Source organism: Arvicola amphibius, chromosome 12, assembly GCF_903992535.2.
Source record: "Arvicola amphibius chromosome 12, mArvAmp1.2, whole genome shotgun sequence".
NCBI classification, from domain to species: domain Eukaryota; kingdom Metazoa; phylum Chordata; class Mammalia; order Rodentia; family Cricetidae; genus Arvicola; species Arvicola amphibius.
Genome location: NC_052058.2, coordinates 33698545 through 33768391, shown reverse-complemented (window position 1 = coordinate 33768391; position 69847 = coordinate 33698545). Strand labels below are relative to the sequence as shown.

The following is a 69847-nucleotide window of genomic DNA, read 5'->3' as shown; positions in this document are numbered from 1 at the left end:
TCATGACTATATGTATCCGTTTTTTCAGGGCAATGTGACCGTGTGCAACTTCAACCCCCTAAGCTGTCACCAGTTGCCCTTGATGTGGCCTCATCCTGGTGACCAGGTGAGTGGGACCCAAGGCTATTACAAAGGGGCAGAATGGCAACTTCTTTTGCCTGTGATGGTGGCATTCTGGGACTGTGGCTTAGAACCATGTCCCAGCATGAGCAGAGGAAGAATTCTCAAGACATGAGACCTGGTACTCAAGAGCCTTCTAGAACTTCCATAAAGTCAATGACTGGTCACTTTGGCCATGGTTGACAGTGCTGTCTGAACAATAGTGACCCCATTTAGCAAGTAGTAAAGGTCTTGTGTGTGTGTGTGTGTGTGTGAGAGAGAGAGAGAGAGAGAGAGAGAGAGAGAGAGAACACATACACATGTATAAACATGTATTCTTGCCAGTGTATGTGAGCGAATGGAGGCCAGAAGTCAACAATGCATGTCTTCCTCTCTTGTTCTTCCCTTAATTTCTGAGACAGGGTCTCCTATGAAACCTGTAACTTGCTGTTTCTACTATACTGCTTTGCCAGTGGTGGCATGGAATCTGCTTATACCTTGCCTGGTATTGGGGTTAAGAACATATATGACTATGCCTAGCTTTTATGTGGGTGCAGGGATGTGACTAAGGTCACCCTTCCAGGGTGGCTTCCAGTTTGGGCTCATCTTAATGGTCCTTCCTGGGCTCTGGCTGCCCAATTAATAATTGTGGTTGGAAGAGTGGCGTGTGAATCCTGTCTTGAGCCTAGAAAAAAGAGGGCCCTTTGCTTTCTCCAGTCCAAGGTCTGTACCTGCTCTGGAGCTAGGACTGTGATGTGTGGCAGAGTACAAGGTCTGAGGAAGTGAATAGAGGGACCTGCGGGTCTATGTATAAGGTCTCTAAGCTGTGTTAGAAAATATATTAAAAGTACCAAAGAAAGTCAGGTGGTGGCGCACACCTTTAAACCTAGCACTCAGGAGGCAGAGGCAGGTGGATCTCTGTGAGTTTGAGCTCAGCTTGGTCTACAGAACTAGTTCCAAGGCAGCCAAGGCTATGCAGAGAAACCCTGTCTTGAAAAGCCAAGCCAAACCAACCCAAAAAAGTACAAAGAGAAAGGAATTGTGAGACAAGCATCGTTTTGGAAGACACTGACTTGAGAAAGCTTAGTGCCACCAAGTTTTATCGAAATGGCCTCATCTTACATCTGCAGCCACACATTCCACACACAGGCCTGACAATTCTTTGGTCAGCCAGACTCATGATTTTTTTCCCACCCTTACAAAGTGTCTGCTCGTGCTCAGATACACGCAACAGTACCCCATGGAGGAGGAGGGAGGAAGTGTGCGAACGGGGCTTCTTGAGAAACGCTCCCCCACAATTTCTATCTGCTTTCCACTTGCCAGAGCTCACTCCCTTAGCCATCTTGGGACACGTCACTTCCTAGATGAACACCCTGCATCCTTTAGCAAAGTCTGCTTGGTGTTGTGAAGAGGGTACATGACATAGGGTTCCTTGACAACCCCCTTAAGAGCTGAGTTACACAGACAACAGAGCAGAGATAGGCTTAGAAGTGGCCCCTCTGCTCTGACTTGGAGTGAGCAACATGGAAGACTTTTGTAAAAGGCCTAATAAAGACCTCCAGGCAGTTATCTGGGCACAAGATGCTGGCAGAGGGACATATAGGTAGATGTGGAGTTAATCCAGTCTGTGTGGCTCAGGGCTTCCAGGTTGATGTGTATGCTGCAGTGGGGGCGGGGAGGGGGAAATCCTAGGACTGTGCACAGTAGGGGTGGAAATAGAACAAAATAGAGACCTCTGGGCTGAGAGGCGGTGTATTGAGGGCCACCTGTTCATCCCCATCTGGCTTCCTTGCACCTACTGTGTGAGAAAACAGGGTCTTTCCCTTTGAATGACATGCTTCAAATTACCTGTTAACATCCCCAAACTCACCATTGCTTGTCTCTGAGCACATGTGACAGACACAGACATTGTACTTGTCCACACTGAAGTATGGAATGACTTCTGTGAGCTAAAACCAAGTTGTGTCCAGGAAGCCATGCTTGCTGAGGTTCTGGGAGAGTCCATTTCCTTGTCCTGACCCCTGGAGCTAAGGCCTCACCTTCCATAGCCTCAGGAGCCCCCTGGCCATCTCACCCCTGGGACTGTCTCCTGCTGGGGTTTGCATAAGATCCTCTCACATCTCTAGCCGGACTCGCCACTCCAAATCCTTAATCACGTTCCCAGAAATCCTTCTGCTAAGGGTAAGACACAAAGGGCGAAGTTTTTCAAGGTCAGAGCCTGCGGATCTCTCTGTCTTCACACCATTCAGACTGCCGCTACCTGTGGCAGATCTGGAAGGAAAGCACAGGTGGGAGGGTAGGACCCAGGGGAGAAAGGGGTCACCCAAGTTTACCCTGTGGTTTTGGTGGTGCTTCCCACTACCCGGTAACCAAGCTACTGCAGCTTTAGGGACTGTTTGCTGTGGTATCTCAGCCTTCTGTCTCTCCTCTCTCCTGCAGGGGCGGTGTACCAACTTTGCCCACCTGAAGGCCCTTTGTGCTCAGGATCCCTGCGGCCCCAGGGTCAACCTGCCACCTAGCCAAGAGTATCTGCCTCTAGCTTCCTGCTCCCACTGTCACCAGTTCCCAGTCAGCTGCTCCAGGTTTCCGTCCAGGTTGCCATTGGTCACCCCTCCTTCCTGGGTTCCTAGAGCCCGGATGTCAATGTACTGTACCTCTCAGGTGCCACAGAGCCAAGATTGAGAAATCTTTGTTGCTGTATCCTAGGTATCAGGCTAGGAGTCTAATAAAAGAAATAATATATTCTAACTTGTTACTCATTAAAAAATCCGTTGCCCAGGGAGATGCTCTATTTCCTGAGATATGTGCACCTGCCAGGACAGGGCTCTCTTGTATCATATGACTAGACAAGGCACTGTTAGTTCTGACAACTTTATCTGTCCCAAAGGGAAAACATTTCTGTAAAACTCCCTTTCTCCCAATGTTTGAGTTACAAAGACTAAGTTTAGTCCCCTTCCTTCAATTTGTATAAAGCAAAGCATTTGAATCTCTCATCTGCTGGATTCTGTGAAGTTACTTGGGTTGAGGGCACAAGTCAAAGAATACCAAGTTGATTCCAATTATATTTCTTTATTGTAAGGGGCAAACTCATGGAATAGGAACGGGAAGTCCTCAGGTGTGTAACGCAGGAACGAGAGAGAGAGAGAGAGAGAGAGAGAGAGAGAGAGGAGAGAGAGGAGAGAGAATCCCTGGTTTTCTCTGCGTACCCAAAAGGTCACACTCTAACCTGGTCCAACCTCTTAAAGGTTATTGGCTGAAGGAGGTTCTCCATCACTGTGACCCTGGTCTCTAGCTTTAGGCTATTCCTGTTTCAGATGCATCCTAGAGGGGGTAAGGCCACTTCAGGACCAAGACTTTTCTTTCCCATGACCTACCATTCCATCACTAAGTCCAGCAGATTTTAAAGGGTTCTCTGGAGGAGACAAATATCTATTGTATCCTTCATCTGTATCATATATGCTCCATGAGAGTGGTGTCTTGTGTGAAGTGCAACCACCCAGCATGCCCAACTGTGCCCACATGACTACCCAGCTGCCAGGCACACAGGAGCTGACGGAAGAGGCCAGCAGTTGCTGCACTGTGGATCTTAAGCTGATACACTGTGGGTTTTGCATCTGTCTGCGTAACCTCTTAGAGGATGAAGAACTTCATGTTGGCCCCATTTTCAGACTCATTTCCAGAGCGCCTGTAAGAACCTGTGCTGATTAGGTGTTTTAGTCAACTCAACACAGACTCGAGTCCCCTGGAAAGATGGAAGCTCAACGGAGGAACAGAACTGCATTAGTCAGATTGACCTGTGGCCCTGTCTAAGCAGTGCACTTCTTGGCTTTAGAATGCCTTTACCTGGCAGCACATCACCTAAGGGGTTCCCAGAGCAGTTGTACGTAGTTCAAAGATATTTCACATCTTCCCTTGGGTCAACAGTTCTCCCATCCATCCCAGGGTGTGGCTTAGCCCCACTGGCCCTCAAAGCAGGCTTCCATGGGAGAAGGTAAGACACAGGTAACAAGGTGGCCACTGAGCGTTTTCTTTGGCCTCATAGGCACTCTCTGGAAGAACTGGCCCATGAGACTGCCATTTCTAAAAGCTCACCCTCCACCTCCCCACCTGTGCTGGCTTAGCCACCAATGATCTGTTCGTTGTTCCTGGGCTAGGCAGACGGTGGAATTCTCTTTCAGAGGGAAGATTGCTGGCCTGGCTTGGGAGCTGAAGCCTAGGACCATGATTTCCAAGAAGAAAGGAGACATGAGAGAGAGGGTGGCAGAAGAAATTCAGACCAGAATAAAACCCCCATCTTGTCACCAACACCTAGGATGCCTTGGACATCCTGCGAGTACCACACTCAGGACACCAACCACCTGGGGTGTGGAGAGGATGCAGACTACAAGGAAGAAAGCACTCAGCCAGCCAGAACACCCTGTGCCTTCTATTGGCTGCACTTCTGCCGTGCTTCAGCTTGCTCAGGAAGGAAGGAATCCAGGCTGCTCTTTCAAATCCAGTCCCCTTGCCCTCCTTTGACAGCCAGGAAGGGCCTGAGGGTCAGTGCAGTCTACCGAGCTCAACTTTTAGATAGATTAGACTCCCGTTAGGACAGGAAACAGTCAAATGCAGAAAGCAAGGTGTTGTAGGAAGGCCGTTAGTTAGTTCCTGGCTGCTCAGCAGCTCAGACCCGAAATAACCACGCAGAAACTGTACTTATTAAATCACTGCTTGGCCCCTTAACTCTAGCTTCTTATTAACTCTTACATCTTAATTTAACCCATTTCTATTAATTTGTGTATGGCCACATGGCTGTGGCTTACCTGCTAAAGTTTTGACCAGCATCTTGTCTCCTGCAGCTCCATGGCGTCTCTCTGACTCTGCCCTTCTTTCTCCCAGCGTACAGCCTAGCTTTCCCCACCTAGTTCTGTTCTGCCCTGCCATAGGCTCAAAGCAGTTCTTTATTAATCAATGGTAATCATAGCATACAGAGGGAAATTCCACATTACAAAGGCAAGGGGCTCTGAGTGTCAGGGAGAAGCCACAGTAGTGGTCACAATCTCCTCATAGGCCCCGGTGGCCTGCCCTGATGGCTGAGAAGGAAATCTCTGGTAGCCAATGGGCTGAATGGTATCAAAGACCCAGATGGGGCCAAGATATTGGTTCAGTGCTCAGAAGCCCTGGAGTGGGCTCCTTGCCTTCAGGAAGTAAGTCGGTCACAGAGGGCTGTGATATGGGCTCTGATCACAATGGCCTTGCCTGTTCTTTGGTAGAAACAGGGGGTCCACAAGCTTCTGTGACAGTATAGGGACAAGGAGACCAGCTGTTACTTCACCCGAGTCACTTGGAGGCTGGACTGGGCAAGCATTTGCTTGTCCAGGACAAAATGGAGGTCTTGATGACCTGACATGACTTCCGCCATGTCTCTTGGTGTCAGTTCTGCCCTGGACCTTTGCAATGATACAAACTCTGGAGCACAGGCTCTAAGATCTACTGTACTTTTGTTATTTATTTAACATATATGTTCCTTTTTACAATCATTTCTTTTCAGTTCCTTGAGATTTATTTTGATATTCATTTTCTAATATATTTGGTTAGATTTCTAGTTCATTTTTTCTCCCCTTTTTGGTTAATATAAACTTTTTGGGTTACAAACCCCATTTCTTCTTTCATAGAATATTTAAAAATTTTATGTGCATTGTTTTGAGTGATTTCTCCTAAGACACATAATTATATGTATGGATTAAAGCTTTCAGTTTTGTGTGTGTGTTTAACATTCTGTTTGCCATCTCATTCCAAACTAGTTTCATTGTGATCAGAGAACCTGACTTCCACTGTTTCTTTTAAGTTTATTTTTTTGGGTTGAGGAATTTATCTTAACACATGATTCGGGGGAGCCCCATTGAATAGAACCTAGTAATTGTCTTACTGTTTAAATCTTCTAAATTTTGGTACGTGTCTTCTTGTTGTATTGACATTCAGTGTAATGGAGAATTTGAGAAAATGCCCCTTTTTTCGATATAATTTGCTTTTTTTTATAGATGCGTGCACATTTAGAAAGTTCGTTGTTTTCTTGGTTAATGAATCACTTTCATTAGGAACTTGTTCTCTTTAAGTTTCCAACATTGAAAACTACTTCTTTTGGTGTGCTCACCATCCCTGCCCTATTAATGACCACATCTTGTTTTTATTTTGCTTCTCCTTAGGTATGTCTCTTCTAAATGTATACAGCTTGACAAAATAGGTTTTACCTGCCCTTCTTGTGTGTCATTTAATGTCACCATTCAGATTTCTACCCCCACTCTGTGCGTGCGTGTGTGTGTGTGTGTGTGTGTGTGTGTGTGTGTAACTGGAAGGGAAGTATTACTAGAATCTACCCCATTCTCTTACTCTACGACACAATCCCATCAAACAGACCACCTCCCAGGCTGCTTCTAGCCAATGGCCGGGCCCAGCAATCTGGAAGTCAGTCCATGTTAATAACTTCAGAAGCCCTATCTGCCCTGGTTACAACTCCCTTGCAGTCAGTACTCTGCCTCTTCTTCCCCAGTCCTGTTTCCTCCACTCCTTCCTCTTCAAAGAACTTTCCAACTGATGCTAATATATCATTCACCTGCTTTGTGCTCACTCCTGAGTAACAGCACAGGTGGACACCTAAGTGTAAATATGTACATTGTTTTCCAAGGCACCCAGAAACCTTACAACCTGATGTCCACGAGCACTAGTGGCTATTTGACAGTCAGCATCTCCTGGGTAACCCATGTCTTGAGTTAATGGCTTTTAAAATGTGTTTCTCTGACCTTGATGATTGCCTGTGTGGGTGCTCTGGTCAGGTGCTTAATTTCTATTCTCTCTGTTAACAAAAAGATTTGCTGTGGGAACATCCCTGTAGTGGTTTAAATAAGAATGGCTCCCATGGGCTCATGTATTTGAATGCTTGGTCACCAGGGAAAGTATTTGAAAGTATTAGAAGGATTAGAAAGGGTGGCCTTATTGGAGGAAGTGTGTCACAGAGGATGGGCTTTGAGGGTTCAAAAGCCCATGCCAATCCTAGAGTCTACCCCTCTGCCTGTGGACCTGGATGCAGCTCTCAGCTACTGCTCCACCACCTGCCTGCATGCTGCTAAGCTCTCTACCATGGTAATAATGTACTCCACCTCAGAAGCTGTAGGCAAGCCGCCAACTAAATGCTTTCCTTTATAAGAGTTACCGTGGTCATGGTCACAGGAATAGAACATTGACTAAGACCTGTGATTCTAAGGGATGTGCAGCTCCAACCTTACCCATCTCCCATTTACTTTGGTATCAGATTCCGGAAGCTCAGGGGAAGGCTCTGGAGAGTTTGCTGTTTATCTCAGTGCATCCTGGATCCCTGGTGACCTCATAATAATTGTGTCAATCAATGAGTGAAAGAAGGAGCTGGGGAACTGGGTGCATTTTCCTTTTAGCTCCCAAAGGAGTCTCCTTTCCCTGCTGACTTCAAGAGGATTAGCGACCCAGGTTCAAACATCAGGGCTCATACACAGGAGTGCTGCAGCTGGGCCAAGTACCACCCTGCCCCTGACTCTACCCCGTCTTCCCAGAAAATCCCTGGTCCCGCAGAACATGGCCTTATGGGCACCCATCTCAGTCATCCCTCTCACAGAGACCCGTTCTGCCTGCCTCTACCCCTTTTTCCGGAATAGTTCTCTAGAGGACACCTGCTGACTGATGGCAGCCAGGGACCTGCCTCTGTCCACAACTTGGTAAAGCAGGGGGGCAGCGGATACTCCAGTGAAGGCCAGGAAAGCGCTGTGAAACCGCAGCCCAGGAGGCTTTTCTGGCAGTTAGGGGAAAGCCGTTTGAGAACAGAGGGGTCCTTGCACATCTCATGCATGGCACGGGCCACCAAGCTGTCACTACAGCCAGGGCCAGGAGGGTTGAAGAGCCTAGGTGCTGAAGTGCACTGTGCAACAGCTCAGAGGTGAGAGAAGACGCGACTTCCAAACGCAGCAGGACTGAGCCTAGAGCTCCTGACTCCTTCAGTCTCCCGAGCCTGAGGGCAAGGCTGGAGAGTCCGGGGAAGTGGAGCTCCTGACCTAGGTCCCTGGGAGCTTAGAAGGGCCAGGGGTGGGGACTCTATGGGCTAGCGACCTAAAGGTCCCGCCCCCGAGGCGGGGCCTGGACTCAAGTGGGCTCCCCAGCCAACTTCTGCAGCTCAGGCTGGCCGCCCTGCAGCTGGTACCCGCCGGCCTCGCTGATGCTGTGCAGAGCCCAGGTGAGACTCGCGCCGGCAGGAGACTCACCAGCGGGAGAGGGCGGCGGCGGAATGCCTCTCCATCCCATGGCCTTTTCCGGGCAAAATTCGCAAGTCGGCCTTAGATCTGGGGCCGGGATTTCCCTGCGGTCTGTGGCCTGCTCCTACGTCTTTCTCTAGTCCACTCCCTGGGGCTCATCTTCTTGTGTCATCCTGTGTCTCTCTCCTCTCACTTTTTTCCTTGTAGGAATTTATCTTTATTGGCGGTTCCTCCTGGCACTCCTGTTTCTTTCCTTTCCTTTTTTTTCAAAAAAATCTTCTCTTGCTCCTCTTTTCTTCCATCTGCCCCCACTTCTTTTCTGTACATAATTCTGTCTGGTTTTTCTCCTAGACTGACTTCTTTGTGTGTGTGCACGCGCTTGTGTGTGTGTGTGTGTGTTTGTATGTGTATTGTGTTCTTGATTTCATGCATACATCCCTGTACTCTGTTATTCTCAACAGGGCTTGTGCTGAGTGCCGTGGTAAGAACCATGACCCGATCACAGATGTGTTCTTCAACAGATATTTACCAAGATCTGGAAAGGTAACTCAGTGTCTGGTGTGGAAAAATACATAAATGTCTGAGTCTTCAGGGTGAGCAGAAAGAAAATACCTTGTTTTGATAAGATGCTGGCTGCATCCTTTCCTTGAAACCGTTTTCTTTCCTAATAGGCACAGACAGCATGCCAGGAAAACCAAGTAGCGTTTGAGGGGACAGCTGCAATCATGCGTGCCTTTTGGGCAAGCTGTGTCTGTCAGGTTCTGAGGCACCGAGGCGGTGGCATTCTGGGCTGGACTGTAGGAAAACAATGGGAGCCCAGGGCTGGGTGTGTTTCGTCTCCATGAGTAAGAAGGACAGATGTGAAGTCATTTCATGTTGCCCTCAAAGATTACATACATTTTAAACGGAAGAAATCTAGGAGAGCCAGCCTGAACCAAATGCAGCATGCATATCAAAGCGATTTTAATCACTTTGTTAAAGGTTTAGTCTTGGCAAAGACACAGTTTCATGTTTAATGATATTTATGGGATGTCTTTCTATTCAAACACACATACAAAACATACACAAACTTGCTTGCTTTCAAATATGTTAATTACCCATTCAAGTTGGCAGCCTTGGCTTCTTAGACACAATTTAAATTGACCTTGTAGTTTATTGTGCCTCTGATGATGATTCTGCCAGCTTAACTTTTCACTGACGCAGAAAAGGAAGGTTGACAACATGTAAGCCACACAAACCTGAGCGGAAGTAGAATCTGGTCAATGAGGATGGAGGTGTGGTTGGTAGAAGAGTATGCAATGTTATACTAAAGCGGTCCAGACAATTAATGAGCATGAGCTGGGAGCTTTGGTTTGGAGAGTGTGTTCCGCGTTGGAGAGTGCAGTTGTCTCGTGAGTCCTCCAATCATTGATGCCAGTGAGACAGAAGGGGCAGTGGCAACGGGGAAAGGGGAGCTTTCCGGCTGATTTAGAATCACATGGCAGTTTTGTTTGACAGATTTCTTTTCCAGAAATCCAGGAGTTAGTGATGTATGTTTAGAACAGATAAGCCATTTAAAAAGTATATGAAGCGAAGTCTTGAGTCTCAGGGTTTTAAGTTTTATTTCCCTTCATTGCACAGTCTGTATCTTTATCAAAATGTCCCTACTCGTTTTTCTTTAGACAATGCTACTGCTTGAGTATAAAAGGGTCTCAGTTGAACAGCCTGGTAGATAAGCCATGTACTGTATCCTGTGAATGCTGCCCTGGAGGTGAAACCCTGGCTAGGGCAGGGCACCGGCTCTTCCTTTCCGATAGTACCAGCAGCAAGAGCCTCCTGTATTGAGGTCTCACGCACTCCCTCATTGAATCCAACTGGAAGCACCCTGAAGTAGACATCACTGCTCCAGTATTATGTATACAGTGATTAACCCCCTGCCTGGTTGTCCTGGGTCACACACCTAGTGAGTGGCTGGGACTGCAGCTCAGGCTACATCTTGGGATCTGAGTCCATAGGGCTAATTCAGCCCCACAGATTCTAGTTGAAATATCACCCCAGAGAACACTACTTGCTGACCAGTTGATGTTTGTTGGAGTACTGCTCCTTGCTGTAGTGTCCTGACCATCCTTGGCCATAGCTAACCCTGAATCCACCCACTAGAGTCCCTGTGAAGCACCATTTTTGCCCTCTGAGTTTATTGGCTCTGTTTCTGAAAATTCCTGGGCTTGGAGGGTGAAGATATGTCATCTACCTCTCTGTGGCTTCACATGGCCAAGCTGGGTTAGTCCTGAGTCTAATGTCACTGTAGTCCTGGGAACTGACTTTGCTTGAGTTTGAGCAGCCTTGCTCTAGAAGACTAAAGCTTTAGCTGGACATAGAAACCCCTAGGAGCTGGCTAGACGGCCCTCAGCTCTGCTTTTCTATGAAAGCCTGGAAAGCTCTTATGTTCCCAATGTTTTTACTATCCCAGAGCTAGGAGATGCCTAGAAACATGAGCATTCCCACAGGAAAACATAGGTGCTCACCATTCTTACACAGATGTGAATACATGATTATATTCTGGAATCTTCCAAAAGTGAAGGTTCCAGAGACTAGGGATGCCCAAAGACTGGAACCCTGGGGTTATTTTATGCCTTCTTTTGTTTCAACTGAGAAGCAAATGCATGAGACAGACTAGCAGGGTGTACGATGTCTTGGAGCAGAACTAGCTTCTGAACTGCAACTCAGATCCACAAGAGTTAATACAGTGTTCAGAGGACTTTCAGAACTCTGAGGCATCCAGTTTAACAAGAATCTTAGTGTCTATAAACAGAGCACAAGGAAAGCAGTGCCCTTGCTATTTGCTTATTCGTTTGATAGCACTGTGTGCTAGTTTCTTTGAGTTTACAAGCAATGGAAAGGTAGCTATGAGGTGACTCTGTCACTTTGTGATAAGCATGACACCCAATTTGTCTTCACACCGAGTGCTGAGCCAGGTTCCTTGGCACTTTAGATATACCGTTGTAATTAATCTTTATGGCAATCCATGGGGGTGGAGTATCCATACGTTCCCTTTACAGAGGGGGAAGCAGAGGTCCTAGTGTGGTTAATGGCAGAGAATGATGAAGTCCAGGTCTTCTGTCCCTAGAGTCTGTGCACTTGACCTTGATGATGTAAATGGGGCTCCACAGTAGTGGGAACAGTGAGGCTGCGTGGGAGAATATAACCAGAGCCTTTTAGACATTGGTCTGATGAGGCTGTAGTTTGTACTCAAACATGAGTAATAAGACTGAAAACAGACAGATCTCTCAAAATGTAGCACTTGGCTGTGTTAGTCAATAGCAGTACCCTTGGCAGCTCACGAGATAGGCGCTACAGGGAGAAGTATCTATGGCAGGAGAGATGGACCATGGTAAGATATCTACCTTGTTGATCTGGGGATCCCAGTGTCAGAAAGCACTCCGGATCATAGGATTATCATATGATCTGAGGATTCCGAGAATAGTTGGAGGGTCTTAGGATGTCATCTTTCTTTTTTTCCAGATAGAAGAACATGGAGTGGGTGGCTCTGAACCATTTTGTTCAATTTGTGCCTTGTGGACACCAGAGTGAAAAGAGCCAAGAATGATAAGAAAAGCCTCTTAGTGGAACAGTTACAATGATGGAGTGATGAGCACCCATAAAGAGTGTCAGGATGGAGAGCCCAGGATGAACTGGGGCCATTGAAGACAGCCCAGGACAACAAAGAGTCTTTTCATATGAGGTGCAGAGTGAGGAACAAGGGCTGCATAGATCCCTCACTGCCTAGGGCAGCTGGGGTCTGTGGGAGGAGAAAGGGGAAGGGGCAGTTCTAGTCTGCCCAGAAAGCAGCTGCGCAGGGGCAAGGCGCGGGTCCACAGTCGCACAGGGCGTTGGGGGTGCAGGTGAGGTGGGAGACAGGGTCAGGCTTCCAACCCACGGAGCTCTGTGGTCAGGATGTGGAATGAGCTCCCCAATCTGTGGTGGCCATCTGGGAAGCACAGGGATGAGGGGAGTAGATGCAGCTGCAGAAGGATGAGACTGACCCCGGCCCTCAGACAGATGCCGGTGTTAAAGGAAGGGCTGGGAGTCCATACAGGAGAGGTGAGCACACGGAGGCAGCAGGGTTCCAGCAGGAATAAGCCACAGCAGCCTCACATTATATTCCAATTTGAGAGGCTTCCATCCGGCAGTTTTCATGGAAGTAGATGTGGGAGCAGGGCCTGAGACGGGCTTTATAGGAAAACCTGAGACTTGCCTGCAATTAACCCCAAACAATGCTGATTCATGAGCCAGAGGTAGTCTCAGGGAGGCAGGCAAAGATACACATGCACACAATCATGTTCAAAGGCATGTACAGCCAAATGCGCATGCTGATAGGTGTGCACTCTCATATAAGCACACACACATAGCTCTCTCTCTCTCTCTCTCTCTCTCTCTCTCTCTCTCTCTCACACACACACACTTTGTTGTTCCTTCCTCTATTTAGTTTTAGTTTGCTTTTTTCTGTTCCAATTCTGTTTTTGCTTTCTCCTTAGTATCATTTATTCTCTCCCCCTTTTCTCCCCCACCCCATTTTTAAAGTTTGGGATGATGGCATCAATGGGACATGTGGTGGGATAGGATATCTAACTCAAAATCTGGCATTCTCCAGATTCACAGTGGTGTCAAAAGCTGCCCTGTGGAGTTGAGCAAAATGACATGGGATAGGGTGGCAAAAGATGTTGGGTTGAGAAACACAATGCACCACAATTTTTGCGTAAAAATTAAATGAAATCCAATGCAAGAAACTGTTGGTCTATACACACTTCAACAGAAGATTATCACCACTTTTATTTATATATAATGGAGCATCCTGGTGACCAACTTCCTGCCCTGCATGCCCCTCAGAAGAGGGCAGTCATATCTGCTTGCATGCCACTGAAAGTTCTGGCTCCTGGGATGAGCTGTCTCTGCTTGGAAAATGCTGCCTGGACCAGGAAGGCGGCACTATAGGGTCTCTGCAGAGGTGAGATCAGGGAATTTTGATGCAGGTTCTTGAACATCCTTGGAAATAACATTATCTGGACCCAGACGACTTTGGAGAAGTATCTGAGATTAGAGAGGAGACAGAGTGTGTGTTTTAGTGTATCGTGGGAGTGTTTGTATTAATGTGTATGAATATGTTTGTGCGAACATGTGTGTGTTCGTGTTTGTTTGTGTATGTATGTATTTGTCTGTGTTAAGTGTGTTTATGTGTGTGCGCACAAGTTTGCCTAGGTAAATATATATGTGTGTTTGTGTGAGCTCATGGAATAAAAACTTACTGGTGGGGATTCAAACAGACCTGCTATTATTTGAGAAAGGGAGAAGCAGTTTATCAATTAATTACACCTGGGAGATCAGGCATGGTCTTGGAGATGTTTTTAGCCCATTTTACAGGTAGAGACCTGGAACACTGAGGGGCTGGCTGCTTTGATCAGGGTTACCCTGTAGCTACTTTCACCTCCGTACACTGATGTCTGATGCTAGAAGCAGCCCACTAGGGCTGTGGTCTAGAAAGAATGCTGAGGTGACCCATTTCATCCCGTTAGCACGCAGTATGCATGATGAGGGACTTGGGGACCCAGACCCACATGGGGGGATGACTGTATTTGCATTTATTTTCGCCATAGCGGCTATGCAAAAGCTTTAGTCAGAGAAGAGTGTGTTGAGGTCCCCTTTCCTGCACTTTTGGTAACTTTTGTATTTTAACTCTCTCAGAAAGTTGATGCTGCTTTAATCTCTTTGGGGACTTCTGAAAGAATGGGGCAGGTGGGAGATGCGTGTGCTGTGTGCTCCCTGCACAGGGACGCCGAGGGCAGCTAGTGGATGCAGCTGCCCAACTAGCCCCCGAGTCCCCAGGAGTAAAAAGCCTAGTCACTTCTGTATACTCTGGCTCAGGGGAAGTCATTCCAGTGATGAAGCCTCTAGAATGCTGGTCCAGTCATCACTGTGGCTCTGCCAGTACCTGTGAAAGGGGAGAGTCTGGTTCTATTTCTTAGTTATAGAACCAGATGGCTGGGCCTATGGAGATAGGGCAGTGCTGAAGGCCTTCCTCAGAGAGCTGATGGCATTGCCTCCTAGGTGTCTCCTTCTCAACCACGGCACCTCTGGGGCACAGTCAGAAGCTAGTTCATCTGTGGATGTCCAGTGGTTTGGGACAAGTAGACAATGGACATGGGTAGAGGAGAAGTGAGTGGGATTAGTTGTGGGATGGCTCAAGAGTGAGTCTGGTGAGTGGCGAGGAGGAGGGCTCTAGACAGAAACAGGGCAGGTATGAGGCAAAGGCCAGACACCACCCACACCCACCCTGCCAAGTGTTCCTCTGACCCTCTGGTCACTTGTGCCTACAGAAGCCCTTGCCTGTTCCTCAGTACCTGAAGTGGCCTAGCACACCTGACAACAGGAATTAAAATCAGCCTGCCAACCAGCAAGAAAACCTGCTAATGTGGGTATAAACACATTAGAGTTGTCAGAAAAGTCAAGCTGACAGCTAGACTTGGCTAATACGGTAGAGGCTGTCCCAGTACTGACAGCTGCAGGGATGGTGCGCTGGGTGGTAGCCTCAGCCTGTGTGCTTGCTCACACGTGTGCACATGTGAGTGTGTGTTGTGTTGACATCCTCCCTGACAGAGTCCTGGAGGCGAGCTCTCAGAGTTGGGTGGGGTTGTCACTTCTAGAACAGTCAGGGTGCTTTGGATAGAAGTGGCAAAAGTCAACTTTGGCCAAATCAGAGAAGGAATTTATTAGGATAAGGGGTGAGAGTAGGTCCCACCATCAGAGGGGTACCTGGAGACCTGGGCTGGAGAAAGACAGGGAGGGACTGAGTAGCAGCGGAGAACCTCAGTAGTAGGAGCAAGACTTGGCTGGGAAGATGCTGGGCAGCACAAACGATCAGGTATCTGCTCTATTGTCCCAAGAAGCAATAATCTCCCTCCTCTTTTTGGCTAGCTTAGGGACCTTTTGGTCCAGACAGTGCCTTCTGATTTTTTGCTGTATGTCTCACCTAGGACTCCTCTGGGGGCTGCAGAGGGTAGACAGCAGCGTAGGCTCTTTCTTCTGGACTGGAGAGGTCAGCAGAGTAGAAGTGGCTCTCATCCTGCCCAGGGAAGGCTGTGCCTAGGGCTGGACCTGGGCAATATGGTGACTAAGGCAGGAGAGGGCAGGGTGCTGATGGAGGCCGTGACTTCGCTTGGTAGGCAGGCTCCCGAGCGACCCTCATGTCTGCACACTAGGGCACATCAGCTCTAAAAGGAAGTGGTGCTGAGTTAGAAGCTTCACTGGGAGCAAAAGCCACTTCTAAGCACGTGTTTGGTGCTTACACAGTGTGGGAAGAATGTCCATAGTACCCTGCACTGGCACCCCTCGGGACTCTGGGGCCTTAGTCCTCTGCTGCTGCACCCGCTGTGGCTGCCCATGTACCTCCCTTCCACTTGTGAGCCCTCTATAGCTTTGCTTTTGTGACTCAGGGTGGCCATATCCAGGTGAGGTGAATGCAAGCTCTATAAAGCAGCTCCAGAGTCTCCCCCCAACAAAACCCCACCCCTTTTCTCCCATCCTTGGCTTGTCTATCAAGTCCCTGACTCCCAAAGGACTCCACTCCCTATCAGGGAGCAGAGCAGGGAAAAGAGCGCTTAAAGTTAGCAGTGGTCACTGCATGGTCTCAGCCAGAACAGAGTCCACAGGGAAAGCAGCCTGATTGTACAAAGCTTGGGTGGGAGTAGGGGGAAAGCAGGAACAAGGACTCTAAGATTGGTCCAGAGGAATCCAAACAACCAGTGGAAGCAGGCTGGAGACGTGACGTAGAGAAAGGGGCTGTTAGTGTAGGAGACAGGGAAGGAAAGGCGTGCCACAGGCGCCAAGGTAATGAAGCCATGAACTGTTCACATTGCCTCCCCGATGCTGTGGCTTCCCTAGGACTGTGGATCAGTTGAGGCCAGGCAGCTCCTGGAGGGGGAGCTGTGGTGCTCTCTTTTTCCCTGCAGGGTCAGCTTATTGGTAGGTGTCAGGATCTCCCGTTTTCTGCCCCAGAGCAGGTACCCTTCCCTACCTCTCCAGCTTCTGTGGTTCTGAACCAGACTTGTTAACACAGTCGGTGTTTCTGAGGCTTCCCTGCCCTTTTCTGAATGGAGCCATGGCATATTCATCTGGCGTTGCTGCTCCAGGGCTTTCTGTGGCAGAGACCTGCCTCTGCACGCTGCTGGAGTCTAAACTATCGGAGCTCATTGTCTCTCTTTCTCCTCAGATGACCCTGCTCCTACTTCGCAGACATCAGAGGAAGGCCAGGAAAGGTGGGTTTGTCTGGTGTCGGCCTACATGGGGCACTGAATGACGAGTGCCTGTCTCACTGCCACTGTGTTTTCTTGCATTGGTCAGGTGCATCCAATCCAGGCGTCCCTGGGGGCTTTCTGATCACGTAACTCCTCCTTCAGCTAGAGACTAGTCCTTTGGAACTCCAAAGCCCAATAGATTAATGGCTGCTGGAACATCCACCTTGCTTAGCCTCTCAGGCCCTGCTGATCACATGGCTGAGGAAAAAGGGGCTTCTTTGAGTCCTTCAGACAAAAGATGGAGGCTCATGGAACCTAAGCAGATTCAGGCAGGGCTGCTCAAGAAAGCGGGCCTCCTGGGCTCTGGAGCTGCTGCAGGGAAGGGTGGCCAAGATCTGGCGCATTCTGATCGGAGCCTATCAACAGCACTGGACAAGGCTGGACTGGACAGGCATCTGGGCTACAAGGCCTGCACAGAGCAGAGGCAGGGTTCCTCCACAGAGCTGTCATGTCTCCAGGAGAGGCCAGGCGACATTCAAGCCCTGAAGAGGAAGCCACAGGACCCAGAAGGCCAGCTTGGCATTCAGCAGCTGCCCCAGGATCTCCCCCGAGCCTTGGCTGACAGCACAGAGTGCTCAGTATGGTCGGGTGCAGCCCGGAGTGGGAAGAGAAGCGCATTCAGGAGGCCAGCCTCGCGCCTGGTGGAGAAGCCCAGGTGCTCCCCTGCGTTTCCAGACAGTGGAAACACAGAGGGCCCATGGGAGCTCTCGGGACTCATCACCACTGTGGATATCCCGTGTTGGGCTCAGCTGTCAGCTTTCAAGCTCACGGGAGATTTCTGGAGATTGCACATGCTGTCCCAGAACATTCTATTCTGCAATGCGTTCCACGGGGCTCCCACACCATGGCTGGATCACTCCCAAGTGCAAGCTTCCACATCGCCGACACCTTCTGCCACAGCCTGCCGGGTTCTCTTGCCACCCACGCTCTCATCCCCAGGCTTGCCCACTCAGAACTGGTGTGCAAAGTGTAACCTTGCCTTCCGTTTGACAGCTGACCTGGTCCTCCACATGCGGTCCCACCACAAAAGGGAGCATGGAGGCCCTGACCCGCATTCTAAGAAACGCAGAGAGGAAGTTCTCACTTGCCCCATTTGCCATGAGTACTTCCGGGAGCGCCACCATCTTTCCAGACATATGACGTCACACAGTTAGTGGTTGGCTAAGGAGGAACCCGATGGCCATAGTATCCAGTGCTCGGTGGTGAGGCATGGGGTGACTCCTGGCCTGCATTGAGAAGGTGGTCACAAGTGTCTTCATGATTGTTCCCTTTGCTTCGCAGAGGTGAATGGCTCAGTTATAATTTGACAGATGTCCCGGCCCTTGTGATGTGTTTTCCTGCAAAGCCATTCATTGAAATGGTGAGCTTTGCTCATGGGATTAGGGGATAAGGGGACCCATGACCCAGGGTGCAGGGCTGTTCCTGGCTCTGCTCCCAGTGCTCTGCCTGGAGCACACGGACACAACACCTTGGCTTTTCTGACCAGCAAGCCTGCATTCAATCTGGGCGCTTTCACCGCTGAGCCACAGACTTGGATATGTTTAACTTGCAGGCCCTCAGTTCTCTCGTTTTAAAATGGCGCATTAGCAGAATGTCATCGGTCTTGAGGAAGGTGTGTGGGAAGCGGCCAGCTCCTTTCCTGGTAGGTTGCAAGTACCGAGCACATGGAGCTCATGGTCACTGCTTGCGCTGGTCTGCTACATTACTTGTGAAATCTCAGGGGTGAATGAGGACTGTGTTTCTCTGCCACAAGCCTGCAGCAAAGCTGACGGTGAGCTTGACTTGGTAGACATGCTCAGGCTGCATTCAAGCCTATTGCCTGTCCCTGCTGGGTTACACAGTGAAGCTGGGAACACCTGATGGCAGCCAAAATGCCCAGCTAGATTCCCAGCTTCTGCCTGGGTCACAAGCCTAACCTTTGGGTCAGTGTAAATCCAGGCCCAAAGTGACCAAGTGGAAAAGTGGCCTGGCTGAATCCAGAGAGAGGAAAACAGAAATACATCACTTATTCAGCCTGATTTCTGGGTGCCATCCTTCCTTGTGATCCTGAGTTGGGCAGGAAAGAGCAACTGGAGGCCACTCAGAATGAGGTCCCCAGGAGGCACTTTATATTTTCATACCGTCCCCAAACACTATAGGACAAACTTGAAAAGGTTGACGACTTCCCTAAGGCCACCACTCTGGTGTATTGGTGGAACAAAATAATCCTGTGACCTACAGATCTGAGTTCTGTCTCTTCCAGCATGCTGCATGTCTGCTTAGCTAGTGTGGTCATGGAGCGTACGGCATGACTCAAGGATTGGAACTTGAGTCTGGCTTAGTCTCTTCATGTCCAGTTTCAACTTAATCTTGCTACTTGTGCACAAACACAGACACATAAACACATACAGAGACACACACAGATATACACAGGCACCCACACAGAGACTTACATAAACACACAGAGACAGACACACACAGACACAAACACATACAGATATACACAGACACACACAGGCACAGACACACACAGAGAGACTTATATAAACACACAGATACAGACACACAGAGACACACACTGACACAAACACACACAGATACACACAGACACAGATATACACAGACACACAGAGAGACTTGCATAAACACACACACAGATACAGACACACACAGAGAGACACACACAGACACAAACACACACAGATATACACAGACACACACAGGCACAGACACACAAAGACACAGACACACACACTCACACCCCACTTGAGTACTTTTCTCCGTCTTTTATACTAAGTAGCATAAAGATCTGCCTTGTTCACTGTAGTGCTCCTCACTAGAAGGAGTGGGAGTTTTGCTGTTTGTTTCCTGCTGTATTCCCATCACCTTGGACAAAGCATACACACAATAGACACTCAACAGGTATCTGCTGAAAGAAATAATAAATGGATGAGTTAATAAATGAATGATCTGCCTGACTCTAGCTTTGTTCCTGACAACTCTGGTGTTGGCATTGGGGGATAAGAGGTGGAATCTGTCAAGAGCGTGTTCATGCTTATTTCTGGCACAGTGGATTGACCCATGGTTTCTATGCCATCTCTTTGGAAGGGCCATGGTTCTGCAAAAGGTGCAGACGATGCTTAGGATTGGTGCCAACACAAGCTGTTTGGCAGTCTTTCAGATTTACAAGTTCAAGGATGTTCAGGAGCTCATGACTTAGGATTTGTTAGTGACACAGCTCCTCAGAGTGAGCACGCTGGGCTCCCCGACTTCCTCAGAGTGAGCACACTGGGCTCCCCGACTTCCTCAGAGTGAGCACGCTGGGCTCCCAGGCTTCTCCGGAATTCAAGGCCCCTCTTGTGTCCTCCTCCTTCACATCACTTTAAACTATGACTTCCTAACTTATCTCTTTCATAAAAAACAGTCTGGATATTTTTCATTCCTCAAAATTCACGCTCAAATCCCAGTTCCCTGTTTTCTCTCTGACGTCATGGCAGAAAAGAATAACCTCTGACCTTGGAGGAAGTCCTCACATGAGACATTTCATCTGCTGACATCCGTCCCTCTTTTACGTTCTAAAACTGTGAGCCAAAGATTCCTGTTGTTAATAACTGCCCAGTCTAGGGATTTTGTTACAGCAGCCTGAACAGAGGGGGCAGCTGCTTCCGTACACTGTTCACTTATTGCTTCTAGGGCGTAGAGATGACTCAGTGGTCCTCAGTTCTTCTTGTTCTTCCACGGGACCCAAGCTGGGTTCCCATCAGCTGCGCTGGGCTGTCACAGGCCTGAAACTCCAGCTTCAGGGGATCTAATACCCTCTTGTGGCCTCAGGGGATCTGACACCCTCTTTTTTAATATTTATTTATTTATTTATTATGTATACAATATTCTGTGTATCTGCCTGCAGGCCAGAAGAGGGCATCAGATCTCAGTTCAGATGGGATGGTTGTGAGCCACCATGTGGTTGCTGGGAATTGAACTCAGGACTTTTGGAAGAGCAGACAATGCTCTTAACAGCTGAGCCATATCTCCAGCTCCATGATTGTGGCCTCAGGGAATCTGACACCCTCTTGTGGCCTCAGGGGATCTGACCCCCTCTTGTGGCCTCAGGCCTGTCAGCACCCACCAAGGACAACCACTCCCACATCCATAAATAACAATTTAAAAAAATCTTGGGAAAATTAAGGCTTCTAAGAAGTCCTTAGGGACAAGGGATTGTGACTCAGTAGTAGGGTGCTTGTCTAGTATGTGTGAGACACAAGGCTCAGTTTCCAGCCACGCAAAAAGATAAAAAAGAATTTGGAAATGAGACTAAAATAAGATGCGGGAGAATTGTCTGTGTTCTGTCAATCATGTTATAAATAAGCGCTGATTGGCCAGACAGAAAATATAGGTGGGAAAACCAGACAGGAAGTAGAAATGATGTAATGAGAAAAGGAGAACTCTGGGAAGGAGGAAGTTGGTTCCTCCCACTCAGACACAGATCACTGAAGCAGCAGGATGTGATCTACACCACTGAAAGAAGGTACTGAGCCACATGGCTAACATAGATGAGAAAAATGGGTTAATCAAGATGTGAGAGTTAGCCAGTTAGAGGCTAGAGCTAATGGGCCAATCAGCTTTGTAACTTATAGAGATATATGTGTGATTTTGTTTGGGGCTAAACAGTTGTGGGAACCGGGCAGAACAGAAACCCAAACAAGCAGGCCTGGCCCCTTCATGTTACAATAAGACATTCTTTATTCAACTTACTAGGCAAGGTCTTTACCCAATTTGTATCCTGAGCACTTAGAGCGCTGAGTTTAGACCACCATTGAGGTTTTCCTTGACTATCATCTTGGAAACAGCTACAACCACTATGATGCCAGGTCCTCATTCTGAGCTTGTTGCAGATTCCTGGATCTTTAGGTCAGGGATCTAAACGCAAATGACTGTATATGGTTAGGAAAACACATACAGGCGAAGGTGCCGGAGCGCAGGCATGGCGGCTGCATGCCTCAGTGACAGGTCTTATCAAGAGCTTGGGTAGGTTTCCTGGGGGGAGCCCCCTCAGGTCCAGCCTGGAATGGGATAGAAGAGAGAGCAGCATAACTGAGTGCCACCTCCAACCCCTCGACACCTCCATGGCAATGAGTTCCCATGGGGCATGACCTGGAATAGACTAAAAGAGAGAACAGCAAGCCAGGAATTAAAGAAAGTAGTTGCCGACTAACTCAGCTGCTGTTTAACGCAGATGGGCAGATGAGTGCCTTCTTGGGGTGACTCAGAGGAGCGTTTCCTGGACTAGGACTGGGATCTTGATACCTTGCTTCCTTTCAGTGCATCCTGGCAATGAAAGTGACGTGGGCAATGTGGGATAGACTTGCTGATCCATGTCTGTGCAGAGGATGAAAGAGCTGTCACCTGGTGCCCCCAAGTCTGATGACGTCTAGCTGTTGAATGGGCTGGGGGCTAGGCCCAACCCTTCTAACCTCACTCCTGGCCCTCCCCTCATGAGCTCTGGAAGAAAACATGCTACTCAGGATGAAAGTGTGAAAAGCCAATTCAGCTCTTGCTTCCTTCATCCCCCGGGAAGAGATGACGCCCCCTAGAGGTATCCACAAGCCATTTCTCCAGATATTTCCCTTATCCCCACCATTTTCACAGTTTTCTTTTTACCAGTCTTGTTACAGGTAATATATTAAATGAAATATAAATCCTCTAAGATAGCCCCCTCCCCCCTTAAGGAACTTATTCTGTAATGGGATATGATTTAAGACACTTCTTAGGAGAGACTGTTTAGAAATCATTTGTATGAGGGATGCGAAGGAAAAGGAGGAGGTTTTAAATTTTGTTTTCCCTCTTTTATCCATGTTGTGTGTCCCAGGGCTGGGGGCAGGGGACCTCTCGGGTCTGGTCCCCTTGCTATCCTAAAATCCTGAGATTAAGAGACTATTTTCAGCACTAGCCAGCAAGGCAGCAGCTAAGTCCCTCTGGAACCAGTTGGTGGTAGCTAAGTGCCCTCCTGTGGAGACTAGAGGGAGAGCTTCCTGGCCCAGAACTGGGATTTAATATGCATACCTTCCTTTCATTTCACGTGGTAATGGTGGTGACCCTGGGCACAGTAAGGTAAAAGATAGATCAGGGGACTCTCCTCTGTTGTGTTGGCCTAGCCTCAAAATAGGGGTTCTGTGGGGATCACTATATGCTCTTCTCCTCCTCCTTGTTGAATGGAGTGTGATCTCTAATGCGTTGACAGAGAACAACAGAAGCCTCTTAGGCATGTCTTGCCCCACAACCGGTTTGGAGTCTGGGACTCTTACAATCCTCTAACCTTGCAGGTGATGGGAACGCCCGGACTATTAGAACCAGCTGGACTCTCAGGGGCACGCCAGCACCCTGGACAAAGGTCATGGGGTTGCCCCATCCCTTTCTGCTTATAGTATTAAGCTCCTTCTCCATCTGGTCTGTAGGAAGGGACAGGTAAGTCTGACCCTTGAGAGGAATGCTCCTAGAGAACAAGGCCTTTCAGTAAGATTAACCCCTTACAGCCCATATATGAGGCAAAAAGCTGGACAGGAACCAAGCTGGGGCCTCAATTCAAGAGAGAGAATGACAGAGAGTGCCAATAATAGAGTAATGTCAGATATTGACTCACCGGACTCTGATGATTGTGTGACCGAGGGGCCTGGACAAGGAAGGGTGGTGTCTGAGTGTCTCAAAGTAATATATGGGAGAGTCCAAGAAGCTAAGTTGGGAATAGGAGTTGCCTTGGCTTGATGGACCTGAGAGTGTGCTGGTAATAAGTGCAGACATGAGTTTCTGGGACCTGTGTGTGCGTTGTTCCTTTCCTCTTTCACTCTATCTGTGTCTCCAGATAGGTACCATGAGCCGCTCACATAAGGAAGACTGACTCGGTTTGCTATGCAGAGAATCTTAGCGTCTTTTAACTTCAAGTTCCCTTTCCAGGTCCGGGTCCAGGGGATACTGGAATGTGATGGAAACATTGGAATCTTCAGGCAGACAGATGCGGGTTGAGGTCCCACCCATTCCCTCACCAGTGGTGCCAGCCAGCTCTATTCTTTTAGAGGAAACAGCCTGGCTGATGGAGGCAGAGGGGGACCTCTGGAAGGAGCCTGGATTGTATTCAGACTCCTAAGAGTAGTCTGAGGGATCCGGCTGGAGAGTGGGTGGAAAAAAATCAGTGACTTAGGACCACAGCTGACATCATCCCCGGAAGATGCCTCCTGAGGATGCCGCTGCTGTTGGTCTGCCCCTGCCCCCTGGGCATCTGGAGGGATGCGGATGCCTTGACTCTCTGGTCACTTGTTCCAGATTGAATCTTCACCCCAGGTTCCTCTAACCAACCAAGGCAGAACCAGCTCACTCCCAGAGAGGTGGGCTCCCAAGGTATCCACTGTTGAATCAGAAAAATGATGGCATCTGACTTTGGCTAGACTTCTGATTAACTGTAATTTCTCACAGATGTAATATTTACGTCCCCTAATGAACACATGAGGGAGCTGAGGCCCGAAGAGTGAAGTAAGTCTCTCGGAATCACACAAGCAGGGAGAGACTGTACTGGTCTTTGCACTGAGGCAGGCTGACTCTAGTCTAGGACCATTGCCTCTTAGGGACTCTTCTCTAGGCAGTGCAGTTGGGACTGAATCGCCCCAGAATGCAAACTGTAGGTGGCCCAAAGGAGAGCAAGCCTACTGTGTGGCCTCAGGCAGGTTTCTGAGCTTCCTGCATCTTAGTGGCCTCCCATTTGAAGGGTGGCGGTAATGGTTGCTCATGTGAAAACTAAGAACTTTGATTATCCTCCCTGTGGAACATCCATGGGCTCCCTAACATCTGCTGCCCCCAAAGCGCTTGGTCTCAGGCCTAAAATCTCCATCCGTAAATGCCTACAGTGCCAGATAAGGAGAGAAAAGAACGCACAGAAAAACCTCTGGTGCTGTGATTCCAGACACAATTTTGTCTTTTGGGATAACTGCTATATCTGGGAATTGTGCTATATGCTTATTATGAGGACCTAGAACAAGAACAAAATATTAAAAAGGATGATAGAAATACCACTGACAGGTCTCTCAGTAAGAATTAAATCAGGTTATAACCTAAACTAGAGGAAGAAGTGAGAGAGGGAAGAGAGGAAGGGAAAGAGGAGGAAGGAGGGCGGGGATTCCTAAAATTTAAATGCCTAAGCACCACAAAGCACTCACACATTTACCTTATAAGGGAAAACAGAGGCCATGTCATGAGATTACTAACAAATCCCCCAGCTATTGTCCCACTCTATGTAGCCAGACAGGACCTGCAGTGTTGCCTTGCCCTGGATTGGAGAGAGTCTAGACAGCGTCAGTTCAAGCATGTCCCTTGAAGTTTGGTTGCTGTACTTGGAAATCTTTGCTCTTTGGTTGGGAGGTTAGAGTTCTGTTATCTTCGGAAAGCTCTGCCACTTTATCAGGGCCTGGCCAGTTACAGCTTAACCTTCCCAGAAGCCAGGGCTAAACAATACAGGTGTGTGGTCCTGTTTTAATTATTTTATCTTTAAATTAGTTTTTTAAAGCATTGGAAGCAAGTTGTATGAATCCCAGGGCACCAGCCAGAGGCTTTGCTCCCTACATCACCTCTGGGCCCTAGAGCTCCTCGCTTTTGGTAGGGTGTCTGGGGGCTGTAGCCGGGGGGCAGTATAGACTTGCATCCTGTTATCCTGCCATTCAAATGTGATGACTGCGCACCCAAGACCACGGGGCAGATGAGAACAAAGGTGACAGGTGTTTGGTGGGTCAAGTCATAACCACAGGGTCGTGGGGGAGCGATGGGATACATAAGGAAGGGCTCTAACCTCAGAAGCCATGAGCTGCAGGTGGCCGCTGAGTACCAGAAACACACAGATAGATGTGCAACAGCCTCAAATTGCACAGCACTGCTGAAAGATCACACAGAAGCCATCTACTCAACACCATTGTTATTCTCTGATAGTCTCAAGAGGGTATTGTGGATACAGGAAGTCAGATAAAGGACAGAAATGGGCTCAGACTTAGGGTGGTTTGATTTGGGATATTACTCTACCATAGGCTTGTTTGGGTATTAAAAGCATCTTGACTCAGTGATATTATCCATAAAGGAGGAACTTACAGAGGATAGTGCCGTCCCAAGTTAAAGAATAGCTGAAACATTGGAAAGTACTACCAGCATTAAGCACGTCTCTCCTTGGCTTCTTGAAAGGACGGCTACTACAGAAAGCTACTCTCACGTGTGCTTTACATCTGTGGCTGGTGATAGGCTCGTACTAGAGCCCCAGCAGTGGCCCAGAGGACCTGCCATTGCTACTCTTGCCGTGGAGACCCTTCTTGGGGACCCTCGGTTTCTGCGTCACACTCCCAGGGCCCGCTGGAGGGTCTCCTTGGCTCTTGTAAGGGCCACTTCTGAAGGAACAATCACATCAGGTGTCACACCCACCCCTTCCCACGAGCTGCCGTCTGCGGCACCCACAGAGCGAGCTGTGGGGATGGTGATGTAGAGGTGGGTGTCATCCACGTGGTAGGTCTGTGGTGGCTGGCAGCCTCCACTGGTCACTTCACCAACGACCAATGCCCGGCCCAGCCTCTTCATGATGTAAGTGAATTCCTCAGCGGCGCCAGCTGTCACACCACTCGTGAGGATGGCCACATTTTTCTTGGAACCGTAGCGCTCACCTGGAAGACAGAGGCCCTTCAGCACAGAAGCAAATCAACACCTCACCATTTCTGCACTATCCAGATGAGATGAAGAGGAACACAGGGTTAGTCTTGCTCTTTTGTGTCGATATGTGGGCCACTGGCCTCAGGCTGCCTCTGTGTTTCAGGCAAGAAAGGCATGCCTTTTCCTGAGTTTTTGGCATGCAGCTGTGTCCTGAGTAATGGTACCCCCAACTCTAACCGGAGAGTCTCTTTGCTTTGGGCCCCCAGAAGAGCAACATTTGTTACTTCATTGTTTGGTGGTTGGTTGAAACTTTTGAGTAGCTACATTAACAAGTATAAAAGTAAACAAGCTTGTATAGTTATAAAGTTAAACAGACAAAATTAACTTTAATCATGATTTGATTAGACAATATGTCAAAGACACATTTATTTAAAATGAAATCATTGCACCGAAGCACAGGGGTTCAGCTCTCTGCTTCTCCCTGCCCACTTCTCCTGTTAGGGCTCCCCCTATCCTTTCTCTCATTTCTGAAACAGGTGTTCTAAATCTGGTGTGGATGTTACACTGAAAATCCATCTCAGTAAGGACCACTCACATTTAGGGTCTTAGTGGCAGAAGGTGTTCTAGAATCTTTAAATCTGAGGTTATCCTAACCTTCTGGTTTTGAACATCTGTTTAAATTTAGAATTCACCTGATTCTGATTGTTTTTCTCCTTGAGAGTTTTCAGTGTTATTGGATAAATCCTGGAAGCTATGGTGACAAAACACTCATGCAATGGGAAAGTGTAGAAAGGAAACAGGCACATCTCCGGTCAGAGGTACCCTATTGGCATCCCTTATGGCCTCGTGGGGGATGGGAATACAGGATCCACACAGGGCCCTTGATTCTGCATGCTGGGCAGAGGGAGGGAGGCCATTCACCAAGAAACATGGCTTTGGGAGTCAGGGGTCTATGAAATCCAGGGATGCTTCTGCTGCTCTGGATGTTCTCGGGCCCAGACAAGTAAAGGAAGGCCTGTTAGAATCTGGACGTTTCTCCAGACAGTTGTGATGAGCTGCTACCGAGAGTTCAAACAAGACAAGCTCTGAAAACACCCATTTGATTAGCAAGGTGTGTGTGTGTGTGTGTGTGTGTGTGTGTGTGTGTGTGTGTGTGTGGTGGGGGTGTCCTGGTTCTGCATTTGTTCTACAGGCTGCTAACACTACCGTCAAGAGTGGGGGACATGCAGGTGTCAAGCAAAGTAACATTCGAATCTTGGCTCTTTCACTTGTCAGCTGAAGGATCCTAGACAAGACATTCAAGCCGTCTAATGCCCACTTTTCTTCTCTAGACGTGTGCTCTCAGATCCTGAAGGGTGTCCTGATATTACGTCCAATGGACCAGAACAGAGACCATATGATCTGTTATTGTTATTTTTATATACTCTCAAGTTGTCTTTCTCTGTTTTTTTTTTCCAAGAAAGTTTTAAAATGAGAACAGGGAGAAAAAGACTTCATTTACCTGTGAGCTGAGTGTGGGTCCAGAGTTCGCTGACAGAGTCATTGGGTCGGCTGTAGATCTTGTCCAGCAGAATAGGGGGTGACTCATCAAAGAAGTAGGAACACAGGGCTGAGATGGAGGAGGTGGGGCCGCCAATGTTGAACCTGAGGGAAGCAGAGACAAAGAGGGTTGGGCTCACAGAGAGATGCTCAGAGTCCCCTAGAGCTTGGGTCTTTGTCCTGTGCAGAAGGGTTCTAATTTCACGACATCTCTGCCCTTTGTCCCTTGTTAATGTAGCTACTCAAGGGGAGCCTTCGCAGTTCCATGGGTGACAGGATCCAGGGGATTCCACAAAGCACGAGCTTCTTGAGACTAAAAGAGTCTGTGATCAATTACTTTCAGAAAATACTGGCCGGGTGTGGCAGCTCGCACTCTTAATCCCAGCACATGAGAGGCAGAGGATGGGGGATTCCGCAAGTTCAAGGCCATCATGGCTTCATAGTGAGTTCCAAGTCATCTGGGACTACACAGTGAGACCCTATCTCAAAAGAACAACAGCAATAATAACAAAAGAAAGAATCAAAAAGAATGAAAAGAAAATCCTGGATTTGGAGCCTGCTCATGTATATTAGTGTATTAGAGGCTCTGATGAGTCCTGTAATTAGGAATTTGTTGAAATTGTTTTCCCACATATAAACCATGGACTGCTCCTCTGCATCCATACTGCGTATGAATAGAACACAGAATCTATTAAGAGTAGCAACCCAAGTTACTAGCGACCCTTGATGTGGTAGAAAACTCAAGATTGTGGGAGTACAGGGGGGTGGGATGCATTCAACCTTGCATGACCCTTGCCTCTCTGGGGATGACAATGCATCAGGAGACTCTTCCAGCGGACAGTCAGGAGCCATCAGGGCTCTTGCCCTCAGCATCTGACCCCCAACCCCAAGTCAGAACAGTCTAGGCCAAGGGTGTCTGCAGCTGGGCTTCTCCTTAAAAAATAAGGAAGATATTTAATTTAAAAAAAAGATGCTTGCCCTGGTGTTGGCTCTGGTATTCGTTAAGGTGTCTAAGGAATAAAGTGACCAGCTGGGTGTGTAGAAAACCTGGCCACAGAAAACGATCTCGCAGGGAGGAGGCCAGGCTCGCTGTGATTCAGCGCCACCTAGTGACTATTTGTAGTCATGCAAGAGCTGCAATTACAACAGGCCTGGGTGCTTAGGTGGGCAGCTGCTTGAGTCTTTCTCCAGCAGCAGGGAAGTGGAAAAGGTTCACATGGGAGACATGCAGCCTGATCTTTCTCGTACTGGCGGGTGGTGCCCGGGACATACCCACCAATAGGCCTGGGTCTGGGGGGAGGCTTGAGTCTGCCCACTGCCCGAGGACTCTTCTGCTTGGAGGAGTGGGGTTGGTGATGATGGGGGTCAGTGGGAGGAACTCACCCCATAAGAACTGTTTTTCTTTCTTTTTTTCAGAAGCAAAGGGAGGTGAGTGAGTGAAGATGTCCAACAACCATTTTGTCATTTAAAGATTTCTTGTTACAACAGCATCTGTTCATTTTCAAGTTGTCCTAGGGACCCTGGCTTTGTGGTGCCCAGGAGAATGGCTGTCTTGGGAGTGATGTTGCAGAAGTACAACCACAGTGGAGGGCTGACAATCAGGATTATGGATTATACAACCCCCACCCCCAGAGCTACTGACATAGGGTTGGCATGGGGCCATGGATCAGCAGTTTTTATCTTTCTTATCCCTGCTCCCCATCATTTGATTTCTTTTGCCTGGCAACAGATGTGGGGTAACTCTTCATCCGAAATACACATTGAGATCACGGGGGAGCTTAAAAAATTACCAGTGCTGAAGTCCTTTCAGCTAATAAGATTTGAACTTATGGGCTAGCTGGCCAGATCCCTGACAGACTGGTGGCCTGGTTCCTTTCAGCTCCTTGATTGTGTCGTGGGGTCCCCCACGCCCTCTGCTTTGGCCTGGAGCTCTGCCTGCCTTCAGCCAGTACCATGGCTCAGCCTGGAATCTCTGCCTCATGCACTGACCTCATGTCGATGATCAGGGCGTCCGTGTGCACAATCTTTTTCCAGACATGTTCCACCAGCAGCTCAGAGACCTGGGTAAGCAGCTCACAGTCCCCAAACATGTCGAACCTCAGGTAGCCAATGTTGTCCTCCAGCACGTTTGTGTGGAAAGAAAACTTGATCAGATCTTCGAAGGCTTCCGGGGAAGGGATCTGAAAGAGTGGAAGCCTCGCTTAGATCAGGAGAGCAGTAAAAGGCAGAGCCCGGGAGAGCGGTGCCACGGGCTACTGAGGAAATGGGAAAGAGTTAGTGGTAGCTGGGAGGGTAGCATGCGGGCGATGGGCCTGGGATGGGAGCCATGTGTGACATCCTTGCAGAGAATGCTCAGTCTACCAGTCCCTCAGCTGGTGTCTGGAGAGTTATGGCTCTTCCAGCTTCACCAGACACTCCTTACGTCCCTGGGCCCATCTCCTCTGCTGAGACATGAAGGCAAGAAATTAGCAATCTTTTTCAGCGGCCTGGCCCTGGGACAGGTCCTTCGTAGCCCTCATCACATTTGACAGTCATCCTGTATAGCGACACAATTAATTTTATCTTTCCAGGACACTTCTGCAGCACAGACAAGGTGACTAACTTGTCTGAGACCATTACAGACAGGAACAGGTGAAAAAAGAATCCACTTCAAATTCAATCCGCTCTTTCACTCTCTGACCCTGGCTGTGCTGGAAAAACAAATCAAAACAAATACACAGGCAAAAAAAAAACTTGACAGTTTTGGAAATCGGGGTCCTGGAAACCTAGTACAGACCCCCCCTGCCAGTATGGCTCTACTTGTTCTCCCCCACATACTGTTGTAGGTGGTGGGACTCAATGACCTAGACAGAGGTGGTCTTGACAGTGGCCCAGAGCCCTTCCTTTCCCGTAGCTCTTGTCTGATTTCAGGCGCTTGCCCTGCTGCCGGCTCCCTGTGGAAACTTGAGTCTTATATCTTTGTGCTCTCTGCCTCTAGATGTTTCCATGTGGCAGAAGTCTATGTAGCCCTAGCATGCGAGAGTCCTGATCTCCCACGGTTGGAGGACAGACGCTGAGAGACGCCTTTCGCCAGCAGAGGGCTGGTTCTCGGAGGCACTCCCCACACTTGCCAGGTGCCAGCAGTATCTGCCATGCCCTTACTTCCTCCTTGTCCTCTTAGCACCTCCCAGCCAAGCCACTGGTGAGAGAGTGGGTGGAGAGGTGGTGGGAGAGCTCTGTGATGGAAGGTTTAGGTAGAATGGCACGGGGCCGGGAGGGGGGGGGGCTCTGTGAATCCCATGCAGTTTGGCCTTACCCTGGTCATTTCCCTTTCCACACCCTCCCAGCTGCCACAATCAGCACCCATTGGTGCTCCGAGGTTCTTTGGTGCTGACTTTCAAGTTTTCTGACTGCAGCCACTTTGCTTCAAACTCCCCATCAAGCTGTTCCTTGGAACAGACAAATATTCACACACCTCACGTCAGGATGTGTACTGGTCATTGTTTGGAGGGAGGATGACAAGTGGACTCTGCACACAGGCTTTTGGGATGCGCCTTAGTGCCCAGCCACTCCAGAACCCGTGTCGCATCTAAACGCTTTACCTCTAAGGACACAGTGCACCCACATAAACTTCATCCTTTCCAGAAGGGGAAAATCCCCTGTTGGAGCCTCAGACAACTTGGCGACTCCCTTCCCCATCACTGATAAACTCATGAGAACTCTTGTCTTCTACCTGGAGATACAGTCTTGCATTGCGCATGTAGGCACACACATGCTGACAACGGGAACAACTCACTCCCAGGACTGGACCAGGCCAAGTCTTTCTTGTATCTTACCTGCATGGGCACAATTCCAGGAATGCGATCTTTGGCATCTTCTGGGATGTGTGCTGTCTTCAGGTGTGGGTCGCCAGAGAGCATTTGCAGGTCTGCTCCCAGCATCTCAGCTAAGGCCCCTTCTGAAGTCACCCTTGCATACCGGCTCTGCAGACGACTCAGCTTGGCAGCCATCTTGGCTCCCAACTCAGGGGAGGCATAGTTATCTGCCACTAGCTTCCCAGCTGTCTGCAGTACTGTGGGCACCTTGGCGCGCAGGGCTACTATGTCCTGGGCTGTGGAAAGGGCCTCACTCATGGGCACAGTGATGTCGGGTTCCACACCAGCCAAGTCCCAGGCCTCGCCAGTGGTAGCACTCAGAGCCATCTGGGTAGGCATGGAGGCATATAAGGTGCTGTTGCCCACCTGGTAGATGCCCACAGAGAGTGCCCCTCCGGCTGTGGGCTCTCCAATGACTGTGGCCCGCTGTAGGTCCTGCATGGTATGAGCAAAGGCCTCGGCTGCAGAGCCACTGGTGTGGCTCATGAGGATGTAGAGGTCCTTGTGGGGACCATAGCGTTTCCCAGCAACCAGTGGCAAGGTCCATATCTCTGTGACCCTAGATGTGGCCCTATCAAAAACAGAATAGAGGTGCTGGCGGGGTTCCGCCTCGAAAAAATAGGAGCAGAGCAGGGGCACTGCCGAAGAGTAGCTGCCAGGATTGTAGCGCAGGTCAACAACCAGAGCCGCTGTGTCCACGAGCCTCTGCCACACCAGTCGTACTAGCTGAGGCCCGATGGCCTTCACTGTCTCAAGCTCAGCCATGGCATCGAAACGCAAGTAGCCCAGCTGACCTGGTAGCACATCGGTTTTGAACAGAGCCTCGATGAGATAGGAGAGTTCCTCTGGGGAGGGAACAGCAGGGGGTGGCAGAGGCACCTCCTCTGCTACCAGCTCACCAGGGCTGTGGAACACCAGCAGGCGATGGTCCTCAGATACCTCCTGCAGGTCAGCTGTGAGCTGCGAAGCCAGTGACTCCAAGTCCACAGCCGTGCGGTAGGCTCCTTGCGCCAGCTTGGAGCGTAGGAGAGCTCTGGCCTGCCCCGCGACCTCTGGCCTGGCGTAGTGAGCCTCCAGCAGGCGACCGGTGCCTTCTACCAAGGTACCCAGGCTGCGATGGAAGTCCAGAACCTCCTGAGCTCTCTCTAAGGCCTCTTCAGCCAACACAATGGCATCCGGCACCACACCACCACCCAGCCAGGCCTCGCCGTGGTTGTCAATAAAGGTGAGCACAGGTACAGTGAGTGCCAAGCCGCCCTCCGGCGAGTCCAGCAGCGGCACCGTGCAGGTGTGCAGCAGGCTCCCTGCTGTGATTTCACCTACCAGGGTGGCCCAACCCAGGGACTGCATTAGGAAGGCGAACTCCTCAGCAGCGGTAGCCGTTCTGTGACTCGTAAGCAGATACACCCCACGCTGGTGGCCGTATCGTTGGCCTAGCAGCTCCCTGTGACTGAAGTGTTCCTGGGTGACATTGTTGCGGCGGTCATAGGTGGTGAAGAGGCGCATAGGGCCAGCCTCGGGGCCCTGGAAATAGGATAGCAACAGAGGCACAGTAGAGGATGGCCCCCCAGGATTGTGGCGCAGGTCCATGATGAGGTGCTCTGTGTCCTGCAGGGGCTCCCACACCTGGCGCAGCACATAAGGGCCCAGTACCCTCAGCGCAGAAGTGTCAGCAAATCTGTCAAAGCGCAGGTAGCCCACGTTGCCCGGCAGCACGGATACCTGAAACACAGAGTCCACTAGGGCCCTCAGAGCAGCTTCTTCCTTGGGCACCTCAGGAGCGGCTTCTGGAGGGTCGTTAGGCCCAGTCTCAAGCCTAGAGGAGCTTTCTCTGGGTCCAGTGACTCTCACCAGGAGCCTGGGATCCTCGGATACAGCCTGCAAGCCAGCATTGAGCTTTGTCACTAGGTCTTCCTCCGAGACCACAGCTGAGAAGTCCATGCTAGCCAGGCGGTGTAGCAGGCCTGGCACTCGGTCCACCAGTGTGTAATAGTCCTGCAGGGCTTCCTGAAGCCGGAGCACCACCCCTGGAAGGGCACGGCGCAGGGTGAGGATGGCCAAGGCCTTTTCTAGAGCTTTCTCTGCTGGTATCCCCACGCAGGGCAGCACTCCACTGCCTTCCCACGTCTGGCCACCTCCTCCCAAGGGCCCCAGGGACCTGGACACAGGCAGTGTGAGGAAGAAGTTGGACTGGCCTATTCTCAGCTTCTGCAGGTCCAGGGCACCACCCTCCGTCCGCTCGCCCACCACGATGCCCCTCCGCATCTGCTTGAGGATGTAGGCGATGTCCTCAGCCACACCCCCAGTGCGTCCACTGGTGAGGACTACCACGTCTTTGTCAGCGCTGTATCTCTCCCCTAGGACCTTGGGCAGGGTCCAGATCTCGGTGGTGGTATTGGAGGGGCGATCATAGATGGTATCCACGTGCATGACGGTGTTCCCAGGGTACAAGTAGGAGATGAAATAAGGGATCCCAGAGATGTGCCCACCAGCACAGTCCCGGAGATCGAGGACCAAGGACGAGGTGTCCATGAGCTGCCTCCACATATGGGTCACCAAGAACCCCCCCAGCTCACTCAGTACCTCCTGGCCGGGGAGGTCATCCACTCTTAGGTAACCCACGTTGCCCTCAAGGACTTCATGGTGGATGCTCTTCTGTAGCTGGGCCAGCAGTTCTTCTTGGGTGAGGTTGGTGAGTGTCGCTGCTGGCTGGGGAGCCTCGAGGGTGGTGGGCTCATAGGAGATAAAGAGGCGTGGGTCATTCAAGGAACTCTGCACTCCGGCTGTCAGCACATGGGCCAGCGTCTGAGGGTCTGAGATGCCCAGAATCTCACGACTCTTCATAGCCTGCTCAATGGCTGCTTGCATTCCCATCAGGTTCTCGGGGAAGCAGTAGTTATCCAAGAGGACCTTGGCCAGGTCCAGCACCAGGCTCGACTGGAACAGGTGCTGCATGGGGTCTGCCAGAACACAGAGCAGTGTGGGCAAGACCAGGACCCATTCTCTCATCATTGGGATCCCAGGAGCCCTGTCTCCTGAGTTAGAGCTCCCTTAACTGTCTACAAGACCGGGATCCTGCTCTCACAGCTGCCTTTCTCCCTTGTCCTTCTTAGCAGGCAGACAGAAGGTCTGGGGCTCAGCGTGGGAGTTAGATGTGAGGCTTCCAGCTCTGGTAAGCCTTTAATCCTGTCTAATTCAAGTGCGTGCACCAGGGCACTAGGAAGAAGAGGCCAGGGTGGTTTGACCCGGAAGAAACACGGCATCTCATCTTGCTGAGCCATGTCTGCACAGAGTGACACAAACAGTTGTGTTTATTTTGAGCTCCTGCCACGCAGTAGGTCCTGTGCTGTGCTTTCCACACTCACAGTGTTTACTAAAGCCTTGCAAATGGGAGTTGTTAATCTACAAATAAATATCATTTTCCCACTACTGTGGGTGACCCACGGCTCTGGAATCAGGTAGATGTAGTTGGAGGTTCTGCGGCTGTCTCTTCCATAGATTAGGAAAACATCTCATTTATTCAGGAGGCTATGTGAGTTATTGGGTAGATTAAACATGAAAGTTTTCACAAAGCAGTGCAGTGTCTGAAAGTTACCAATGAGGGCGCCATCACAAGTCTATAACAGGTCACATATATATTTTGTTGCCAGGGAGTTCAGTAGCTAATTGATCTCACCATTTCAGATGGGGACCCGTGAGAAGCAGTGAGAAGAGGCTAGGAAGTCCACCATTATCTCAGTGCCAAGGCCGAGTCTGGGACCGTTGCTGGGCTCAAGAACTGAAGTGTGTTCCTATACCCTGCTTATGCTTCTCGGTACAACAAGGTCCCCTCACAAATTTGCAACAAGATAAATGAAGTGTCGGGATTTCCATATCCAGTGTGACAGGTTAGAGGAACACGGCCTCAGTAGCTCCAGATCAGATCAGGTTAACTGTGAGATCAAGTGAGCATTGTTCTCTGTGTGCGTGAAGACTCCTGTTGGCTAAGGGTTCAGCTTCAGCCCAGTGCTTGCAATGAGAAGTGAGTGGCTCTTGGTGGCCCCAAGTCACACAGAGACTACAGGTCACTCTCATTCCTGTGGGAATACACCTGGGAGCCAGTCCCAGATGCGTTGCTATGCATGGCCTTTTCCTCATGAAAGGGCTATGGATTTTGCTTGTGACTTGCCCTGGATATCTAAGAACACCTGCCATGGAGCCCACACCTAGAACCCCTGCTTTGCCCAGCCAGCCTCTTAGTGGGCACATTCTCTCATTTAGCAGATAACCCTAGGTCAGATTGTAGGGGAGGGTGGGGGTGTACAGACAGGGAATAGCAGTTGGTGCGGCCATTTCCTATGCCCTCCTTCTGGCTTCTTGAATTGTGTCTAGAACACACTAGCCGGGCTCAGTGAATGGCAGATAGCCCCGTGGTGTCAGAGCCAGAGAAGGGGGTCTTTGGGATGAGGATGAGAGAGCTTACCCTACAAACTGGAAACCCACAAGACAGTTTCTGGAAATCATTATCTGAAGATGTTTACCAAGTAGTTTACAAAGGCCAAAGAGGTCAGTTCGCTAAAACGAACATATTTTTAGCTCATTAGGATTTGTTTAATACCCAAGGGACATATGGTCTCATCACTCCCCTGCTTGCAGCCAATGGAAACAAGGAAGATTTACTGTCAGAATCAGACCAGGGTGGGAAGACACAGACCTCTCAGCAGGGACTGAGCCTTTTCAATCTCCGCCTGGGAAGCCCCAACTCCAAGCATGCTGTCAGAGTTCCTCTGAGGATGCGTATCTGTCACTGCTGGAGCCTAAGCTAAACTCTTGACAGGGAGAAGCAGAGACTATCAGAAATAATGCTGTTCTGGGGGAAGCATGTATCTCTTAGAGATGCCCTCTAAGGGTAGGAGGCAGAGGGTCCTTGTGTATGTAAATGAACAGCTGTCCAGCGTGGGCTGGACAACTACTACAACCCTTTCCACTGCCCGGGGGACATGATACCTTGGCTCAGTGTCACGAAATCTGGATTAGGTTATAGACAGAGGTATGTCTGTAGGAGAGCTATCTGTTAATACATTTATCTGTTCACTATCCGACTGTCCATTATTTTAATGCCGGGGCCTTCTTGTCAGTCTTGCACCATGGCGTCAAAATACCAGACACGGACAAGTTAAAAGAGGAAAATCTTAAATTGGTTCATGGTTGCAGAGCTTTCTACTGGCTCCATTGACTTTAGGCTGGTGGCAGAACATGCTAGAAAAGGCTGATCACCCCATGGTAGACAGATATGAGGGAGAGAAGGGGGTCAGGAAGAGGTAGAGAGAGGGAGGGAGAGAGGAAGGAGAAGGAGGGAGAGGAAAGGATAGGAGAGAGGGAGGGAGGGAGAGAGGAAGGAGGAGGGAGAGGAAAGGACAGGAGAGAGGGAGGGAGGGAGAGAGGGAGGGAGGAAGAGAGAGAGAGAGAGACAGACACACACACACACACACACAGAGAGAGAGAGAGAGAGAGAGAGAGAGAGAGAGATTACTTGTAAAAATTCATCAAAAATACTTACCCCAAACTTTCCTTTGGCAATCAGGAGCCACTTGGAAGTCCCCAAGTTGTCTTTGGTCAGTATTCGGTCACAGCAACAGAGAAATAAGGCAGAGCCACTTCCCAGGTACTTTCGTCAGGGCTGCCTTGGCATTCTCAAATCTTGCTTCTTCCCCAGAAGCACATGAGCTCGCAGTTTCTTGGTTTGACCTGACTTTAGCTTTTTTTTTATGACATTATAATGAAACCAATTACTTACCATCTCGATTATTTCATTTAAAATGGGCAAGTGGTCTGGGGAGATGGCTCAGTGGATACAATTCTTGCCACGGAAGCATAAGGACTAGAGTTCTGACCCTCAGCACCCACCACGAATGTCAGCTGGGCATGGTGGCTCACATGTAATCCCAGCTCATAGGAGGCAGAGGCAGGGTCCCCAGAGCAGGCTAGCTAGCTAGGTTGGTCTAGTCCCTGAGCCTGGGTATAAGTGAGAGACCATGCCTCAAGATAGGAGTGATGGACACCTGACACCAACCTTTGGCCTCCACATGCATGAACAACTCTCCCCACATGCATGCACACACATGAGAACATGAATACATTCACGTGCATACCACAAATACATAAAAGATGGGACACTTATGAATGCTCCAAATCCCACATGGCATTTCTGATTATTATTTATTGTCTTTGCTTTATAAACACTTTGACCCAAAACGTGACATAGACTAGAGGAGCCCCTGACCCCCTTCAAACCTGTGTACCATTCAACCTATCATCTATAGCAAATGGGCTTCTACAGCCCCCATGAAGACGTTCCTATGTTAGGAGTTATCAGGACTACAGGAAAATCAAGTCCAAAGGGATGCAGGTGAGAGGATGTTGCAGAGACTGACAGTGGGAACATTTTTCTGAGAGCAGGGATATGTAGTAGTGGAACAAGTTCATTGTCTGGCGAACAGTAATCTTCTGAGCAGGATGTGTCCAAGGAAAGCTAAGGCAAGCACATGGCTGTCTAGAGTGATCACTTACAAAGCACAGACTTCTATAAAAGAGAAAGGGGTTCTAAACTTGGTGCTGTCTGACCCAGTGCAGATCACCTGAGGTGTCTCCTTGCTATCCTTGTTAAAGGCAAAGCTGGGGCCGTGCAAGGCAGAGAATGGCATGTCTTGAGCTGTTTCCCATGGGGATGCCATGTGGATATAACTGGCTGGCCTTTGAGAGATGGTTGGTTTTGCTGCCTATAACTCACAGATTGGTGAAACCCTGTGGGCTTCCTTGGTACATATTAGGACAGAGATGGCAGGGTCATCAGACCCCAGGGCAGGTATTCTGCAGCAAAGCACAGATTCTGTCTGCCTAGATTCATGAGGCCTGACACCACTCCCAGAGATTTGTCCCTCTGTCCATGTGTCTGGCACATTTTCTCAGCATTTTTCAGCTCTCTCCCCTTGTTCCTGGCAGATGCAGAGGGTGGCTTCTCTGCAAACAGTGGAAGGACAGGAATCTCCTTCCATGGCTTCAGCATCTCCCTGAACATCACAGTGACCCCTGTACCATATATAAAAGGTGCTTTAGGAGCTGTGCCCAATTTAGCACTGCAGGTGGGTTTACCGACCATGTCAGTGACCAGAGAATGGCCATATTATGTTTCAACCCGTGGCGGCGGGTGAGCAAGTTTTGTTAAATCCATGCGAAAATAACCCAGTGGCATGAAAGCCAGAGACCCATCATGAGTCTCTCCTTGTGTGTCCTGTCCTTGTGTACTGGGACACATCGGTTTGTCCTGTGACACAGAGCATGTTGGCCCCCCAGAACTGACCAAAGCAAAAGGCTTATGGTCTTACCTCCAGAGGACTCATGACCATGAGGGACTCAAGCCAGGAGTTATGTCAGCTCCCCATTCTGGGTCTTGGAACTGTGTAACCAATTGTCATGTGCCTGACGATGGAGATGGTGAAGACCAGGATGTGTTTCTGGAAAGGGAAGTCCTCCATGGTGGCTGTGGAGACAGGATCTGAGATGCAAACACATGCAGAGGAGCACCTTCCTAGTGTCCATTTTTTATAACAGCAAAGTCAGACTTCATGGTTTTCTGTAAGGGACACCAGACCCAGATTTGTCTTCTGTGGAGTCCTTTGGGGTGGGGGAGATGCTCCCCTGAGCCAGGACTGACGCTCTCCAGAGCTGGAACACCCAGTAGTCCAGAGTGGGTGGTAGTAGAGCTTGGGGTCTCCCTCACAGGTGATGGCATGTGGGTTGTGCAGCTAGAAATTGGGGGTGGGAATGGGCAGGACATTGGCCTGGGGAAGGAGAACAGGGGTGAGCTTGAGAGAAGAGTTAGTCTGGAGAGATGGGCTTCTGAGCATGGTGGACAGACACTAGCAGAGACACGCTTGGGCACTGGGTGGCAATAACCTAAGGTCTTCTGTCTCCTGGAGAGAGATGTTCTGCTCTGATGTGTGTATCTGTGTGTGTTGTGGAGAGATAAAGTGGGGAAGCTAACTTCTAGCAAACTTCTGTCCACACAGTTGCTCATACCAGCACACAAGATACTCACACAGAGAGACACATACAGACACACACAAATGCATTCGCTGACCCCATTGTGCAGATACCACACACCTTTACCCTGTGGAAGCTCTATGCCCCTCCTGCCTGACTCCCAAACCCCAGATAAAGTGATGGCACATATCCTAGGGGCTAATTAGGCAGGTAGGCAGGGCTGTGGAACTGGAGAGCCCTCAACTCTGACCTCACATTAAGTAAAGACACATACCAGACATTAGACTTGATTTCTAAGTATTTTTTTCTCATGCATAGAGAACCATCAATAGGACCCAGAGAAGATATCACCACCCACCACCATCTAGAAATAACACTGCCATGCCACACTGCCTGGCATGTCTCAGGAATTTATCTTTTCTTCAACTCTACCAATAATACTTAATTGTGGTTTGTTAAAGCCGTCCATTGATTCCATGTAATTTAATGTAGTTCATTGTTTTAAATTATGTGGGAGCATCAATCAATGAGAGTGGTCCAGATCTTCCCAAGTCCCTCTGAGCCCTGCCTGGCCAAGGGCATCAGGCTCTTCCTTACCCCATCTAGTCCTATGAGCCACCAGGAGAGTGGAGTGAGAGGCTGAGGCACAGGAATGAAAACACTGTCCTCCTTGGGGGACACAGTACTCAAGGAAGCTGGCAGCTGCTGGCAGAGTCAATGGCATTAGGTGAACAACAGGACTGTCTTCAGATGCTGGGACACCACACTCAGTAAGGCTGGACCTCTCATCATTTGAATGCAGGTCACCAAGGAAAGCAAATAGGCAAGCTTCAAATAATTAACCAATAGCACATTTGGTCCCAACAGATCCGAACCCTGACTTGTTCTCTGTGGAGCCCTCAGGCAGGAGATGTTCCTGCCTGGGCTGCTGTCCATTTCAGAGGCCCAAGTCATAGGTAGCCCCTCCCGATGATCACAGAATTGGAATAAAGGATTGCAAATGGTCTGTCATGACCCCGAAACACATGAGAACTGCCCTAGAAGTGACAGCAGCTCAGATGACAGCGAGCATCAGAAGGGAGGTCCTGAACTGCCTGTCCATTCTGTGCTTGCTTGGGGATATTTACTCAGGGGTGGGGTTTGGTCAGACATCACAGGGTGAGTATGGGCATGGAGCAAGCGGATCATACATGGGCACAGCAAGCGGTGGGTATGGACCTGGCTCAGCCCTGCCTGGCCTTATGCTGGGCTTTCCACATCTAATGACTCCTTCAGTACCCAGTGATCTGTTAAAGTGGGGTGCTTCAGAAGGTCCCAGGCTTTAGGGCCCCCACACTCAGGGCAGACTCCTACCACCGAGTTATCATAACTTGCTTGCTGAGTTTTGATCTCTATAACTGACAATCAGAGGTCACAGTGCACATCTCAGTGGGGTGTGGAAACTAACGTGAAATGAAGGATGGAGCTCACCTCTTCCTTTCCTTCCTGCATGTCTCGGCTTCCTGGACCCTAGAACTCCCATGACTCCATACACATCACTTGCATCTTCTGCTGGTTTCTGCTTACTTTTCTGCTATTCCCCCATCTCCCTTTCTCCCATTTCTTTTTCATCATTTTCTTTCTACCCACTAACCCTTCCAGGGTCTCCTATTCTACCCATATAACCATATACTCCAGTTAATGTCAATTCAGCAGAGGAGACAAGAGATAAGCCACTGGAGACATGAAGGGCCAGTGATTCTTTTCCTTCTCCAGGATGGTTTCAGATCATCTTAACCCCTGTTGTGCCTGGAGCATTGCAGGACCCTATCAGGACCTCTTCCCTGTCCTTCATCCCCACCCCAAGTGGCTGCAGGGACTACCTGCACCCACACTCTGCCACACTCATTCCCTCATAGTGGTACTTGAGGGTTGGCACCCCCATATCATCCTTGTAGAGGATGGAGATGGGACTCAGTTTGGTGGGAACACAGCAGGCTTTGCCCACCTTCGTGGGGAACTTGAGATGCACCAGGGTCTGCACAATGGCATGCTTTGTGGGTGTCACATCATCCGCCAGTGGGAAGAAGCAGCCTCCTTTACACTCATAGGCATCGTATTCCTTGGGTGCAATGATCCAACTGTCCCAGCCTATGTCCTCAAAGTTCACCCTGAGGGATGTCCTCTGGCAGTGGCTGCTGGCCCCAGTGCTCCTCTTCCTTCTAGCTAAGAAAGGTCCCACAGCTGTGTGCCCATCTGCTTCCTCCTCCTCATGGCTCTCGCCTGCTTCCTGGTAACCGCTCCTGGATGTCTTCACAAGCACGGTCTCCTGCTCATGGCCGATCATCTCCTTCAGCTCCAGCCTGGTCTCTTTGGTCCCGTTGCTACGGTCATTGGAGAAGACGACAAAGAAGGGCAGGTTTTTGGAACCTGGTGGGACACTGATGTCCAGTGTGTCACAGCCCTTCCTATGGCTCTCCACTGTGACTTCTAACTTATTCTTGTTTGTGGAGGAATCTGCCCTGACCCATCTCTTCACAGCACTAGATACTTCCAAGGTCTCCCAGCCTTCGTCCTGAATGTCCTGAGATACTAAGAAGGTCCTGGTCCCTGAGGCACCATCCCAAGTGTCACCTCCATCCAGAACATCGTAGACAACCATGTTTCCTTCCAGCCCACCAGTGGAGTCCACGCGATTTTGGCAAGAGACATAGAGGCGGAGCTCAGCCCTGGTGATCTGCTCGTGCCGAGGGATGGAGATGTTGAAGAGTAGGATGTGTTTCTGGAAGGGGAAGTCCTCTGTGGCAGCTGTTGATACAGCATCTGAAACGCAAACACACGCGGGGAGTGTCTGTCTGGTGCCCATTTTTAATGATACCAATGCCTAATCTTTGGTTTGCTGTGAGGGACATCTAGGACAATAGATTTTGTCACTGTTGTCTCCACTCCATGTCAAGAGCATTCGGGAAGGTGCTCTTGGGATTATTTTTCCTCAGGAAAAAAAAAAAAAACAAACAGAGGCAGGTACCTCCATTTAGGGTTAATAGTATCTACTATTTATTGAACACCTACTGTGTGCTTGGCATTGCACTGAGTTTGGGAGGATCTAGTTATCATCCCAACTTCACACATGTGGAGATCAGTATCCAGAAGTGTTTATTGTTAGAGTACACACGGATAATTAGCAGTCTCATCTAAGGCAGGCCAGGAAATAGACTGTCAGCTTTAGAATGAAGATTCTACAGTCCTGGCTGGGGCCAAAGAAAGTCCATAGTTAAATAAAGTAAAAAAAAAAAACCCCACAGCCTAAGAGTGTTTAAATAATTTGGAATGTGTTAATAGCTTCCATCAAAAGTGAAAGTGGACACTTTTTATTTTTTAAAAGAGGAAAAGCATTTCCGTCCTAACGATTTTGTCATCACGGGAAAGGGTGGGGATTTTTCTCTTAGCCTTCTAATTGTCTAGCTTCCCATTTCAGGCTGCGGCTTGACCACTGACACTGCCATTTGTGGGTCTCTGCCCACACACCGCCTATCCTGGGGAGACACATTCTGATACACCCAGAGGATGCCCGGAAGTACCGATGTTTCTAAGCCTGGCACACAGTGTTCCTTCCGTACGCACACATGCCTGTGGTAATGTGCAATGTGTAAACCAGGCACAAGAGCTTCACCAGGAGTAAGGAAAAACGAGAATTAAAAATAAAAACCACATCCATGATGCAAGTCATTTAGAAGCTGTGAGTCACTGTTTTGTGATTTGCATTTTATAGTTATGGACCACAATAGGACCTTTGAAACAGGCCTGGTTTCTCTCAGATTAGGGAGACTCCTGTGAGCAGAGACCCATGCTGTGCTGAAACCTAGCTAGTGGTCTACAGATTGGAAGTGTCAGTCCTGACTCTGCTCCTAATTGAGCTGGTATTCTTGGGAAGTTTTGGGTTTCTGAGTGCCTCAGTTTCCTCTCTTGTAGAATGGGACCCATCTTACCTGCTTGTATTAAGGTAGCACACGGTACTTCCAGACCAGTCATGAGCTAATAGTTGATGTTCTGTTAACACTTCTGTCCCCCTCCCAACCCCTGCAAGCCCAATGCCTGCAACAAAGCCTGTGGCCTTTACTCAGGCTCTCTGTGGCCTTCACTCAGGCTCTCTGTGGCCTTCACTCAGGCTCTCTGTGGCCTTTACTCAGGCTCTCCGTGGTCTCCTCGCTCAGCATGGATGCCCCATTCTGGCTCCTGAATCACATGGCGAATGCCATGGCATATCAGAACAGTGGGAACTGCACATTGTATTCGTGGCTGGCCTGAGGTGATCTTACCGTGGCATACCTCCACAGAGGCCATCAGACAACTGTCAGACACGAGAAATCACATGCTTACTGGGAAGAGATGGATGTTTCCTAGGTCATGTATGTATGTTTGTATGTGTGCATGCATGCATATTGTTGCTGCTGCTAGTGCGTGTAATAAATGTGTCAAGGATATATGTGTAGGTGAACTGGTGTCTCTGGCTGGGCTTCACATTCAAGCCCATGGAATAGGATGATTTAGGCCGCAATAAAAACAAAACAACAACAAAACAACACCTCCCCCCAAAGAAAACCTTTCTCTAAAACCTTTCTCTAAAGCAGAGATCATAGCCAATCCCAGGGGCCTGGAAACCTGCAAACTGTATGTTTTTAAAAAATGAATCCATATTTTTTTAAAGAAGTAAGGCAAGTTCCCTAGAATCTTTTGTTGGGCAGTCAGAAAACGAAGGAGTGCTCAGCATGCTTGTCCTTTAACAGGATAAGGGGAGCTGGTTCTGTGCAGCAAATAGGGCCAGTGTACCCCGCAAGTGTGCCTGGTCTGGCTTCCTCAGTCCTGGCAACCCAGCTTTCTGTCCAGGAACTCGTTCTACGCAGATTCTGGAATTCTAGGACTTAGCAGCTACGGACCTCACCTCCATGTTTATTTTCTAGTCTTTTAAAATCAAGGACACTTGATTTTAAAACATATCGGACAGGCAGACACAGGCCTACTGTGCTGAGAAAGATTCCATCTAAAAAACAATGAGGATCTCTTCTAGCATTTTCAAGTCTAGGTTTAGAAAGGATTTTATAACAGAAACTGGCTTTCCTTTAAAACTTCAAAACAGACAGGCTTGTTTCTATTTTCAAGTCTGAAGGGGACAAGAAGGGAGAGAGGAAGAGAATCGGGAGGAAGGGAATGGGAGGAGAGGGAAGGGGAGGAGAGAAGTGAGGGAGGGGGGATAGGAGAAGCAGGAAGGGATGCAAAGGAGATGGAAGGCAGAAGAAATGAGGGAGAAAAGAGGAAGAAAGGAAGGGAGGGGATAGAGGGAAGCAGAAGCCTGGCATCCTTGATACCTGCTGGCTTAAATGAGGCTATGCCCCAGGGGAGGAGCCAGGCTGTCAATCAGAGTCTTCAGTGTTGATGGACAAGCCCCATGATTTGCACAGCCCTTTAGGGAAACCACTAGGCACACAGAAAAGCTCAACGGGATATTTGCATTTTCGCCCTGTTTTAACACTGTGATTCACTTCAGTATAAGCTTGAAGAGCTGCTTGTGGTCAGTGGCCAAACCACCTCGCAGAGCCACTTTGCTGTGGGGGCGGGGTGCTATAGTCCCACCCCACGGAACCCTGCGGGAATTCCACACTCTACCTTCCACACTGAAGCTCCGAACGATGTTGGAGGCCGGAGTGGACGACTTGTCGGTCGTGTACCTGTTGTAGAGGTCGATCATGTACTGGGGTGGCTCCACTCTGGTTTTGTCCTGGGAGGGGATGCCGCTCAAGTTAAGGCTGCGCAGGAAGTCCATCTTCATGTTCTCCAGGAACATCTTCAAGTCAAAGACACCCTCCTCTCCACCTCCAGACAACCCCAGTGAGCTGCGGGCGTTTCCCCCTGGGGATGGCTGGACCCAGTCCTGCAGCGGCTTCTGGTGTGTGGGACAGACCAGCAGGAACAGCAAGAGCAGGGCCACCCAGAAGGCCCCAGGGGACATCTTGGGCCCTAAAGAGGGGCTGCCGGGCTGTTGTAGTATGTCACCAGGTGCAGCGAGGAGGAGCCCCAGAGGAGCGGGCCCACATTGTCCTGCTGACTGCTCAGCAGGGAGCGGTGCTGGCTCAGGTTCTCCCAAGCAGTCTGAAGGCCTCCACGCTTCTTATCTGGGTGTGGATGCTATGCTCGGACCTCTTATCTAAGGCAGCTCTCTTTAATGAACACTGTATAAACATCTGACAAGCACTCGGGCTGGTGGGAAGGACGCAGGCTACTGTAAAGGATCGGCATTTCTCCGGGGGGTCATCCACCCTAATTAGAATCTTCGTTCATTTCCTTGCTGGCTTGGTCAGAAGACTCTCCAGGCAGAGGGACACTGGCCCCATCCCCTGGACCACAGGAACAAAATATCCAGGAAATGAGGTCAGGAAGTTCCCCAATTGTAGAAAGCTCACCAAGTACCCAGAAGATAACACAAATTGTGGGGGCCTGGAAGGTGGGGTGAGGTGAGGACTCCAGCAGGGTTGGAGAAGACCGGCATTTGTGTTAGCAGGACCTACGGTGTAACTAGGCACTGTCCTCTGAGGAAAGGGCTCCTGAGTATTAAGAATGAAGTGTGCATGGGCCTAGCACACTCAGCGTGCCCGTGATGTCCCAGCCAACACAGATGAGGACTCCAGTCCCAACTCCCTTGCTTGTTCCCCCAAGATGTGGCCTCAGCTCTTTCAGCCTCCCTTTCAGGAGCAGAGAGGTAAGGATTTAGGAGGTGTGTTAGCATACATGAAGGCAGCCACGGCAGCTCCTAGCAGTGGGCAGTTGTGCTCAAGCAAGCCTCCAGTGCCGGTCTGACGGAGTTAGATCTGGGGAGGAAGTTCTGTGTCTAGGTCAGCTGCTCCTTAGTACCATAAACATATGTATCCAGACCCTGAACTCCAGCCCTGTGCCTGGTCTGTGTGGTGCTGGCATGTGCAAGTGTACCTGTGTAGGTGTGTGTATGTCTATGTGTGTGTGTACATATGTGCTCAGGGGGTGGCTTGATTCATGTTAGTGGGGAGGCCATCGGGATCGTACCTGTCAGTCAGGAGACCCACACAGCAGTTGGGGTACACAGGAGCAGTTAGGCGGTTCTGAGACGGATCCCATGCCCAGAGATGGTTTCTAGCCTGTGAAGGCTGCTTGTGACAGCTCAAGGACCGTGTGTATTAAGAGCGGTGTCCCCATGCTTAGCTTCCATCTATTTCCAACACAAGTGGCATTAATTAAAAGCAAAGAAAGAGCACAGCTAAAAATATTTGGAATGAGTGGTGGCCTACTCCAGAGAAGATGGAGTATGATGTTCTGTGCTGTTGGGGCTTCTGGGGAGAGGGCACAGAAGGCCAAGGAAGTTCAGAGCTTGCAGGATGAACCATGGCAGGCTGTGGTCAGAGGACTCAGAGTGGGAGGGTGAACGGGCAGACAGAACTTGTATCTACCCTTTAGGGACACATTCAGGGGAGAAGGAAAGGACACAATTGAGGAGACACTGTCTGGAGGATGGATAAGGAAGTGTGCTGGGTACCGATTCAGTGTAAGAAGTATCAGGGCTGGAAGAGGAGGAATGGAACAAATGCCAGCTGGAACGGCGATGCCAGCGGGCCGGGAGGAGCTAGAGGACCATCTGGACAGTCTCACGACGCGTCATAGCCGCTGGGGTCAAGAGATCCCGTCTACACTCAGAGGCTGAGCTCTGGGCAGTGCAAAGGGCTGCTACCCAATTTTTAAAAAAACTTGACAAAATTTCACCCCACTGATGATAGCAGCATATGGTAAAGAAAACCTGGGGCAGGCCAAACATAAAAGATAAAAATCCTTTACGGTTTCACAACCCAGCAACACCCAGAGTTACAGACTCAGACATGTACTATGAGTCCCTGCCAAACTCTGGTGGCCTGGAATGCTTCGGGATTAAGAAAGCTTCAGACTGTCACCACGTCGTCTCAAGGCAGCTGCTGTGCTGTGGGAGAGGCGTAGCTGAGGGAACACAAGAGGCATATTTGATTCATCCATTTCTTTCAGGTGTCACTGAAGCCTGTTCTCCCAAGGTGGGAACTTGGGTCTTGTCTGTCGTTTATGGCCATGAGAATGGGTTCACCTGGGTTTCCATACCATGGTCGTCCTAGGCTATCAGACACCCCTTCTGTCCCAGATCACACGCTCCCTTCCCTGCAATTCCTTGTTTTTGTTTTTTCAAGACAGGGTTTCTCTGTACAGCCCCAGTTGTGTAGACCAGGCTGGTCTCGAACTGGCAGAAATCCACTTACCTCTGCCTCCCAAGTGCTGGGATTAAAGGCATGCACCACCGTGCCTGGTTTCCTGCAGCTTTTGGGAGACACGCTACGGACAGTTGTCCAGAGGAAACGGAAATACATCCCCGTGGAAGCTGCAGGGAGTGGCTGGAGGCAGGCAGAGCCAGGATGGATTGCTTACCAGATCTGGGCAGAGCTTTCCTGAGAACCCGTTTCCAGCTGGCTCATGATAAGCACAGATTCACTGAATGCTCCTGGCCTGGGGCTGTGACAGTGGCCAGTCGGAAAGTTTGATCCAATGACCAGCCACCCTAACACCTGGGAGGTTGTTAGAAACACAAAGGCTCAGAACAGAGCAGAAAGCTGTGTGATCCTAACAGGTGGCTCTGATGCATGTTCAAACTGAACACTAGATTTGGCTTTATTTGATGGGGCTCATGTGCTATACACCCTCCCCAGTGTGTGTGTGTGTGTGTGTGTGTGTGTATGTGTGTGTGCGTGCACATGTGTGCGTGTGTGCGCATGTGTGCTCACATGAACATATGCACATGCGGGTATATGTGTTGCCAAGCATTTGCTCTAAGCATAAAAGTTTTGATAAAATAGGAGAATTGTGTGAGTCTTCTGCAAAATGAAACAAGAAGAAACAGCTGTCCCACAGACTTAGTGGGCGGTGAGTCCCAGGGTTTCCCCTACACGTACCAAAGTCTGAGGATGCTTCAATTCCATTTACAAAATGACCTGGAGAGATGGCTCAGCAGATAAAAACACTGCTGCTCCTTCAGAGGAACTGAATTCAGTTCCTATCACCCATGTCAGACAGCTCACAATTGCCTATAATTCCAGTTCCAGGGTATCTGATGCTCTCTTCTGGTCTCTATGGGCACCTGCACTTACATGCTACACACATGGATGTGCGTGCATGCACACACACATGCACACACACGCACACACACACCCATGCATGCATGCATGCATGCGTAAATGAAAACAAATCTTTTAAAAAGCTAAAAATAACTACAAGGAAATGCAGAAATGAAATAGTGCATGCTCCTGTTGATAAGGTAATTTCTCTGATCTAATCACTATATTGTATATATAAATTAAAATGCTATGTAGCACCTTATGGATACGAGCAACTTCTATGTGTCCATTGAAAGTCAACACGTATTTTAAAGTAAAGTAAGATTACACCGTGTTGTTACAGCGTACTCTTTAGAGGAAAAGTCTTACATGCACAGTACAGATGCAGGTTTGTTTTTAATGTTTTCAATCCCAGGGTGATTGAATCTAAGGATTTGGAGTCCACAAAGATGGTGTGTGTGTGTGTGTGTGTGTAAGTCCTTCTGTATATGTGTTGCTTTTATTGGTTAATGAATAAAGCTGTTTTGGCCTATGGCAGGGCAGAATACAGTAAGGTGGGAATTCCAAGTAGATTGAGGAAGAAAGAAGGTGGAGTCAGAGAGATGCCATGTAGCTGCCAAAGAAGACCTTACCGATAAACCATGAGCCCCGTGGTGATATACAGATGAATAGAAATGGGTTCATTCAAGGTGTAAGAGTTAGTTAATAACAAGCCTAAGCTACTGGCCAAGAAGTGTTGTAATTAATATAATTTTTGTGTAATTATTTTGGATCCGGGTAGCCAGGAAACAAATAAGCAGTCTCCGCCTACAGGGGGGCAGCTGTATAGTTTATCATGATATTTGACACATAGCAAATGCTAAATATTTGAATGAATAAACAGAGATACTCACACCTTTTCACTCCCAACTCATACAATCAAGAGCACTGGAAGAGATGAGAGGAGGGAGCCTAGGATTGGATGGGACTTAAGTGACAATTACCAGAGGCATGGAAGGAGACCCAAACTCCAGTGAGCATCACCAGCTTTGGGGAGTAGAATGGAGGAGAACAGAACCTGGAGAAGCATCATCATCTGAGGAAGCTTTTGTTTGATGTGGGATTCCCCTCTGCATGCTGTGAGTATATTTTATTGCCATTGATTAATAGGGAAGCTGCTTTGACCTATGGCAGGACAACTGTTTAGGCAGGAAAACTAAACTGAAGGAGAGGAGAAAAGAAGGTGGAGTCAGGTGGATGCCATGTAGGCTCCCAAGAAGTAAGAGGTAGCAAACTACAAGCCTCATGGTAAAATATAAGATATTAGAAATGGGTTAATGTAAGAGGTAAGAGCTAGTTAGGAATATGCCTAAGGCATTGGTCGAACAGTGTTGTATTTAATATAGTTTCTGTGTGATTATTTGGGTCTGGGTGGCCGGGAAACCCAAGTGCAGTCTCCATTTATATTTATTTTTGGGTGTTGGTAAAGTAGCATAGACTAAGTTGAGTTCACATGTCAGTGCTGTGGTGCACAGCCCACAGTCGGACCTTATCAGCTGCTTTCCTTCTGGTCTCTCAGACAGGTTGCCTCTTAACCTCCTTGACATACCATGGTCACATGCTCCAATGCAGGTGATAGCTGCAATGTTCTCCTCCAGCCAAGACCAGCTTTTCCTTCTTCTCTGACCCCACAGCTGCTCCTCCTCTTCTGAAGACCTTCTCTCATGCCTTCTCACCTTTTCCCCTGACGTCTGTAAATTTCTCCATCATATCAGCTCTGTTTCCATTCTGGCTACGGAAGCAGTCTTAGGTATAGGTATCTGGTGGCTCTCATGGTATGTTCATGAATGATGTATGCACACGGAGTTTCTTATTGGAATACCTCAAACCAGCCACCTGGTTTCACCAAGACTCTGCTCTCACACTCCTATAAAAACAGAACCAAACCTGAAGCTTCTCAAAGTCTGGCTTTTGGTCTGATGAGCTATTCTCTAATGCCGCGCACCGCGCTCCTGTGTCTGCGTTCTATGTGCTTTTACCCAGTTACCGAGCTTCGGGCAAGGGGGCTGGAGGTTAAAATACACAGACACACACAGACAGAGAGACAGCGACACAGGTCATCCTTGAATTTCCCAAGAATGCCCCCTTTATTGTGTTTAAGGGCAGATTATATAGAGATAGCCATGCCCCAGCCAAACCCACCAGAAACCACTCTCCTGCCATCAGGAACTCCTGATGGTCTCGTGCTCAGAGCAGCTGTAGGCACTCAGATCAGGGGATTACAAGAAATTCAGGATCTGGGATCTCACTGCTCCCAACACTCTAAGATGCTCTAGCCTTCCTTTTAGATGGTGTTTAAGTTCAAGAACATAGCCCACTGGCAAGGTACCAAATTTCTCTCTCCAGACCAACCCAGGCTCAACTGAGTGACCTCAGAGACCCATGAATATCTAGGCAGTGTTCTGGAACTTTTTGGTTCTTGAGACAATGTAATGTTATGTTTTGGTTTTAAGGAGAAAGACGAAATTTGGACATAAACTTAGACCTTGCTTAGCAGTGATTGTGTTCACTGTCTTTGAGACAGCCCCACTACACCCTCAGAAGGGGCTACTGGATGGGAAATTTATAAGTAGTCCTGGCCATGTTGCCCTTGACTCAAGCAGCTCTCAGCACCAAAACCTGAAGTTGCCTGTGCCTTCATCAGACTCTAGTGAACACATTATGTTATGCATGGCTTTTTTTTTTCCTGAGACATTCATTGGTTGTTAAGTTGCTAGGTGGTTGTGTGGCAGAAAAGATGCTACTTCTGAAATAAAGGCTGCTGTTGAAGTCAGAGGGGTCAGCAATGACACCAGCTCTTTCCATTGTAGTGGGGATGTCATCATTCACACGTCCAGTTTACTGCACCTCAAAAAGTCATTCTGATACACCCAGAAGACAGAGCCCCCCACCCCCGCATACTATGCACTGTGCATGGAGGCTATCCCCCTGCGCATGGCTGGACCCCAGTCACAGTCTCTCAGGTTGCTCTGACTTGTCTCAGAAACTTAGAGATAAAGACTCAGAGGTGTTGCAAGCCTTTGAGAAACTCAGTGATCTTCCAGAAATTGCAGATGCCAGAAAGAACTAAATAAAGCTATCACAGGTATTTGGAAAGAGAGCAAACATTTCAATGGGAAAAACAATGGCAAGGAAGAATGGAGTAATTTCAAGGACCAGTATTTTATTTTGCTATTCATATAATTATATTTCACCATGTTTCAGAGGCATTTGACATGGCAGCAAAGAACTGGTCTGCAGGTCAGTTGGAGACACTGACACCATCTGCAACAGCTTTGAAGGACTTATTTAGTTTTATGTGTGCCTCTTCATGGGCAAAACACTAAGCCAGTGTTGGTGGGCAGGGCCCTCAACTGACTAATCAGCATGGGGAGCTGTGTATGCATATATCCCCGGGTACATGGAGCACCTCCAAGGATAGGGAGTGAGGATGCTGACGGAGTCCCTCAAGTCCCCGTATCTCTCTTACTCACCCATTCTGGATGTTCTTGCAGCTCACCCAGCCAACAAATGCTGGCACTGCAGCCTTCTTCAGAGATTGCCTGGGCTTCCCAGGTTACTCGGGCCACCTGAGTAGAGGGCCATGGAATTGGGAGTTAGTGGTTCACTCTGGGGCAGCCTGGAATCGAAGCTGTTGCACAGCCAACTCCCCTTCCCCAGGGCTCAGCTCACTGAAGGGTTATGCAGACAACAGAGCACCTCACAGCCCCAGGTAGATGTGGTGGTTGGGTGGGGGTAGCGTGCACAGTCCCCCATCTTACCTGTGTTTCCTAGAACACTACCTTAAAGCGTACTAAACAGCACACACACCCCTGCTGCTTCTCCCCTCTTAGCTTTGGCAGATTTACAGTCCTTTTGTTGAGGCTCTGACCAACATTATTGCTCCAGGACTTGGCTGATGGGATTGTAGTGCATCTGCTTCAGATTGGACTGGTATTCTCCTTTAAAAAATGTTCAGCTGGGGGCTTCAGGAATTACCATTGCAAGGAAGGCAAAGACCATGCCAATGCTCGAGTCATTTGGGGTGGCTGTTTGTGACAGGGCTGTTGGGAGATAACCTTGTATTCTGCAAACCCGTAAAGGAGATTATTTAGCCCTTCCAGCCCCTCTTGAACTGGAGCTCCTGAGATATTCCCTAACTGCTTATGTCAATTCTCCTGTTTTTATTGCTTCCCCTAAAAGACCTGTTCTTTTCATTCAAGACAAAGGCTGCCATAGACACCCACAAAACACAGGACTAGGGATGTGAGGGAACTCTAGGGAGGTGACTCTACCATCTTGGAACTCTGACCCATTTTGATGTTAATGCATGGTAGGGATTTACAAAACGGATAAGGGAACAATTGATATTTTGGAATGGGAGACATTCAGTTTTTCCAGCTATCACTGTACCTTTAATTTATTAGCTTTCCATAAAAACACAGAACACTCACAATCTACAGTATACAAAGTATAATTTACAAAAATATAAAATCTTGGTTATTTTTTAGTATTCCAACATATTACTGTATGTGTTATTTCCATATGCATGTTCAAACAGCACATATCTAACCTGTACTATTACCTCTGTGGGGGGTGGGGGTCAACTCTCTCCTTTTTGTTTTAAAATAAAGAATACATATATTAAAGGAAGAGACCGGTTTTGATTGCATGTGCATATTGCATGTATAAAAGCGAAAATGTAAGAGAAAACACACGTTCATGCCAAGATTTAGGCCCTGTTTCTAGTATGTAGCCTGAGGGTTGTAGAATGAGTACTTGAACTGCTATAGGGGTGAGTGCCCCATGATTTGCATAGTCTTTCCGGGTTATGAGATGATGAATGCATAGAGTCGACATTGTGGGCACATAGCATGCTATGTCCAGGTCTTGGAAAATGTAGGTAGGGCTGATAGGCAAGCTACAGACCATAGTTGATTCCAGGCTCCTTCCAGGAACTCAAAGTCTTTACAGAGCTAAGGAAAAACTGAAGAACAATGGCACTGTGTACAGATCTTTCTAGGTCCCAGCAGGGTTGCCTACAAGCTCTTTCTAACACTGGGAACTGCCCCCAGTCAAGTCCTGCCTCGAAAATGCCACTCTGCAGGGCCGAGATGATGCCGGACTGTCTTCCACCTTGAAGCCGTCTTACCGACAGGCACAGGTCTCTACAGACATATTGGGGTACACCTTCAGAACCACATTCCGGTTCTCATCCAGGAAAAGGACTCCAAGGGAGTTCATCTTGTCTGGAACACAGCATGGCTCTGGGATGCCAGGGACAATCCCCACAGCTCTGACAATGCTCTGGATGGTGGCATGATTGGATGGGCGGACAATCTGCAAGATGAGAAAAGACAGCTCAGAGAAAAGGGCTTACCCCAGTTTCTCGAAGAAGGCCATGCAATGGGTGGCCTGGAAGAAAAGGCTTCTGCCCGGAGCCAGATTCATGTTTCCTCTGAAATCAGCCACAGGCTCAGTCCTGGTACCCCTAGGTGCCCACTTTTTCTCCTCTAAAAGGGGTGTCACATCTGCTGCTTGAAACTGACCACTTGGTCACCTTCCTAGGAGCACCTGGAGCTGAGCTGAAGGAAGTTTGCAGGCCTAGAACCACACTTCAGCCAGCAGCCACAGGTCCAGAGCAACCCTGGCCGAAACTAAAAAGATGCACATAATGCAGCAAGGGCTGCAGACAGGCATTTCAATACGTGCTAGACTTGCGGTGACATCAGCACTAGGGTATTGTCGCATCTTGACACCTTATTGATTTATCTGGACAGTGTGACCTTCATTTTACTGAAACAGATACCAAATGACTACCAGATAGTCAAATGGCTGAGATGCACAGTAGAGATGCCTCAGTTAGGAAGTGGCCTGACTTGGAAACTGGGGCCATTTCTGAAAAAGATGAACACAGCCGACCAGGTAAAAGGCTTCAGTTCTTGACTGGCTGATAAGGGTTGTGGCTAACAAGAAGCCTTATGGTTTGTGTGTCGGGGGGTGAAGGGGGTGGGTGCATTAGAGGGGAGGCAGCAAGAGAAGGGCAAGAACATCTACACGTGTGGGGTTCAGTCAGTTCTGAAAGTGGGGAGGCAGCAAGTCAGCCTGATAACTCAGTAGCTGCGAGGCCACATCTGTCCTGGGCCCATGTGAAGCCCGTTAGCAGATCACCTCTCTTCGCCAGCTGTCTACCATCCTCTCTTATATGTGCATGGATCTGAGGAAAAGGCCCTTAATTCCAGATTATATGGCCCACATCTGGGCCTGGGATTTCCCACTTGGTCTGTTTATCCAGGTTCAGAATTTACACATGGACTTTCTTTCTTGGAAGATAGACCACAGAGAAGTCTGCAGAGTTAACGAAGCAGGGGAAACTGCTGTGGGTACTGAGGAGTGACGTGGGCAGCCTACCGCCATGCAGGCCACAGGATGATGGATGGAGTTAACCCAGCCTAGGGGAAGGTGAAAAATCAGTGCCAGGAAGGTGAACCAGTCCAGGGCTGTGTATCTTTCAGACTTCTGTGCACTGGGAAGGCTGGCTTGGCTGTTGGATGGGACAAACTGGGAGAGCCACTGACACCCAAAGCAGTAGGGGAGCCCACTGGGAGAGCCACTGACACCCAAAGCAGCCCGATCACCAGGATCAGTGCTCCTGGTTCAGACTAGAACAAGTAGGAGAGCCTTGATCAGGAGGAAACGATGGATACCTGACTTGTCCACAGGGAGGCAGCACTGACTCAATCTCTGAGGATGTCTGCTCTCTGGGAATGCCCTTTTCCTTGCATCTAGGAAGCTATGCCTTGCTTTAAAGATTCCAATTCAAAGCAAGGTATTAATGAGTGCCACATGTCTCTAGTCCCAAAAGATGGGAGGCTAACCAGGAGAACTGAAGCCAGCCTGAGAGACGTTCAGAGAGACTGTCACAGGAAAAACAAAAACATAAAAAATCAAAAACAGAACGAACGTTTAAAAAAAGCACCTCCAAACCAAATCAACCCTAACAGGTAGTGGGGCACCTCTGTCCATTCCTGCCTCTGCAGACAGGAGATATATCATCTCCATTTTGCAGATGATGAAACAGGTCGGGCAAACAGAGGGATGGCCAACAGGGCAGAGCCAAGGTAGCATGAGACAAGATCAGAACACAGAGTGGTACCTTGGGCATGGGGAACTCACAGGCCCCAGCGCAGTAGTAGGCGTCGAAGGATTTCGGCGAGATGATCCATTCATTCCACCCGATGTCTGCAAAGTCCACCTTCAGGTACCTTCTGGAACAGACCCGCGGCTCATCCCACTGCCTCCTCCTGGCTTTCTGCATCGTCTTCTCATCAAAGTCCAGCATCTGTGAGGAGGTGGCGAACGTATCCTGGTCCTTCTTCTTGCGGTCTTTGCGTCCGGTGCGGGGTTTCAGTGCCCGGAAGGGGCTGGGCCAGAAGTCATGCTTGTGGTAGTGCTGGGCGTGCAGGGCAGGTGCTGGTCTCTCGTCCAATCCTGGCAGTTCATTGTCCTGCAGGGGTCCAGAGACCTGAGCTGCTCGGCGCACGCGGGGGTCCGCTGAGCTGTTGGGGGCAGTGCGAGGTTCCAGGTCTCCAGCTGGAAAGGGATCGTATCTCTGCAGCGTCACTGCCACACTGTTGGGCTCTGAGATGGCCAGGTCATTGGCATAGACAAGGATATAGGGCATATGGGGGCTGGGCCTGGGTATCCCGGGGTCCTTCTCCCCAGAATCCAACTGGGCAGAGAGGAGAAGTTCTCCATCTCTTCGCGCAGCCTTGACCATCGATGAGATATCCTTGGCCTGCCACAGGCCACGTGGCGGAGGTGCCAGAACCATGGCCCCGCGGAGCAGCCCCTGCGTGGCCGTGTTCTGTGAGAGGCTGCGGAAGATTAGGTGCAAGCGTGCTGGTGGACCTGGGGTCAGGAGGCGGCAAGATGCATTCTTGGCTCGTGGCTTGCATAATGCCTCACGTGCCCTGGGCCACCGTGGGGGTTCTGAGTAGAAGTGGAAGGTGGCTGTGAGGATCATTTCCGAGTCTTGCATGGAAGTCAAGTTAAAGAAATACACAGGCTTCTGGTTGACCACTTCTGCAAGAGAAAGACAGACCACAGCCTGTTAGATTTTCTCTTGAAGAGCATCCTGTTCTTGGGGTAGTGGTACAATTCCCACCTACCCAGTACTTCCAAGACGGACTCACTTCCCTTTCCTCAGCTCCTGCAGGCCTGAGAGCTTCCTTTATTATCCTCAATAAACTTACACAGTTGAGACCTGAAGGTAGGGAATTGCCAGCCTTTCACTGAGAGAAATGAAGATAAAACCAGGAGGGAAGGGGGGTCGGGAGTGGGAGGCAGAGAGAGAAAAAGAGAGGAGGGAGGGATAGAGAGGGCAACGATCAAGTCTCTAAGACACTAAAGCTCCTGATGTTCCCTCCTTGCCTCCCACCGGCTTTCAAAGAACAAAGGTGTGTCGCTGACACCTTAATTAAGAGTTTGTGATGGTTTGGGTTAGATCCAAGACCTGCCTCAAGGCAGCTGGTCCAGTATTTGCCCAGCACTCTGTATTACGCAGTTTTTAAAGGTAACTTCTGTTAAATGTGATAGTTCTCCCAGATGAGGTGAACTAAGATCTTCATTATTTTTGGCTGCAGCCTTAGGACCTTTTAAGATAATAAAGAGTTAAGGCCACAGTTGTTGGGTGTTTGTTCTGTCCTAGGACTTGTACACACACACACACACACACACACACACACACACACACACAGCTGGGCATAGTGGTGCATGCCTTGAATCCCAGCACTTGGGAGGCAGAGGTAGGTGGATCTCTATGAGTTTGAGGCTACAGAGTGAGTTCCAGGCTACAAAGTGCTGTACAGAGTGAGTTCCAGGAAACCAGAGCTACATAGTGAGATCTTGTCTTGAACAAAACAAACAAAAGCTGTTTTTTCGACAAGATAGCAATATGGAGATTGCGTAGGTCCCTCCACTGCAAGGGTTCACACTGATGTCTGGAGACCCACGTGCCAACTGAGGAGGGTGACGCACATTTAGCAGTCGTGTGTGTGTGTGTGTGTGTGTGTGTGTGTGTGTGTAGTAAACTTCTGCTTTCCAGGAACAGCCAGAAACCCTGTCTGCTCCTGGTTCTACCAGGTGTTCCCCAGGGCCACCTGCAGCCCCAGTCCTGGCAGCAATGCAAACTCTCTAGAAGAAGAAGGTCTAGGATTCACAAGGAGAAAAAGTCTTGGGATATGCAGACTAGGAGGAGACCAAAGTGGTTGGGCGGACTTGCTCCTCCTCCTCCTCCTCCTCCTCCTCCTCCTCCTCCTCCTCCTCCTCCTTCTCCTGCTCCTCCTCCTCCTCCTCCTCTTTCTCTTCCTCCTCCTCCTTCCCCCTCCTCCTTTTCCTCCTCCTCCTCCTCCTTTTCTCCTCCTCCTCTTCCTCTTCCTCTTCTTCTTCCTCCTCCTCCTCCCCCTTCCTCCTCCTCCTCCTCCTCCTTTTCCTCCTCCTCTTCCTCTTCTTCTTCCTCCTCCTCCTCCTCCTTTTCTCCTCCTCCTCTTCCTCTTCTTCTTCTTCCTCCTCCTCCTCCTCCTCCTCCTCCTCCTCCTTCTCCTCCTCCTCCTTCTCCTCCAGTCCAAGGCCTGTCTGCTTAATACAGCTGGGAAAGAATCAGAGCTCTTAGGCCCAGGGGGTGTGTACTGAGGCAGGGGAGATTACACTCTCCAAGAGACAGGTCAGTATGTATGACACCTGTATCCAGAGGATGAGCTGGGATCATTTTTCAAGAACCATTGGCTTAGGACTGGAAAGGTGCTCAGTAGTTAAGTGCACATGCCACTCTTTAAATTTTTTTTATTTTTTGGTTTTTTGAGACAGGGTTTCTCTGCAGCTTTAGAGCCTGTCCTGTAGCTAGCTCTTGTAGACCAGGCTGGTCTCGAATTCACAGAGATCTGCCTGCCTCTGCCTCCCGAGTGCTGGGATTAAAGGTGTGCGCCACCACCGCCTGGCTTTTTGTATTTTTATTTAATTATTTTTATTTTTTGCACATGCCACTCTTGTAGAGAACCCAGGTTTGATTCCCAGTACCTACTCAGTAGCTTACATCTCTCTCTAACTTTACTTTCAGAGGATTTGATTCCCCTCTCTGGTTTTCTTGAGTACCAGGCATGCATATTGTACATATACAGTCACACATAAACCAAAAGTAATAATAATTTTTTAAAAAAATTCTCAAAAAACCCTTCCACTGGCTCAGTATTTTGTCTCTATTGGGAAGAAAGCATAATTCTATCGAGAATATTCAAGTTCCCTTAATGGACCCCACAAAGTATAAAGAAGGGGAGAAACACCTACAGCAGACTGAGGAGAGACTGGAGATGTTCCTTACCTGGTCCCTATGCACTTGGCACGTGCCCCATATGTGAAGTGATGCTGGGTCCTGAGGACTTTAAACCTGGCCTTCCAGAACTCTGTGGCTTTGAGTGTCATGACTCGGAGGCCCATATCCTAACCGGCACGTCTCGGAGTTAGGACTATGGGGGAAGTTGGAGACTCACTCACCTCAGGGGAGGTGTGTGAACGTGCAGAACTTCCTAGCTGGAAGCTGCAGGGAGGTGTCCCTGCTCTTGGCCGCAGCCTGGGGATCCTGTACAGCACGCATGTAGACATTGAGGGGATAGCCTGTGCCACTTTCAGCCTCCCACCCACTGATCCGTGTAGAGGGAAGCTCGCTATGCAGCGTACACCTCTAAGCTAGCAAACACCCTAGAAGACAAGCTCTCGGTCTTAGAGGTGAGCATCATACTCTAAGCCTTATTCTTTCAGTAGTCTCCTAGGAAGACTAGAACCCTCAGCCTGTGTGATCCTTGCAGGACTAAAGAAATGGCACATGCCATATGCTTGGCACAGGGGGTGATCCGCAAAGGTACTTCCCTGCCATTTTCATGTAAAGGTTCAAGGATGGCAGAGCAAGGGTTTCCTATACAAACTCATAGGTGTTCACACACTACTTGGTCTCTATAACATCTGACTTGGCAGCTTTTGTTTATCTTTTATCTAGTTCAGGTATTTCTTAATCAATTATCCTGCTCATTGGTCCAGAGAGGGAGGAGCCTCCAGAGGCCACGTGAAAAGGAAAGATTCGACTACACTTGACTTGAATGAATCTGGGTAGAGGGAGTTCACCGCTCACTGGACAACTTTCTCAAAAAGACGCTTCCTGGCTGGAGATGCTGAGGTCTAGATGGATCACCCTCAAGCCCAGAGTGTATATGCATGCAATACAGAAGCTCCAGGCTGTGACTGAGAGTGGAGGCACCTCTGATGTTTCCAGTTAAGTGGGGCACAGGGCACCAAGGAGAAAACAAGCAAAGTCCCTCTGTCCTGTATACCACACTAGAGCACTGTGGCTCCTCTCTCGCGGCCAAGACGGCTTCTCTCCTCTTGTCCTTCAGTTATCCATCCAGTTTCCCAATAAACATTTGCAAAAGGTCTGTGCTCGTTAAGTGACGGGCTGCTTGGAGTCCCGGCAAAGGCAGGTGAAGGTGCTTGAAAGCCTCTCGGGAACACAGAACGGTAACCATCACAGTTATTACAGCTTTGCAGAGCACTCTAAACAAGGTACCATATTATGGGGGCATTTAAATTGCATACGGCTCCCATTCAGGTCCTTGCCACCTAAATACTCCGTTCTTTACTCGGGTCCCACTTGAACTTCCTGCCAACCTCCTCAACTACAGCTGTCCTCCCCACCCCAGGTCCCACTCTCCTGGCCCTCTGATGAGAGGTACATGTTAGGCATGGTCCTTCGTCTGCCTCCACGGCTTCCTGGCCACCTAGGCCTCTTCCAGATCTCTACCTCATACGGCGTCCCCTATTGGCTTTGTGGCTGAAGAGCGACTCAGCACTCTTCACCCCGACTTTGTATTCTGGGCACTCATAATATCCTGACATATACTTGTTTAATATATATCCCTCCAGAACACACACCCCAAGGGGACCAGGCTTTGTTGGCTGTACTTCATGCTCTATCTCTAGATACCAGCAGAAGGCCTGGTGACTACTGATGCTCAGAAACAGGTATGAACGATGGGTTCCTGTTGCAGGGCCAGAGCGGGCCCCAGTTGCTTCTGTTAACCAAAGGGGAGGTCTTGGTATGCCAGAAAGAGCAGGTAACTAGCCTGATGTCTTACAGCAGGCAAGAGGCAGATATAAGGTGTGACCCCAGGTGGATCTCACCTGAAACACACGCCCTTTGCTCTCCCGTGTGTTCTATTGTCATGGTGTGTCCAAGAATGTATAAACAAATATCACCCGCTGTAAGAAAAAAATAGGTAATTTTGATTTCTGTATTTCCCAGGAAAAAGGACTGCTTTTATGTAAACAATCTAATATCTGTGGATCTTTGGGATTCTTGGAGCTGCAACCTCTTAGCAGACCACTCAGCTTCACCCTGGTGACGGTGGGAATAGGACGGTACTCTGATGGCCTCAGCCTACGAGTAGCAACTCACACAGATGGATCTGTCCGATACAAACAGGATTCCAGCCACCCTTTCCTCATTGTCCCTGGAACAGTCGCCAGGGACAGCAAAGCAGGCATACCATGGTGACCATGCAAACTTCTAAGCGAGCTGGAGGTAGGAAGCAGAGGGCCAGCCCCTTAGTGGCAGAAGAGAAGGGGGCCAGGCTTGCGCTGAGCATCTGTTTGGAGGGTCTTTCTGAGCAGGAGGCTGAACTAGTCATCCAACCCTTCCAACACTGGCAGAAAATTCTCTTTCCTGCCCCCTTCTGGCCTCACACCGACCTCAGTCACTGTTGACTTTTCGGATGCTGCAACTGCCTCACCGTGGCCTCCTTCTCACCTGGTCTCGACTGTAGCAGTTATCCTATAATTGTCAGTCCTTGATGCCCCATACAAGCTCCAAAAGCAATACCTATGGGATATAAAGATTAATGTCCCCACTATGTAAAGAACCTTAGCAAAACCCATAGGACGAGGTCATTTCCAGGGGAGGAACTGCAGAGACCTCAAGGAGAGCTGCAGATGAAAATACCTGCATGCAGAAAATGCAGCCCCATTAGGTTAGTGTGTGTGCACGTGTCTGTAGACATATGTGCATTGTTAGTGCAGGGCTGAACTGAGTCCACAAAATATTATTTTAACGCTGGTTATATCGGGATGTGTGGTAAGAATAACTTACCTCTTGTTACCGTCTTTAAAAAAAAACAGCCTGACGTCTCTTTTTTTCCTACCCCTTCCCTTCCTCTCTATCTCCCCCCACTCCGGTGTACACACGGTGTACATTGTCAACAGCCAAAATCAAGTTCCTCAGGGATTGGCTGCATTTTACTTATTTGCCTCCACAGTTTTCTCCTAACCAAATCCCCAGCAGCCCCAACACACAGTGGACTGTCTGCCCTCTGCATTCAACCCGCCCATCAACACACTAGGGTCTTTTCTTCTGTGAAGACCTCACTGGCCCCTCCCTGTCAGTACTACCCTTAGAGATCCTGCAGAGCACCCCAGCTGCTGTTACACTAGCACCCCCATTCCACTGCACTAGCCTTTGGGTCCTCCCCAGGTCCTGAGCTATTTTGGGTGAGACCAACACTCTATGCATTTTTATGTCCTCCAAATGAAATGCTTAGGAAAAGTTGGATGCTATGTTTTGGATTCTATATATACAGGGCATTCAGTCTCCAGGGTAGCAATATTTAAAGGTACTGAAACCTTTAAGGGGTGGCACCTAATGGGTAAACGTTAGTCACTTGAGATACGTCTCCCTTGAGATTTCAGTTAGTTCCCAAGAGAGGGGCTGTTGCACCTGGCTAAAGGCTACCTGTACTTCCTGCTTTCTGCTTCTCTGTCTTGCCTCATGACCAGTCCTTCACACAAGTTTTCCAGCCACAATCTACCTGTGACACTATGGTGTTACCCCAGGGTTTTCCTCCAGAGCCACTACCATGATGGTTAGCCTTCCAGTCTCAGAACACGAGCTAGGTAAATATCTTTTCCTCCATGAGCCACTCGACTTCTGGTAATTCTCTACAGTCACAGAATTGGGATAGTTCACTCGAGAATGAAATCAGCTTGACTTGGCAGTTTTGACAGCTGGGCATGTCTGGGAGATGAAGAAAACTAGCTCGGTATCACATTGGTAGGGTCTAGCTTGGAATTAAACACAAATCACTCGTTCGGAGTATGGAGGTAAACGGCGGTCTAACCTGAATTTAGAACCAACCTAAAGGCTTTTCCTCTACAGATGCAGACCATGGGGGAACAAACTGCACATCAGGAGAGGGGAGTGGAAGGGTACAGGAAAGCTGGTGGAATCACAGTTAAGAGCTAATAAATTGCAAACGAGCACATACCAAGAACTATTCAAAGTCTTTGCCATATCTGAGCTCCTTGAAAAAATGTTATTAATTAGGAGCGGAGTCACAGTTTAAAAGTGGAAAGAAATTCTTAGTCATGAGAAGTGCAGTCCTGTGGCTGGATCACAGAACCGGGGTCAGTATGGTAGCGCATGCTCGGAGCCTGGCCGTTGTAACAACTTCTGGGAGTGGGTGCGTTTGCTTTCTGGCAGGATGTCCTTACCTGGGAGGCTGTGGCAAGGAGTCTGTGCCCTGCTCACAACGCCCCACAGATGGACCTTCCAACAAGAGACAAGGGGTGGAACAATTTAGATGAGTCAAGGCAAGGCGTAAGAAACCAAGCTCCGACTCTGTGCCAGGCACAAATCTACCTTCTATTCAGTGGACACCCCCTCTGTGTGCACACAAGAAATGATGCCCAGAACAGGCAAGTGATATGTGCCGTGGCGCACAGCCAGTAGCCTGGAAAGTTGGAACTTCTTTAGCTCTTTAGTTAACTCTTTAGGTTGTATAAGGAATCCAAATAAAAGGTATTTTCAGACCTTTCAGGACTGGACCAGAGCTCTGATTTCTTAAACATGTCTGTCTGTTCCACCCTGATGCTCTAGAGGCTCCCAGACTCTGGGCTTCATTCTGATGGAGAGATGGCGGTGGTACGTGGCAGTGAGAATAGTTATCACTGCCTGACAGGTACAATAACTTCCTCCCTTGTCCTGTCCTTTTGTCCTTCTCTGTAAAATGTGGGTGCTGGATTTAAGGTGTAGTTTCCCGGCCATCTGTCTGGGTTAAAATGTCCACCGATTTTTTACTAGGAAGTATTTCCTCTGATTGATGAAAACAGACAGAACTGCACCCCTTATTGAATGGGCTCCCACAGGTGCTTGTAACCAGTGGGCATGTTCGCTTCTTATTGCAGTGATGACCTTGGTGACCTTTATCCCTTCACTTCAAGACTTCAAAAACAAAAGGGCAACAAAGGTCAAGTTCAAGCCAAGATGTGCACAAAGCGCTCATCACAGTGCTTTTTGTTCCTGGAGTTACAACGTGCAACACTACCCAGTCTGGCCAAGGGCTCTGAACTAATGTTCTTACTTCATGTCATCTAGCTTCAACCCGAAGGGGAGATACTACCACACACTACCCATTTTACAGAGTACAAACAAGTCCACCTTGTTTCAGGGAATTAACTCAATCAGGCCAAAGGCTTCTTAAGTGACTTGATAATGTTTCTCCAGAAATGAACTCAGGGTATTGAATAAAAGGTACGGGGGAAGCCAGAGCTGGCCTAGAACCTAGGGACACTGACCTGGTTAGCATGACAGAGGATGTGTCTCTTTGTGAGAGTGGCCCCTTACCTGTTTTATATCTGAATCTGAAGTCACAATGTCACCAGGGCCCTGAATCCAGTGAGCAGCAGGTAGGATGCACGCTCTGAACCTACGTTGTTCCACCTCAAACTTGGCTGTGGTTCGTTCCTATCGCTCTTGGGAGAGAAGATTGCCAACTGCAGGATTTCTCTCCTGGGGAACAGTCTCCTCTCAGACAACTGCAGGAGACCCCTGCTCACATTTTCTGGAACAGCATTCTGAAACTCTGAGCAGTAACCATGACAACCAGGGTCTTCTCACCACCTGCTTCCTAGGCTGCACTTCCTCTGCACTTAGGCCCAGGCTGGCAAGGGCTGCTCAACCTGAAGTCAGTGGGCTGGAGCTCAGAGTGACCTTCTCTAAGAAGAGGGTAAGGAGGGAGCAACTGCCAAGCCCAACTCTTGGTGTGGAGAGTAGAGACATGGAGCATGGCCCAGGAGAGGGACAAGGTGCTTCTGGACCTTTCTTAAAACCTGTCTTCTGAACTCTTGGGAACACAGGCCCTTCAGAGAGCACATTGTTTCCTTGTCATCCAAATAATTCTTCCTACCTGGGTTCAGTGTTTGGTACCTGCACCAGCGCTGCCTTGGAACACGCTGACCATGCTCCTCTCTCATACAGCAAGTGTCAACACAACTTAACGCACGGATTGTCCTTCAGCCCATGTCTATCTCCACTCTGTGCGGAAAGCCTTCCGTATATGCTGACCTGTGTCCAGCAATTGTGGAAGTTTCCAGGGGCAGGAGGTCTGCCCCCCGAATGCCACTTTGGTCCCCACTGCAAGCTCTTGCCAGGCACAGAGAACGGAATGGATTGTCAGTGAAAGGATGAAATAAAAGTCAGTACAAGATAGGAGGGGGGACGTGGAGCCGTAAAGAAATAGCGAGGATAGGTAAGAGAACTCTGTGAATAAGAAGGACTGGGACTGGTGTATCCTCTACTTACCCAGCCTGGCACGGAAACTTCGGACCGTGTTGCCTCCTCCTGGTCGAGCGCCCCGTCGGTTGTACTTTTCATAGAGCCTGAGCATGTGGACAGCGACCATATCCTGGGCGCCTGGGCCCAGCGCGGTTGCTGCATCCCCAGGTGACTGATGGGGGTCCTTCTCCCTCTGCAGACCGTGGGCCGCCAAGGGCAGTAAGGACAATGATGGGCCCCTGTGGCTGCAGCCTGCGACCTGCAGCAGCAGGAGCAGAGGCACCATAGGCAGCAGTTGGGACCCCAAACTGATCCGAGCAGGACGAGAAGCCATGGCTGAGTGACGGCGGTGAAGGGTCTGAGCCCAGGAGGACAGACAGGGAGAGCTCAGGGTTGGTTGCGCACCTCTAAGGTTGTAGGGTCTGTGTGGGACGTGGACAGCCCCTGTGACCCGACGCGAGGTAGCGGGATTGGCTCTCGGCGGCAGAGCTGTGCGCCCTGCATCCACGCCGCGGGACCAGCGGTCACAGCTGTCCGGAGCCTCGTGGAGCCCAGCCGAACCCGCGCCGGCGCGCTCCCTTGATTGCCTCACGCTGCAAACTTTGCAACCCACGGAGCGGCGCCCGGACTGGCGAGTTCGAGGGGCGGGGCGGGGCGGGGTGGCCGACGGCGCCTTCGGAGGGGAATCCGGCTCTGTCCCCACTCGCAGCCGCTGAGAACCCGTCTGTGGCCCCGGTGTGTTGTGCCTGAGCTCCGGTGTGCGGGCGCGCGCGCGCCGTGGTGTACGATCGCGAGTATGGGGGCCGTGGGCGTGGGCGAGCGCGCTCCCTGCTCCCCCGCCGAGAGCCGGAGACCCAGCCCCGTGGCCGGCTCCGGAGTGTCGCTGCCTGCAGCTGAGCCCGGGCGTCGCGGGGGCTGGGCAACCTTTGGAGGGGGGCCCGCCTGCGGGGTTGCCCCTGCAAAGGCATGCTATGGTTATGTGGTTGGAAGATGACAGCTCCCCCATGAGGACCCCAGAGGGGATGTGTGCCTAGCTGTCTCTGAGCCAGTGTGTGCTCAAAATGCAAAGGTGCAGCCTTGGGAACAGGAGCTCTGGGATTTAACAACAACAAAAGGGGTGTGTGAGGCTTCAAGGCTCAACCGTCCTAACTCAGGCAGTGGAAAGCAAGATCTTGATCAAAATACAGAATTAGAATTATCCGATTAACCGACCCTTTATTTGGCAACAGTGATTCCAGTTGTTGAAGAAATACATCAAAGGTCTTATAAATCTTCGAACAGGGTTGCTAAAAAAGAAAAAAGCATGCTTTCAATTTACTTTATAAAAAGTTTCAAAGCATCAGAGAGGGAAGAGAAAAAGTTCACGGTTTTCTCAAAAAGAATTCTTCGTAAAGTGCTGGCGTAGGGCGTCCCTGACCCCTGCTAGTCAGCTTAGCCCTGGGGCAGAAGGGCCCCAAAGGTGTTTCACTCCAGCAAAGTTACTTCCCCACAGATAGAATTAGCGGTCCAAGTGGGGGAAAATCTGGCCGACTTTGTCACTAACTTTAACTAAAACTTAGCAGAATCTTAACAGAAACTTAGTTTCTAATGGTATGCAAACAAGCAACCAATCACAGTGGCTAGAAGTATGGCTTTTTCACAGAGCTACACTACTCAGTCATTTCCCTTTGACAGGAAAAGTGTTCCAGATTTCCCAAAGCGAACTTTTTGCTTAAACTACATTGAAATTACTGTAATTAGAGAGTTAATGAAATGGAATATTTATTATGTTCAACATGTAACATGAATAAACAATATGTAATAGCATGTTCATATGTCATTAAGCTGCTGAGTTGCTTTTAAAAATTTTTTATGATTACAGTGCTGTTGATTTCCTTTTATGAGCCTGGGTATTTCATTTTGTGCATTTGAAAACGTTCTTTAGGGATGAGGTCCACGGAATTCAGCAGACTGAGAAAGGAGTCCAGAGCCCTAAATATTAAGGAATCTTTAGAGTCTAAAGTGGTTCTCAACCTTCCTAATGCTGTGACCCTTTAATACAGTTCCTCATGTTGTGATGACCCCCACCTAAGATTGTCATTTTGTTACTGTTATGACTTGCAATGTAAATATCTATATTTTCCAACAGTCTTACGTAACTCCTGTGAAAAGATCATTTGCCCAAAGGGGATGTGACCAACAAGTTGAGAACCACTGCTTTAGAGGGACAGACAGGACCCTCTTCAAACCCATGTTCTTCTATAAATCCAGCTCATGGACACCCTCTGTGTTGCATGGCAATATTCTGCACAATTGTGAACCCAATGTTTCTCTTATCTGGTGGCTTTGGGCTCCGGGAACCAAAATAATTACTTTTCTTGGAGGGATCACAATGCAATCCTTGAAAGTTTCCTGGAAGAAAAAGTTTCTCCCAGTGTGTAACGCAACCCACTTACAGTTTGAGAAAAATCTCTGACTGTCACATTAAGAGTTCATCCAACCCAGAGCTCTGAGATTTAGGCTTGTGCTTTTTAGAAGTGCATAGGTTAGAATTTATCATGTATATAAATAAATATTATTTTAAAAATTAATACACAGTGCGTGCAACTTCCCATTCATATATAGGTCCCATTTGTGCTGTGAACTGTTTTTCCCAAAGTGGTTTGCCTGAAGATGAGAGGCTATCAAGACCCAGCACCGTAGCTGAATCTCTCCAGATAAATGGCCTGGGCCATCTTTCCTTACAAATGTCCTTCCCCCACCTCACTTCCCTCCTTTTCCCTGTGCCCCTCACTTCCCCTTGCCCCCCTTTTCTCTTCTCCCCCAGAATGCCTCTGACCTGTGCCAGCTGGGGGTAGCCTCTGCTCAGGGGTAGTTTTGTCTCTGCTGGGGCCAAACACAATCAAGGCCTGTGAAAAGGAGGGTGGCTCTGCAGGAGGCCGCACAAGCTGGGCTATTGGGATCCTTCTCCATTAAAGCCTCCTCGCCCTCCTTAACTCATTCTGGCTCCATTCAAGCCAGCTCGAGGGTCAGGCTTTAGCAGGCACTAAAACCTGTAGGGTACAGATTCTCTGACATTGTTCCGAAAGAATTAAGGCATCAGCCAGGGACGGCTAATATTTCTTGCCTCATTTTATTGCCGAACAGCGGGATTGTAAAGTTTTGAGCACTGGAGCACTGTGGCCCCCTTTCATGTGGCCGAGATGATGGGATAAAAATGTGTTTGGTGAAGCAATTCAGATTACCACTGGGTCACATCCTCGCTAGCTCCCAGAACAGCCCTCCAAACAGCACAGCGCAGACAAGAAGCAATCTGTGCAAAGACAGCTCGTGCTGAACAGGGCTGGAGCGTGGAAATGAGGCTAATTGTGGAGCTTGCCAATGAACATGTTTTGTTTTTAATAGCTCGGGCTGCAGCTCAGAATAATAAGAATGGAGATGGCTGACTATGGATCTAAATCTTCCAGACCCCTACTTCCACAGCTTCCCACACAGTCGTTCTGCTCTCGGGGACCATTCTGTTAAGAGCAGGCTCTCGGCCTGATGGGCTGGGATGAAGAGTGTTCTCTCTAGAGATAGGGTGGTAGTTGAGGGAACCTCAGCCTCCCTTCCTCTAAGCCACGCATTCTGGGGAAGGAGGGTTGCCTTCAACTCCCAAAACAGGAAGTAAGAAGTAAGGAACCCTGTAATTGAAAGTCCCATACCTCAGTGTTGCAGGGGGGCAAACTGATAGCTCTAAGAATCAGGAACCATTGGGTTTCTAAAAAAAAAAAATACTCCCCAGGTAGATGCCAAATGAAAAGTTCTCCCTGTCCTTGTTTGATAGTACTGTCCAGTTCTTGTGTGAGTCAGCTTGTGATTCTAACCAGCTCTGTTGCTCTGGGGCAGCCCCATGTCCCCTCTAAATCCTGGAAGTCTGGTAGCCAGGCCGTTTCACCTCCAGTACCGTGTGCTGTGTCTGTGGCTTCATGTAAACCGTGTCTGGGAAGTGGCAGCATCCATATGACCCTATGAGGTCATTTAGGACTCGGCTCATGTCCCATTTCCATTACTACCTAGCTGTGTGAGACTTTAAGCACCTTGATCACTTTCTCAGGGCTTCTATTTCTTCAACGCCAGCATGAGCAGAACACTGTGAGTTTATGGGTAAGGGCTAAGGAGAGACGATCGGTGATTGTTTGGCCGGCATGATTGCTGCTCCTTCTGCGGTCGGTTTGAAAGACGCTAGCGCACATTCAGAGCGGTCTGGGCCCTCTGGTGAGAGGCTCTGCAGAGGAATCACTTTTGTTTGCATTCTGCTAAAAGCGAAAGGGGAAGGGACATGTTT

The 69847-nt window shown here is 49.2% G+C and overlaps 5 protein-coding genes across 5 annotated transcripts in view; 2 read left to right on the top strand and 3 right to left on the bottom strand.

Annotated features, from left to right (window-relative positions):
• LOC119827088 (anthrax toxin receptor-like) overlaps positions 1-235 on the top strand; it is a 20125-nt gene extending 19890 nt beyond the window's left edge. Inside the window, exon 17 of the mRNA XM_042054012.1 lies at positions 29-235. Within this exon, the coding sequence (XP_041909946.1) occupies positions 29-235 (207 nt within the window). The remainder of the gene's footprint in view (positions 1-28) is intronic.
• A 16589-nt stretch (positions 236-16824) lies between these two features.
• Positions 16825-17835, top strand: Znf488 (zinc finger protein 488). Its single transcript, XM_038348663.1, has one exon. The coding sequence runs from the start codon at positions 16825-16827 to the stop codon at positions 17833-17835; it is 1011 nt and encodes a 336-aa protein (XP_038204591.1).
• A 7817-nt stretch (positions 17836-25652) lies between these two features.
• Rbp3 (retinol binding protein 3) lies at positions 25653-34731 on the bottom strand. Its single transcript, XM_038349866.1, has 4 exons — positions 31681-34731; positions 29855-30045; positions 27828-27970; positions 25653-26340 (listed from the first exon to the last, which is right to left on the bottom strand). Exons 1-4 carry the CDS (start codon positions 34729-34731, stop codon positions 26018-26020), a joined length of 3708 nt encoding a protein of 1235 aa, XP_038205794.1. The 3' UTR covers positions 25653-26017.
• Positions 34732-40027: 5296 nt separating this feature from the next.
• Positions 40028-46093, bottom strand: Gdf2 (growth differentiation factor 2). The gene is made up of 2 exons (XM_038350071.1): positions 45385-46093; positions 40028-42543 (listed from the first exon to the last, which is right to left on the bottom strand). The coding sequence occupies exons 1-2, from the start codon at positions 45725-45727 to the stop codon at positions 41600-41602; spliced, it is 1287 nt and encodes a 428-aa protein (XP_038205999.1). The 5' UTR covers positions 45728-46093; the 3' UTR covers positions 40028-41599.
• Positions 46094-53282: 7189 nt separating this feature from the next.
• On the bottom strand, positions 53283-66127 carry Gdf10 (growth differentiation factor 10). Its single transcript, XM_038349268.1, has 3 exons — positions 65569-66127; positions 56047-56975; positions 53283-54230 (listed from the first exon to the last, which is right to left on the bottom strand). The coding sequence occupies exons 1-3, from the start codon at positions 65873-65875 to the stop codon at positions 54039-54041; spliced, it is 1428 nt and encodes a 475-aa protein (XP_038205196.1). The 5' UTR covers positions 65876-66127; the 3' UTR covers positions 53283-54038.
• Positions 66128-69847: the final 3720 nt, after the last annotated feature.

Bases quoted from the DNA above. Each gene is read 5' to 3' on its own strand.
- Gdf2 (XM_038350071.1), bottom strand. From the start codon at position 45,727: ATGTCCCCTGGGGCCTTCTGGGTGGCCCTGCTCTTGCTGTTCCTGCTG. The intron at 42,544-45,384 runs GTAGAGTGTGGA...TTTGCGTTTCAG, and splicing joins TCGGAGCTTCAGTGTGGAAG to ATGCTGTATCAACAGCTGCC.
- Gdf10 (XM_038349268.1), bottom strand. From the start codon at position 65,875: ATGGCTTCTCGTCCTGCTCGGATCAGTTTGGGGTCCCAACTGCTGCCT. The intron at 56,976-65,568 runs GTAAGTAGAGGA...TTTCTCTTGCAG, and splicing joins AAGTTTCCGTGCCAGGCTGG to AAGTGGTCAACCAGAAGCCT. The intron at 54,231-56,046 runs GTACCACTCTGT...CTCATCTTGCAG, and splicing joins GTGAGTTCCCCATGCCCAAG to ATTGTCCGCCCATCCAATCA.
- Znf488 (XM_038348663.1), top strand. From the start codon at position 16,825: ATGGCTGCTGGAACATCCACCTTGCTTAGCCTCTCAGGCCCTGCTGAT.
- Rbp3 (XM_038349866.1), bottom strand. From the start codon at position 34,731: ATGATGAGAGAATGGGTCCTGGTCTTGCCCACACTGCTCTGTGTTCTG. The intron at 30,046-31,680 runs GTAAGATACAAG...CCACTCTTTCAG, and splicing joins CTGGAATTGTGCCCATGCAG to ATCCCTTCCCCGGAAGCCTT. The intron at 27,971-29,854 runs GTCAGTGCATGA...TGCTTCCCTCAG, and splicing joins GCCCTGATCATCGACATGAG to GTTCAACATTGGCGGCCCCA.